We start from the raw sequence: 72,089 nt of genomic DNA on the forward strand, positions 1-72,089 counted from the left end.
AGGACACATGTTCCAGATAGGAGTTCTCTGCAGTGTAGACCCCCCCCCCCCCGCCCCGGACCTCACACCTCACTCAGCAGTGATTGATAGATGATTGATAGTGAATCTGAAGTGATTGATAGCTGATTGATAGTGAATCTGCCCCCCCTTCCCCACACATATTGATAATGGCAGATTGCACAATTGAAGTCGGGGGAGGGGCACTTTTTTCAGATTCACCCTGTAGCCAAAATGGCCTAGAAACTGCCCTGGATATGACTGGAGCAATTCAGGTCACTCCTATATTCTCTACCACACAAAGAAACAAGTTTATCCTTTTCAGTTAGTTATAATTTACAATCCAGTAATGAAAGTGGCGATAAGACAGAATTTTCTCCTCTCCTCATGGGCAGTAGGTGGTGGGTGAGTATTGGTCTATGTAGGATGGATATGATAATAAAATACTCTTGTTATGAGACATGAAACATGTGAAAAAAATATACGCACGCTATGGTATATAATATCTGTTTATTTTTAGATGTTTTATTTATACTATGGGATAGGGGGGTGATCAAAATTTTTATTGAGGAAGGGGCTTTGGGTTATTTTTGAAAAATGTTTCCTTTTTTTTTTTTTTTTTTTTTTTTACACTTTTTGGGTCCCCCTGGGGGTCTATTACTAGAGATGAGCGAACTGGTTCGGCTGGTATGGTATCCGGGTCGGATTTTCCAAAAAGTCCAAGTCCGATCGGTTTCGGATTTTTGGAAGTCCGCTCCAAACTTTTTTTTCTTGCTTTCTAAAATAGCAGCCCCCATTTTAGAAAGCAGGAAGTGTTCCGGGTGGGAAAAGCGCTTTCCTTGATGCCCGGAACACATTCAATCAGCAGGGATGTTGCACTAGCCCACCCCCTGTGACATCGTTATAGCTTTAAGTGCTATACAGATATCCAAGTACTATAGTGGAACCCTTGTGACAGTGTATATGACATACGTGTTTTCCTGAGACACAAATATTGACTACTGTTGCTCCTGCCTGTCCTCCATGTTGACTACTACTGCTCCTGCCTGTCCTCCATGTTGACTACTGTTGCTCCTGCCTGTCCTCCATGTTGACTACTGCTGCTCCTGCCTGGCCTCCATGTTGACTACTGTTGCTCCTGCCTGGCCTCCATGTTGACTACTGCTGCTCCTGCCTGGCCTCCATGTTGACTACTGCTGCTCCTGTACTGGCCTCCAATGACTACTGCTGCTCCTTCACTGCATTTCTGACCTTTTTCCTGCACAGACCCTGTAATGGTGAGTTTCCTGCATAGACCCTGTAATGGTGAGTTTCCTGCATAGACCCTGTAATGGTGAGTTTCCTGCATAGACCCTGTAATGGTGAGTTTCCTGCATAGACCCTGTAATGGTGAGTTTCCTGCATAGACCCTGTAATGGTGAGTTTCCTGCATAGACCCTGTAATGGTGAGTTTCCTGCATAGACCCTGTAATGGTGAATCTCCTGCATAGACCCTGTAATGGTGAGTTTCCTGCATAGACCCTGTAATGGTGAGTTTCCGGCATAGACCCTGTAATGGTGAGTTTCCTGCATAGACCCTGTAATGGTGAGTTTCCTGCATAGACCCTGTAATGGTGAGTTTCCTGCATAGACCCTGTAATGGTGAGTTTCTTGCATAGACCCTTTGAAGTCGGGAAAAAAAAATTGACTTTCAGATATCGAAAAGATAACGATGTTACTGACATGTAGAGCCCTAAATTCAACCAAATACACTACCCCCGTATCATCTAGATGCTTTAAACTATGAAATCCGAAGAAATCCGAGATTCGGTCAGACCGAACTTTCCGAAAAAATCCGGAAGTTGGGTCGGAACGAACTTTTGAAAAGTTTGCTCATCTCTAGCTATTACATGCAATCAATAGATTGCATACACTGATCCTTGCTATGCCATAGGCAATCCTGCTCATTGAGCCTGCTTATGGCAGGCCGGGGTTCCGATTGGTAAGTTACAGGAGCTGCTCTTGTCACTTAACACTCGCGATGCGATCGTGACATTTAAGGGGTTAATGACAGTCTGCAGCGCGTTCGGCGCAGCCTGTCATTAACGGTGAGGCCCCACCTGCTATGAAGGGAGCTCTGCTCCGGAGCATGCTTTATAGCTTAGCCTTAGCATAACCATGTTTTATGTGGAAATTGTACTTTTTTGGGTGTAGTTTGGTGATAAATATAAACTGCTATGTAAATTATATATTTTTTTTGTTACATTGCTTATAAATAAAGGTTCGTAAAACCTGTGGAGCAAGTAAGTGATAATGTTTCCACCCTAGTAAAGGACACAAAGAGATGAATGGGATCATCTTCACTTTATTACACTATTCATACAAAGCAAACGGAACAGAATGAAAGCGACCGATCACATGACATCAGACCTATAATCTAATAGGTTAGCAAGCTTTGTCTAAGGAATGTCTTAAGGAGGTATAAATGGTGGTGGGGCTTCCAATTTTTCTATCACATATAACTATAATTCTTATGGGAAAAGATCCTTGGAAGTATCAGTATAACAATGTCACCGGACTTCCATGATGCCCAACACCTTCTATACTGGAGACTGAGCAACTCAGCTCTTGCGAGCATTATTATTAATGGGTGTCCAGCTACCACCAGTATTGTGCATCTGTACTTGCCAATGACCCCTGAAGAGAAATGACAAAAAAAACAAAACATGTGGGGTCTGAATGCTTTCATGGAGGAACAGTAAAGGAAATTAAACAAAATTCTTCTAGTTTCTTTCTACACTGTAATTTATAATTAATCACCATGGATTGTCTAGAGCTAGAAACACCAAGGACTGTGAATAGTCATGGTGCAAATTTTCAAGATTATAAGTGCAATAAACTGGGACAAGTACAATATGTTTAGTGCGGTAAGAGACTGAGCATCATAGTTTGGACAATAGTCTATACTAGATGTGGTGAATAACGCATAAATCCAATGCACTGCTGATTTATCACATTTAAGGACTTATAAAGGGATAAAGATTTTTTTTTAATGTAATATTGAAATATTATCACAACAAGAAATATTCAGAGTAAGATGGCTGTGATGTTTCATATACTTCCTCATACATATATCTCTATAGCACACTCAGAAGCAGCAGCAGCATAAAGGACAGTATAGAGCACTAATGTGCAGTGTGAGCTGAGAATCCAGCGTTCAGGTAATCTCTCAAGATAGATTTAGGGCTTTTTGTGTGCTACAAGGTATATCATGGACTTATAGTCAGTAATGTCACTCACAGCTGTTCTTTTCTTAACTTCACAGAAGTCTACACTAAACCCTGCCCTAACTAGAGCTTTCCTGGCAAAATCCTCATCATATGTGAAAGCATGGAGCTTGTCTTTCCCGACTGTGTAATATGTTAAATCTAAACATCCATATAATATCAGGTGTCCTCCAGGTTTTAACATCCTTGAGATCTTCCTCAGATATCTGATGTAATCATCTTGGTCTTTGCAGATATTGTCTAGGAACCAAACACTTATAATACAATCGGCTGGTGGTAAGACTATCGGATCCGTCATATTATCCTTCTCAGGGTCAAATTTCACTACATGTTGAGCGGCTGATCTCACTTTTCCTTCTTTGTCCTCTAACCGATCACTGAAAGAGATGGGAAAATGAGAAAAGTCATGTCATGAGATGAGATGTCCTGCTGCTTTTAACTATAAAATATTTTGAACATTCAGTTTTAGGCTGGGTTCACACTATGTATATTTCAGTCAGTATTGTGGTCCTCATATTGCAACCAAAACCAGGAGTGGATTAAAAACACAGCCATCCACACAATGTTGAAATTGAGTGGATGGCCGTCATATAACAGTAAATAACGGCCATTATTTCAATACAACAGCCGTTGTTTTAAAATAACAGCAAATATTTGCCATTAAATGGCGGCCATCCACTCAATTACATCATTGTGTGAACAGATCCTTTCTGTGTTTTTAATCCACTCCTGGTTTTGGTTGCAATATGAGGACCACAATACTGACTGAAATATACGTAGTGTGAACCCAGCCTTAGAGAGCTTAGGCCATGATAAGAATTTTTGCAATATACATTAATAAGCTTAAATGAATATTTTTTTTAAATACATGAAGATGAATGTCCTGTCAGCTCTGTGTCTGCTTCTGTTAATTGCTCAGTCCTGTTGACATGCCCCCTCCCTGGAAATCCGTCATTTGTAGCAGCTTTGTACAGACTCTGATAGCAGCATCAGATAACAGCCCTGACACAAACAGAAACAAAACCTCCACCCCCACCTCCTTCACTTAGCAGCATGCCCTGGTCACTTAGCAGAGCTGATCTCCCGGGTGTTGTGTGAGGAGCAGTGCAGTGGAGGTGCTGGATGGAGGGACAAGTACCTAGTGCTTCACCCAGGGGGGACATGCCACCCATGACTCCAATATACTGCATGAGGGAGAGTGGGTGAGTCATTGAGGGGAGGACTACAAGTGCCAGCACAACACAGCTGTAGTCCTTCCATAGTACATATAACATTCACTATCAGATGTCTCCAGAAGGTGCCCCCACCTCCATGGCTGACTTTATCCTACAGTGTTATGAGAGCAGATGACTGTATCTAATCCCACTGTGTGGGATACCATCTGCTGGGGCTCTGTATCTAATCTTACTATGTGATACCGTATGTTGGGGACACTGGGACACAGCCAGTGGACTGGAGCAGCAGAGCACACGCAGGCCTCTCTCTTAGCAGGGAGAGAGGACGGACAGAACTTGTCTCCTGAAGGTGGAGGACAAGACTCGACTGAACAGGAACAGCAGAGCAACACACCCTATCCCCGCAGGAGATAGACTGAGGTAGAACAGGAAGTCACATGGTAACCCCAGCCAAAAGCTCGATGACCATTGGAGTTACCATGGAAGCAGGGGAAGTCACGTGACATCCAGCCATTGCATCATCACACCATTAGGCATACACAGAAAAATATACATGAGAAGTATCATACTTGACCACTGGGGGGCGACATAATACCATTAGACACTGATACCTGAATATACATGCAATAAATGAATGAAATAGCAGACCTGAATACTGCAGGGGTGACACAACACACGCTGTTTGCAGTGGACCATAGCTTTCCAGAACAGAACTGGCTATAATAAAAGTGTGAGCATAAGAAGGGCTGTTCTGGGACACTGCAAATATATGTATCTAAGTGGCTATCTATGTTTTTATGTTATGTTGGTCTATGTATGTGGGTATTGAGTGTTTTTAAAAAAAATAAATTATAATTAAAAGTTATATTTTATCTTAGTCAGCACGCTTTTCTGTGATTTAGTTAAGTTGTTTTTTAAGACAATAACTGCATCATCTGCTGAACAGACCCCAGGACAGATCTTGGATTAAAAGCAGCTATCCGAAGGTACAAGCGGTTGGAGGAGGGGGAGGCAGATTTTGGTACAGAGTCGCTTTAAACATATCCTAGGTCTGCTTCATATCTCTTGTATACTGGCAAAAATGACAATGGGTTTCCTCTAAAACAGGGGTGGGGAACCTTTTCCATGTTGAGGGCCAGTCGGGCATTTATAAAATGATTTGAGGGCCGCATACCGTGCGCAGCAGGGTAGCGTGGGTTTGCAGCACCCGGGACAAGGCAAAGTATTGTTCCCCTAATGCCCCTGCTATTGTAGTTAACCCCCAGTCATGCCCCTTGTACCTGATGTGAATCCTTAGTGATACCCTGTAGCCTGAGTTAACCCCCAGTCATGTCCCTGGTAGCCTAATTACCCCCCCCCCCCAGTGATGCCTCTGGTAGGCCTAGTTAATCCCCCCCAGTCATGTCCCTGGTAGCCTAGTTAATCCCCCCAGTCATGTCCCTGGTAGCCTAGTTAAGCCCCCAGTCATGTCCCTGGTAGCCTAGTTAATCCCCCCAGTCATGTCCCTGGTAGCCTAGTTAGCCCCCCAGTCATGTCCCTGGTAGCCTAGTTAACCCCCCAGTCATGTCCCTGGTGGCCTAGTTAGCCCCCCAGTCATGTCCCTGGTGGCCTAGTTAGCCCCCCAGTCATGTCCCTGGTGGCCTAGTTAGCCCCCCAGTCATGTCCCTGGTAGCCTGGTTAACCTCCCAGTCATGTCCCTGGTAGTCGAGTTAGCCCCCAAGTCATGTCCCTGGTAGCTTAGTTAGCCCCTCAGTAATGTCCCTGGTGGCCTAGTTAAGCCCCTCAGTCATGTCCCTGGTGGCCTTCTAACCCCCTCAGTCATGTCCCTGGTAGCCTAGTTAACCCCTTAGTGACCGCCGATACGGCTTTCTACGGCGGTCACTAATGGTCCTTATTCTGCTGCCATCAGCTTTTTACGGCGATGGCAGAGAATAAGGCTGCGGGGCCGGGACGGCCCCCACCCCATCCCCCCGGCTTCCGGAGGTAGCTGAGGGGTTGGGGCAGTGTGTGGGGTCCGTCCCGGCCCCCCCCCCCTTACCGACGATCGCCGCTATTAACGTTATAGCGGCGACCGTCGGTAAAGGAGATTACCGGTGCCGCCGCCACCTTTCATCTCCCCCCGCCGTGAATCTACGGCGGGCGGAGATGAAATAAGTGTCCCCCAGACCTCAGATCAGCCCCCCCTAGTGCCCCAATAACTAACCCCCCTCCCCCGGCAGCCATCATTTCCAAGATGGCCGCCGCCATCGCTGTGAACCGACTAATGTCGGTTCACAGCGATGTAAAAGTTAAAATGAATGAAAGCCCCATGCTCTCCGCCACCGGAGGTAGCGGAGAGCATGGGGCAGTCATCGGGGACCCCCCTGTGGGGTCCCGGTACAAGCGATCAGCGGTATATACTATATACCGCTGATCGCTTGTGCCATGTGCATCCAGGCACTTTTTATCCCCTGTTACCATGAATGATTGGTGACAGGGGATAAAAAGTGATGTCCCCCTACCCCCCAAGTCGCCCCCCACCCCCCCTGTCACCCCCGTCCCCCAGTCACCCCCCCTTCCCCATATACTCACCGGATCCACGGAGCTCCTTCCTCCTCGACGTCCTGGCTGGTTATGAAGTGCGCATGCGCTTCACAACCAGCCAACTCTGAAAATTTAAAGTGACAGAGACCAATTTGGTCTCTGTCACTGAACTATGATTACTGAGATAGAAAATATCACAGTAATCATAGTAATACAGTGAAAATGAATATGTAAAGTACAAAAAGTGACAAACATACAAAAAAATAAAACACACACTTTTTATTATAGTAATAATTGCAGTTTACTCCCAAATTACCCCTAACCCCTCCCCAGATTACCCGTAACCACCGCACGTTGCCCGTAACCACCGCACGTTGCCCGTAACCACCGCACGTTGCCCGTAACACCGCACGTTGCCCGTAACCACCGCACGTTGCCCGTAACCACCACAAATTGCCAGTGACCCCCTCCCGATTGCCCGTAACCACCCCAAATTACATGTACCCACCCCAGATTACCTATAAGCACTTCAGTTTATCAGTAACAATCCCAGATTGTCTGTAACCCTTCCAGGTTGCACATAACCCCCCAGGTTCCCCGTAATCATGCCAGATTACATGTAACCCCCCCCAGATTGCACGTAACCACCGCGTGTTGCCTCTGACCACGCCACGATGCCTCTGACCACGCCACGATGCCTCTGACCACCACATGTCGCCTCTGACCACCGCACGTCGCCTCTGACCACCGCACGTCGCCTCTGACCACCGCACATCGCCTCTGACCACCGCACGTTGCCTCTGACCACCACACGTCGCCTCTGACCACGCCACAGCGCCTCTGACCACCCCAAATTGCCAATGACCCCCTCCAGATTGCGGTGCCCATGCCAGATAACAGGTATCCACCCCAGATTGCCTATAAGAACTTCAGTTTATCCGTAACCACCCCACATTGCCCGTAACCACCCCACGTTGCCCGTAACCACCCCAGATTGTCAGTAAGCACTGCAGGTTGCCCGTAACCACCCCACGTTGCCCGTAACCACCCCAGATTGTCTGTAAGCACTGCAGGTTGCCCGTAACCACCCCAAGTTGCCCGTAACCACCCCAGATTGTCTGTAAGCACTGCAGGTTGCCCGTAACCACCCCACGTTGCCTGTAACCACCCCAGATTGTCTGTAAGTACTGCAGGTTGCCCGTAACCACCCCAAGTTGCCCGTAACCACCCCAGATTGTCTGTAAGCACTGCAGGTTGCCCGTAACCACCCCACGTTTCCTGTAACCATCCCAGATTGTCTGTAAGCACAGCAGATTGCCCGTAACCAGCCCACGTTGCCTGTAACCAGCCCACGTTGCCTGTAACCAGCCCACGTTGCCTGTAACCACCCCACGTTGCCGTAACCACAGCAGGTTGCCCGTGACCACCACACGTTGCCCATAACCACCCCTCGTTGCCCGTAACCACCCCACGTTGCCTGTAACCACCCCAGGTTGCCGTAACCACAGCAGGTTGCCCGTGACCACCCCATGTTGTCCGTAACCACCCCAGATTACCTGTAACCACCTCAGGTTGCCCATAACCACCCCTGGTTGCCCGTAACCACCCCACATTACCTGTAATCTCATTTTTTTTATTCTATTTTAGTAACTGCGCTATTCTAATAACCATTACTAGCTGCAATTTTGCTCCTGTAAATTGGCGCTCCTTCCCTTCTGAGCCCTGCTGTGTGCCCATACAGTGGTTTATGCCCACATATGGGGTACCGTTGTGCTCAGGAGAACCTGCGTTACAGATTTTGGGGTACGTTTTCTCTCCTGTTCCTCGTCAAATTGAGAAATTTCAAACTAAACCAACATATTATTGGAAAAATTTGAGTTTTTCATTTTTACTGGCCAATTTTGAATACTTTCCTCTAATACCTGTGGGGTAAAAATGGTCACCACACCCCAAGATGAATTCTTTGAGGGGTGCACTTTCCAAAATGGGGTGACTTTTGGGGGGAATCTATTCTGCTGACACTACAGGGGCTCTGCAAACGCACCTGGCGCTCAGAAACTTCTTGAGAAAAATCTGCACTGAAAATGCTAATTGGCGCTCCTTCCCTTCTGAGCCCGGCTGTGTGCCCATGCAGTGGTTTATGCCCACATATGGGGTATAGTTCTACTCAGGAGAACCTGATTTACATATATTGGGGTGACATTTCTCTCCTGTTCCTGGAGAAATTGAGAAATTTCAAACTAAAGGAACATATTATTGGAAAAAATCGAGTTTTTCATTTTTACTGTCTACTTTTGAATACTTTCCTCAAACACCTGTGGGGTCAAAATGCTCACCACACCCCAAAATAAATTCTTTGAGGGGTGCACTTTCTAAAATGGGGTGACTTATTGGGAGATTTTACTCTGCGGACACTACAGGGGCTCTGCAAACGCACCTGGCACTCGGAAACTTCTTCAGCAAAATCTGCATTGAAAAAGCTAATTGGCGCTCCTTTCCTTCTGAGCCCTCCTGTGTGCCCATGCAGTGGTTTATGCCCACATATGAGGTACCTTTTCACTTAGGAGAACCTGCGTTACAAATTTTGGGGTACTTTTTTCCTCTTGTTTCTCATAAAATTGAGAAATTTCAAACTAAAAGAACATAATATTGGAAAAATTTGAGTTTTTCATTTTTACTGTCTACTTTTGAATACTTTCCTCTAATACCTATGGGGTCAAAATGGTCACCACACACCAAGATGAATACTTTGAGGGGTGTACTTTCCAAAATGGGGTGACTTATGGGGTGTCTGCTGACACTACAGGGGCACTGCAAACGCACCTGGCGCTCAGAAACTTCTTCAGCAAAATTTGCATTGGAAAAGCTAATTGGCGCTCCCTTCCTTCTGAGCCCTGCTGTGTGCCCATACAGTGGTTTACGCCCACATATGGGGTACCGTTGTACTCAAGAGAACCTGCATTACAAATTTTGGGGTGCTTTTTGTCTCATATTCCTTTTGAAAATGAGAAACTTTAAACTAAACGTATATATTATTGGAAAATTAAAATTTTCAATTTTTTTACTGCCTAATTGTGAATACTTTCCTCCAGCCCCTATAGGGTTAAAATGCTCATTATACCCCTAGATTAATTCTTTAAGGTGTGTAGTTTCCAAAATGGGGTCACTTATGGGGGTTTTCAGGATACCAGACTTCTAAATCCATTTAAAAAAAGAACTGGTCCCTAAAAAAATCAGTTTCACGAAAATGTGATAATTTGCTGATACATTTCTAAGCCCCATAACACCCTAAAAAAGTAAAATATGTTTACAAAATTATGCCAGAATAAAGAAGACATATTGGTAATGTGACTTAGTAACTAATTTATGTGCTACGACTTTCTTTTTTTAGAAGCAGAGAATTTCAAAGTTCATAAAATGCTAATTTTTTCAATTTTTCATGATATTTTGATGTTTTTCACAAAAAACACACAAAATAGTGACCAAATTTTGCCACTAACATAAAGTGCCATATGTGACGAAAAAACAATCTCAGAATCGCTAGCATACGTTAAAGCATCACTGAGCTATAAGAGCATAAAGTGAGACAGGTCAGATTTTGAAAAATTAGCCTGGTCATTAAGGCCCAAACTAGCTGCAGCACGAAGGGGTTAAGCCCCTCAATCTTGTCCCTGGTGGCCTTCTAACCCCCTCAGTCATGTCCCTGGTGGCCTAGTTAAGCCCCTCAGTCATGTCCCTGGTGGCCTAGTTAAGCCCCTCAGTCATGTCCCTGGTGGCCTTCTAACCCCCTCAGTCATGTCCCTGGTAGCCTAGTTAAGCCCCTTAGTCATGTCCCTGGTGGCCTTCCAACCCCCTCAGTCATGTCCCTGGTGGCCTAGTTAAGCCCCTCAGTCATGTCCCTGGTGGCCTTCTTAACCCCCTCAGTCATGTCCCTGGTGGCCTTCTTAACCCTCTCAGTCATGTCCCTGGTGGCCTAGTTAACCCCCCAGTGCCTGCCCCAAATAAAAAAAAATAAACATCCCACTCACCTTTCCTCCGCTCTCACGCTGCCCAGGTCCTCTTCTTCCTCCTCTCTTCTGTGCCGGTCTTCTCCTGCAGGCGGCGCGCAATGAAATGACGTCATCGCGCGCGGCCCGCAGGAATCAGAAGACGTGCGCCCCTCTGCTGGGGAAGGAGCCGGCACAGACACAGGAAGATGTTGTGTATGCCAGTTCCTGCCTCACCAGTGCGGCGCACATCACAGGAGAGCCGCAAACTGCAGGAGACAGAAGATGTGCGCCGCTCTGCTCGGGAAGGAGCCGGCACTCACAGCATCCTCCTGGCAGCTGTCACAGACACAGGACGATGCTGTGAATGCCGGCTCCTTCCCCTCCAGAGCGGCGCATGTCACAGGGGAGCCGCGGGCCGCATCCGGAGGTGTCAGGGGCCGGATGCGGCCCGCGGGCCGGAGGTTCCCCACCCCTGTTCTAAAATATGGAAAAATCCTTTACCTCTTTCCTTCCATCTCTACATGAATCTTTGTGGCATGTCCCCAGCTAAATGCTCCTGTCCGTGTATTCAGCCATCTCTTCAGCTCCAGGATGCATCTATCCCTCATCTTCAGCACTATGATGTGTTTAAAAAACTCACAGGCGGCATAGAGATGGTGAACAAAGGAACCAACACTGAGGTCAATCAGGACATCTCCATTAATGTGACCTGCCGAATAAATCCAAATATTGAAGTGTCGCGAATATTAAATGCTTCTAGATATTGTAGATAAGTAACCATCTATGCCTGTATCACCTCCAGCATAAAGTGTGATCAGTGGTTATGCACCCCCCCCCCCAAAAAATAAAAATTAAAAATAAATATATAGCCCTAGCCCGGAGTGCCCCTGTTCTTTTAAAGGGGCACTCCGGGCTAGGGGGCTTTTTCGCCTATTGCCAGGGAGGAGGTGGATGAGGACAATGGCATCCCCTTACCTCCCCGGTTCTAGCGCCGGGTCCCGGATCCCGCTGCTCCGGTCTGCGCTGCCCATTCACTTCCTGATCTCTAATGCGGGCTTGAGAAGTGAGGTTTAAAGTCATCTCAGCCGCCAGTCTCTGCCACTGACTGGCTGCCACTTACGTCACGTTTTAAGCCAGCGTCAGAGACCAGGAATAAGCCGGGCAGTGCAGACCAGAGCGGCGCAATCCAGGACATGGCGCTGGAACCAGGTAGGTAAGGGGACGCCCTTGCCCTCATCCACCTCCTCGCCGGCCATAGGCAAAAAAGCCCCCTAGCTCGGAGTACCCCTTTAAGGTTAGATTTGGTTGAATTTATTTAATAAATTTTACCAATGGTGCCAACATATAAGACCCAAATAATACCATGACCAGTACCACTACATAGTGCCCACATAATATTACCACATATGGTTACTGAGTTAAAAAAATACTACATAAAGACCTATATTACCGACAGTACTACAGAACACTGTACAAATAATACTTCATCCCTGTGACCAATAGCATTGACTCTCCATATTGACTTAACAATACTATCGTACTTGTATAATAATTGTACAGCAAACGGGTGACCACTGCTTTCTGCAGCCTTCTGAACCTCTGCCCCCTCGATCACTGATCCATGCTATCTCAGAAGAGATCCCGTCCATAAGATGGCAGCATGTGAGGGGCACGTGACCTTTGCATCACTTAGCTTCCTCCACAGAATTACACCAAACAAGGGCAGGCACAATGGAGGAGGCTGAGAGATCTTGGATACAATGTCACTTGGCCTCAGTGTGCAGTGTAACTTTATGGAGGATGCTGAGTAACTTAAAGGGGAACTCTGCATAAGGAAGTTTTGTTTTATATTTAAAGTACATTTAAAGTTATTTAGATGTGTCTATACAATGTATTACTGTATCTGTGCGGTTCTGCCACACTGGTAGCTGATAGAAATCCAGGAAGTGAAGAAAAATGGCCTCTGCGCCAATTCACATTGTCTCCTGTTCCCACTGCTCTCCCACCTTAGGAGACAAATATTCCATGCCTCTGCCTCACATTGTGTGTGTTTGCTGAGCACAGGCTGATGATGCAGACAGGGGGCAGGGCGTGATGTCACAGGAGGCTGGATCCCCCAATCCCCCGAGTGATACACTATTTCTGACCGGCCAGAAGCAGCTGCTGCAAGGACTGTGGAATGTGATGAACAACTGAGGGAAAGCATTGCATTCTGGAACCAGTACTGCATTCTGGGAACTGCTCAACCAGGACGTACAGAAACACAATACAGAACCCCCCCCCCCCCCCCCCCCCCCCCCCCAAACAAATGGATTTTTGGTAGTTTCAAAACTGGGATAGATAGGTAAGTAATGCTATATGCTTCTGCAGAAGTTTCATTTTATTTAACCCGTACCTGGAGTTCCCCTTTAATAGTCCCATGTCCCTCTAGAAGCTGCTATGTTATGGATGGGATCTCTTCCAAGATGGTGTGGAAGGGCTAGTGATTGAGGGGACGCAGCCTCAGAACAGGGTTGCTTAACTGGGCAACAGTAAACTAATACAGGATATTTTTATCAGATGAAAGATGCCAAATATTACATTTGTATATACTCTACAGATAGTATTGAAGGGGATCTCTGGGCAAAATTTCCTGGTGAGCTATCCACAGGAACCACAGGATAGCTTTGGAGTAACTGGTGGGGTGCAGACACCCAGCATCCGTGCTGATCAGCTGTTCAATACATAGTATACAGAGTTTGTCTCCATTCATTGTGTAGTGTTTGCTTTGTGCAGCTGCAGCTTAGGTCCCATTCAAGTGAATAGGAGCTGAGCTGCAGTTACACATTGCCACTGCTACATAATGAATGGAGACAAACACTGTTCACTGATTAACCCTACTTCCCGGGCCAGGCCTCAGCAACGTAATGGCACTGATCTCGGTTTGCCAATCATTTACTATGGACTTCAGCAACCTATAGTAATCGAGCACTGATTGCAGAGATTAATGCAGTGCATATGCACTGCATTCATTTCTATGAGCCATCAGAGTGCTGCTGGTTTACAAATTACTGTTAAAAACAATTGGAATAAATAAAAATAAATAAATTTGCTATTGCTGCATTCCGAACCACCCAAAATATTTAATTATTACATTTCTGATCTCGTACGGTAAACGGTAAGCATTAAAAAAAATGGTGATTTTTGGTTAAATCAAATCTGGAAAAACTTTAAGAAATAGTGATCAAAAAGTTGTATATACGCAAGCAAGCTACCGATATAAAGTACAGATTATGGTACAAAAGTGACATCTCAATTAGACCAAAAAACGTCTTATAAGGATGATAATAGAACAAGTTTAAATACATTTAGTTTTTTTTCCCCTTTTTTTTTTAAAAGGTTTACATTTTTTAAAAGCAGTACAAAAAAAAAAAAATATATATATATAAAAAACGCCTATTTTTGTAATCGTACTAACTTGAGGAACATGGATAACATTCTAAGTTTACCATAAGGCGAACTGCGTAAACACTAAACACCCCAAATTTTTTATTTTTTTATTTCACCTCCCAGCATATTTTATGGACACATTAGTTCAGTCATTGCAAAGTACATTTTGGGTAGCAAAAAACAAACAAACAAACAAACAAACAAAAACAGTTTGTGTACTTTATAAATGTTTGCTCATATCTAAAATGATATCTATAATAAAACAAAAATGTATTATAATTATTGATACAAAGATTTTCAAAATACAGCTAAATGATTGACAAATAAATCCCATCCTCATCCATCATCCATCCATTCAAGTTAAAAATGTTTTAGGGTTTATAAAGGAAAGCTGACCTCACTAACTTTAAAGGGAATCCATCAGCTCCCGGGCCCTACCTAAGGTGCTGACAGTGTGCTGTAGCTGGCAGTCCCCCAGTAAGCATGGTGCCTTTTTGGTAATTTTCCATGCAGCGGATTATGTACAATCTTATGTCTCCTACTGTCACAGAGCAGTTGTTCGTGCCACACTTGTCATGCATCCTCCTCCCTCTTCATGAATAATCAATGCTGCTCGCTCAGCTGTCAGATTGCAGATCAGTCCTCTGTAGGAAGGTTATCTCTGAAAGAATCTCTCCGATCTAATGTGTTGGAGCTGTGGTCTAGGGGTAACTCACCTGTCTAGAGACCTGCCAGCAGTTCATTCTCTGGTTTGGATCCCCTGATGGAAATTAAGTAAATGTCTTTTTTTCTTCTCATTATTGTATCATTTTCAAGGCTATGTTCACACACAGTATTTTTGGTCAGTATTTTGGAACCAAAACCAGAAGTGGATTGAGAACACAGAAAGGCTATGTTTTCACACTGTTGAAATTGAGCAGATGGCCGTCATTTAATGGCAAATATTGGACCTTGTTTTAAAAAAAAGAAAAAAAAAAGTAATTATTTGCCATTAAATGAAAGCCATCCACTCAATTTCAACAGTGTGTGAACATAGCCTTTCTGTGTTTTCAATCCACTTCTGGTTTTGGTTGCAAAATACTGAGCAAAAATACAGTGTGTGAACATAGCCTTAAAAATGATACAATAATGAGGAAAAAAAAGACATCTATTTAATTTCCATCAGGGGATTTGAACCAGAGAATGAACTGCTGTCAGGTTTCTAGACAGGTGAGTTACCCCTAGACCACAGCTCCAACACATTACAGAGGAGAGATTCTTTCAGACATAACCTGCCTACAGAGGACTGATCTGCAATCTGACAGCTGAACGAGCAGGAGGCCGGGCAGCATTGATTATTCATGAAGAGGGAGGAGGATGCATGACAAGTGTGGCACGAACAACTGCTCTGTGACAGTAGGAGACAAAAGATTGTACATAATCCGCTGCATGGAAAATTACTAAAAAGGCACCATGCTTACTGGGGGACTGCCAGCTACAGCACACTGTCAGCACCTTAGGTAGTGCCCGGGAGCTGACAGATTCCCTTTAAAGACCTCCCTATATGCTTCATCATATTCAATGACAAAGACTTTACGCTCTTCCATACAGGTCACCTACCTGGGTGAAGGTGGTCGCCCCCTCTGAATTTCTTCTCACCAAAAAGATGAAAGAATAAAATAAAAACTGCCATTTTTTTAACTATTTAAAATTCATTAAAAAAATAAATTCAAGTGCAGAGAAAAAGTCATTTTCCCTCCTTTCCTCGTGGACTGTAGGTGGTGGGTGAGGATTGGTTTATCTATATAATAAAAATGTCTGTCTTCTATAGACTTCCAAATGCCTGAACCGTCTGACCCCAAATTTGGCAGGCAGGTACATTGGGTGCCCGGGAAGGTTGGAGCGAAGGTCCTGTCCTGGTCTGATGGACAGGAGGGGAGGGGGATGGGGAAGACCGCCCCATAGAGATGAATGGGAAAATCTCCACACTGCACACACAGGTGACATCACCAGAATCACATGTCTCCCCAGCAATGCACAGGTGGGGGGATCAGCCTCAGCCAGAGCTATAGTGACAGGTCCAAAACCTCACAGTCACAGATATGGCAGCCAGGCCTGGTGGGAGTTCACCAGGAGAACACACCCAAAGAAATAACTGGTAGAATGTTCTGGAGATCAGATTTTACCTCACAAAGATGATGTCAGTGTCTAACAACACCCCTATCCTTAAAACACACACACACGCACGCATGCACACACACACACACACACACACACACACGGTATAGTTTCGTTTAGTTGCAGTTGCTATTACAATGAAAAAAGTGGAAGTGCAAAAATAATGAAAACAAATTGCGAATAAAAAGTTGAGGAGGAGGAGGTGGCAGCACTTGATTGCACCCAGGCCAGTATTGTTGAGAAGAGACAAGTTGAGCAGCAGGAGGAGGCAGCAGTTGATTGCACCCAGGCCAGTATTGTCGAGAACAGACAAGTTGAGGAGCAGGAGGAGGCAGCACTTGATTGCACCCAGGCCAGTATTGTTGAGAAGAGACAAGTTGAGCAGCAGGAGGAGGCAGCAGTTGATTGCACCCAGGCCAGTATTGTTGAGAAGAGACAAGTTGAGCAGCAGGAGGAGGCAGCAGTTGATTGCACCCAGGCCAGTATTGTTGAGGGCTTCAACAAGTTTTGCTGCTGTAGGTTACTTCACCTATAACAGCTTATGAGAAAGAAACTTTTTTTTTTACTTTTTTTTGGTGCGGCTAAACAGGGTTGATGGCACCCAGCAGAGCAGAAATGGATAGGTTTTGTGGGGCGCTGACTTCGCCTCACACTCTATGGAGGGCTTCAATAAGTTTTGCTGCTATAGGTCACTTCACCTATAACAGCTTATGAGAAACAAACTTTTTTTGTTGCGGCTAAATGGGGTTGAGGGCACCCAGCAAAGCAGAAACGGAAAGGTTTTGTGGGGCGCTGACTTCGCCTCACACTCTATGGAGGGCTTCAATAAGTTTTGCTGCTATAAGTTACTTCACCTATAACAGCTTATGAGAAACAAACTTTTTTGTGGCGAGTATAACGACATAAGAAGGCTAGGCATCCATCCACAGACAGCCGTTTCGGGGTTTTTGGACCCCTTCTTTGCATATTCAAATTTTGTAGGGGGCAATCAATGGAGACTCTTAAATGAGTATTCCATTGGATTTTTTTCACTGTTCTCCCTGAGTTCAGTGATTGTTGTATTTTGTTGGTCTGTTTTTCATTGCCCCCAGTAGTCAGAATCCTGCTCCACACTGATGAGGGGCAAATATCCTGAAACAGCTGTCGATGGATGCCTAGCCTTGGTAACCCTTGTTTTATGTCGTTATACTCGCCACAGAGTTAGACTTTGACAGGGGCCACCCTGGTGTTTCCCTATTTAGGTCCCAATGCTCGCAACCGAGTGAGGACCTGAGGGACTATGTATCAGGGTGGTTTGGTGTTCTCCCCACTGGGATTCACCCTTTGGCAACAGGCTTCCCCCCTCCAGCTATACACTACAAGTATACAGGACCCCCCAACAATACAGTGCAAGTATACAGGACCACTGAACTATACATTACAGGTATGCAGGAACCCCACTATATACTACAGGTATACATGACCCCCCCCCCCACAAACTATATACCACAGGTATACAGGGCCCCCAAGCAATACAGTACAGGTATACGGACCCCCTGATAAGGCCAGATTATGGGATTTTACCTACTTGCACCGTACCTATATGACTACACCTATATATATTGCCCTCTTAAGAGACTGGAGATGATCAGAGCGTGATGAGAGCGTGATCAGAGGGTGACAGAGAGATGTTCTGGATAAAGAAGAGGAATGCTGGAAGCACGTCACTGATAACAACTCCTGGAAAGTTATCATTTGTAGACACAATCCCCAAGGACCCAGAGACACTTATCTATAAACAATTTATGGAAAACAAATACATTGTGCTCTTGGATTCATGAAAAAGTATCTTTGCATAGAATGTATTGTTCTACCCTTTTTGACCTTTTTGAATAATAATAATGAATACTAATATAGATGCCATTGCACATGACTGAATATCTAAATCACTAGCACCGCCTCATCTATGCCTTATTAGCATTTGTTACCACCCTATATTTTATCTGTCTATAAAATGTGATGACCATAATAAAACTTGGGCCATTTCTCCAGGCTTATAATCATGATACATTGTCTTATCTGTGTCCATGACGTATAAGTAACGAGTGGGAACACTGCAGGATTCCAACTCTAGATATAATTTAAAAACCATCCTTTACCTGGGTTTTCGGCTTCTCTCCATAGAGAGATGTCAACATATAAATTTAGTCTTATCATTTTGGCGTCCGAACCGGGACTCAGCCGCTTGCAACCAGAACGCAGACAGACGGGATGCGGTGATTTATCCGTCATCGGACGCGCAGATATAACTGGCCAGGTAAGAAAGACTTTCCTTTCTTACGTACTATCTGCGCCTCAGGGGAACGGATCTAATGAGATTCCCGTCACTTGCGTTCTCTATATGTTTGTAAAGCTGAGTCTATTTGTTAGACAAAGAACTCTGTAACCCAGGATAGGACAAGGTTAAAGTGCTGCATTGCCGTCGCAGACTGTGGTGTGATTGAGATAAGCTGTTGCTGTATTCATGCTGAATTAAGGAAAGGGATTGCCGAACTTATTCACTTCTGCGTCCTTACGGGGAGGCTGTGATTAATGCTTAACCCTTGTAATACAGCATAATATCGAGAGCAGCTGCAAGGTCACGGACAGTAGGCGCATAGACTCTCTGTATGAATGGGTTCCGGAAGTGAAAACAATCTGTTCGGTGACCAGTGGAAATAGTACTTGTATTAATTCCACTCCTTGCTTGTGCCCTGTCAATTCGGTACAAGATGTAGGCGCCATGGATCAATAGACCCGTGGATTATTCTCGCCGCTTAGGAGGATGGCAAAGAGGGAAGGCATCCCGCCGCAAGCAGGAGCCTACTATAAGACCTAGATAGGTCTGGACAATCCCCAATAAGCTACCTAGGGCTGGGTGCGAGAATGGGACAGATGTTCACTAAAAAAAAAAACAGGAACTCATCATCTTTATGGGAGGGCTATGGGAAATTGAATAGCTAAGAGATAGTTAGCGACGGGCATGAGAAGATGCAGTGCAAGATCTAGAACAGATCTTTAGGAGGTTTGACATGAAGGCAGATACATGCCTTAGCCCCACCAACCTCTGGCTCTCTGACCGACACCTGGGAAACTCCTCACACTCCTGTGCACACTTATTTTTGCCTTGTGGGTAGGTAACCAGATCTACATGTAACATGCAGGGCAAATGGGTCCTTGGAATTTCCAGGAACCTTAGGGTCAATGTAAGTACTATCCCTAAGGGGGAATCAAGGATTAGAGTTCTAAGAGGGGAGGGTGTGGAGTAGATAGATGAGAGCCAGAGGGTCAGACAGAAGGAAAACATTCAGGATAATGGGTGGGAAGCACAGGTCTAGCTGGGTGGACATGTGCCGGTGACCAGCAATATCTAGATAAGACAGAATATTGTAGTGTGTGTGGCAGACCCAAGCCACATCATTATGTTACACCATTGTACCCAGTTTATATCTGTATACAAACCCCAGATCCTGCGAAATGCCAACCTACGTCCAATGGTGGCGTATAGACCCTTTGTTCTGCAGGAATCTTCCCCTTGGTCGGCTGTTGAAGTAGTTACTTTGATTTAAAGTGCCCCTTACCTGATAGTAAGACCAATGCCTTTTTGGAGGTGGGCAGCCTAACCTCAAATAGTGTACATTGCCATGTAAGTGTCTAAGTACAAAGCCACGTACTCAGACAAGGAGAACAGTCCAGCTCATTGCTAGATACAGTACTGAGAGAGCTGAAAAGAGGTTAATTAATGCTGCGTAGTGAAGCAGCATACAAAGTTTTTTTTGTGTGTGTTATTTGTTATGTTTTGTACAAGGTCATTAAACAGCTCTGAGGGCTGCAGATCACATGCAAGCAGAGTTAGAGAAAAAAAAAAGAATCAGAGCTGTTAGTGTAATGTAATGTACGCTCCTACATTATATACTATATTTCAGCCAGTCTTACTTAGCTGGTGTTCCCCTTTAGAAGTAGTATGTGACTTGTTACAAAATGTTGATCATTTTCTGTTGTCCCGACCGTGGAACATTTGCTTATTCATGTACGCCAGTTTTTTTGTAATCAAAGATGGCGACTGAAAGCCGACCACTCCCTCATATCATCCACGTCTGTATTATAATTGTGACGTCTCAAAACCATGCCCTAAGCCAACACCCCTATATCCGGTTATCTAGTCCGGAGGCCATTTTAACTCCTGGCATTTCTGTCCTCCACCCATACTGCTTAGTGTCACTGAGGGGGCGGGCACAGGACTCTCCGATAGAGTCTAACAACTGTTTTGCACATTTATTAAGAAATGTTATTACCTGAGGGTGAGGAAAGGTAGACAAAGGTTTGTTGAAAGGAAAAGCAATGAGACTGTTTGAAGAAGTCCGGTTTAGTAGACCTGTTAGTGTATAAGATTGTTATACGGAAGTGTCAGTAGTCAGAGAGAAAAAGTACGTTTTATTAGGAATGTCAAGAGAAAAGTGATAATTGGTAAAGATCAAACGCAGAATTTTGTGCACTTATTAAGAACCCAATGGTATAAGGAGCCTGTAGTAACTTATTACTGTAACTTACACATTTTTATTTAAAAAAAAGTATTTTGTAGGTATATATATGTATCCCAATATATATTGTAAGCAGATTTTCTTTAAGTGTGTGTCCCCAACGTATGATATTTCAAAGAAGAAGTAGTTTACTACAGTAAAATATATATATTTCTAAGGAGTAGTAACTTACTACTGTAATATATATTTCTATGTAACTTTATTTAACAAGTCTTTATATATATGTGTATATATGTGTACACAACTATCCTAATAAGTTCTATGCAAATTGTTTTTTTTTCCTACTAAGTTATAAGTATGTGTGCCACTGTCCAAGGTTACAGTCTGGTGTATAAGAGCACAGCGCTGATATCTTCTGTAACTTCGAGGATGTTAGAAAAAAAAAAAAAAAAAAAAAACTTCCAAGAAGTTTTAACTCTTGTATCTATGATTTTACTGCTCACTGCTCAAGGTTAGAAGTGAGGTACAGAGCGTTCTGTTTACTGATAAGAGCAGCGTATTGAAGGAATATTCATTTCAGTGGATTCATTTAATTTTTTTTAATGTTTTTATTTTTAGGGTTAACAGTTTTGTGATGATTATAGCAAACTTAGCTCATGAATATATATGTATTTTTATCCCTAGTAAAAACCAAACCCATGTCCATGGCTTCAGTCTGCACTCCTTATGCCCCCAATATATATATATTTTGTGTTAAGTGCATTGAATCCAGCATCTCTGTTGCCTCTTGATGTAGATTCAAATGGGGGAGGGGATAGAGGTGAATGGAAATGGGAGCAGCCCATTTTGATGGAGTAGCCAATTTTGATGTTTTAATTTTTTTTTAAACACCGTACAAATTTTTTATTTTTGAATAAGGATGTTTTTATTACTTATTGTGTTTGATATTTTAAATTGTGAAAGATGAAAATGTAATTGAAAGCCCAAATATTAATGAAAGTTTAAAAGTTTTTTTATTGTAGATTATCTCAGACTTTTCAAAGATGGATGACACAAGACGCAAGGATATATGGTGACCGCCATGCAGTGTGACGTTCCACTGCAGAAACCGCTCCTGCCATAAGCTGGAGGTGAGGACAATCACTGAGACATGTAGGATGGTTGAAGGTAACTGTGCAGATGTCTATATGAAGCCCACTATTATGGGGTAATTGGCAAATTAGAGATTTGTTTGGTCCCTGGGCTTACCAAAAACACTTGTAAAAAAAAAAAAAAATGTTCAAAGAAGAAGAAAAGGTGCCATAGAGCGGCTGACGCAACGTTCACGCAGACAAACCCTGAAGCCTAAAGGGTGATGGATGATGGATAAAGCTGGTGATGCTGTGGTTTCTGTGCTCTTCCCAAGGTAACCGCGTACAAGGGAATGGGGAGATGTTTCCAGTCCCTTCCTGAGGTAACCGTACATAGTGTACAGGTGGAGGGGAGATGTGGATCTGTTTCTTTTTAAGTCTTTTCCAGAGACAATCAGCAACAAGCTGTGAGACCAGCGGATGGAGAGGAGGTACAGGGTAAAGATGGCAGTCAGACAGTAAATAAGTAACTGTGTTTGCCGCCTGCCTTGTATCCCACTGTAAGTTATCTGACAAAATCAGCAGAAGGAAGCCATGTGTAATGTGGTGTAGTATCCTCACATTGGGCGGCCCAGGGGACAACAAATATAGCAGAGAGGGTTATGTAGGGCTGTATTGTCTACACCTGTCATAACCTACTGTAAGTAACACCATAAAGTGCCTGTCTGCATAGTCTGTCATCTTCCTGCCTGTTTCAGGGAATGTAAGTGGACGTCATCCACCTGCCACAGGTGGCCTATATAGGTATGTCCTTACAGGTGGCCTATATAGGTGTGTCCTTGTCTGTACTGGTGTCTTCTTTACAGGTCAGCCAAAACTATGGGAGACAACAAAGCCAATGTCTGAGGTGATACTAGTGGCCTTAAAAGAAGCGATATAACTGAGGCCAAGAATCCAAGTGTCTGTAAAGAGGCCTGTCAGTCAAAAGATGGGTTTAAGGATAAAGGATCCATACCAATGCTACTATTACAAAAAGGATCATATGATATATTATTCTCATAAAAAGGCTTTGAAACCTTAGGTGATGTATCGTTTACACTTTGCTTTTATTTCTATGGTGGTTATTTTATGTGTAATATGTGATGATCTCAGTGAAACAAGAGACAATTCAGTAGGATCCAAATATATCGGTAATAAGCGCCAAGTTACTTCATATTATTGGTGTATGTATTATACTATATGATTATGTACAGGAAGAGATGTGACCATGAGACCAGTCATTAGTCCTGTGTGATCTAATCATAAAGATGTTTTCTAGGTACAAAATGAAGTAAAAAGACTAAAAAGAAGTGGAAATTTTGAGAATCTCTTACTGAAGATTGTGAATTCACTATCTGGTTATTATAAGTGAATCTAGTGGTTACATAGTAGGTCACATTGTGGAGATTTTATTGCATTTACCTGTTATGCTGTTTTTGGTTTATGTGTCAATCAACTTTTTATTTTTGCTTTTGCCATGAGATAAGATTTGCTGACATCTAAACTTTCCCTTTTCAGAAACTTTTTAAAGTTAGTTGTTGTGACTTTCCAATACCCACATGATGCTGAAGTGGTAGAGTCCTTGTTATAGAGTCACGTCTGTTATATACAGTGATAAGACAATAAGGTTTTGTTATTTTGATAAAATCCGGAGAGGTATTTGTCATATATATATATATTAGTTTGGGTATTGACAATAAGCTGTTATTTGTTTTGTTGTAACTAAGCTGTATATTGGCGTATACTGTACAGACTCATCCATTGTTTAGTATTTTCTTTCGGTTATTGCAGATCTCACTACCACATCTGTAAGTTTGTTCCGCCATCTATAACTTTCAATAAAATGTATGGTACTATTTTTGTCTATCCTATGGTGATGCCCATAAACTAATAGGAGTCCTTCAGGGTCTCATCCAAGTGGTCTTATGCATAATACTGATCTGTTTGCCAGTACAAGTGTTTATGTGTATTTTCTTTCGCATAAAACCTCGAAAGAGGAGAAGATCAATTCTTAGATAAAGAGTAACTAACTGTGTTTTCCCTTCCTTTTCCGGTTCTCTTGAATCTGTGTCGCCTGGACATTTCTGGAGGTTGGATGCTGGACAAGTACTTGGAGGATGGGTTCACCCTATGGAGAAGATGTGACCCCTGAGCAACCCGCGGCTCAGACAGTATCTTTGGAACCTCTGGCTATGTACCAACCACAGTGATTTCAGTCCAAGGCTTCACGGATGTCAAATGGGGGAATGATAAGGCCAGATTATGGGATTTTACCTACTTGCACCGTACCTATATGACTACACCTATATATATTGCCCTCTTAAGAGATCAGAGCGTGATCAGAGGGTGACAGAGAGATGTTCTGGATAAAGAAGAGGAATGCTGGACGCACGTCACTGAGAACAACTCCTGGAAAGTTATCATATGTAGACACAATCCCCAAGGACCCAGAGACACTTATCTATAAACAATTTATGGAAAACAAATACATTGTGCTCTTGGATTCATGAAAAAGTATCTTTGCACAGAATGTATTGTTCTACCCTTTTTGACCTTTTTGAATAATAATAATGAATACTAATATAGATGCCATTGCGCATGACTGAATATCTAAATCACTAGCACCGCCTCATCTATGCCTTATTAGCATTTGTTACCACCCTATATTTTATCTGTCTATAAAATGTGATGACCATAATAAAACTTGGGCCATTTCTCCAGGCTTATAATCATGATACATTGTCTTGTCTGTGTCCATGACGTATAAGTAACGAGCTGGTAATACTGCAGGATTCCAACTCTAGATATAATTTAAAAACCATCCTTTACCTGGGTTTTCGGCTTCTCTCCATAGAGAGATGTCAACATATAAATTTAGTCTTATCACCCCTGAATTATACATTACAGGTATACAGGACCCCCTTAACTCTACATGACAGGTATACAGGACCCCCTTAAATCTACATGACAGGTATACAGGATCCCTCCCAACTGGTCACTACAATTATACAGGATCTCCCCCAACTTTACAATACAGGCATACACACCCACTACACACACCCTCACACACACACACACACACACACACACAAACACACACACATGCGCACTATACAATCGAGATATACAGGACCCCCAAACTATACACTACACCCCCCCTTCTGACTATATACAGGCAGGGCCGTATTTGCCACTAGGCACCCGTGGTCCGGTGCCTAGGGCGGCGCCCTGCGGGGAGCGGCACCCGCAGGACACATTTCTTTTTTTATTTAATTATTTTTTTTTTTTTACCCCCTAGTCGCCCCGCCGCTGACATCCGCGCCCGGGTGGTGCGGCGGGGGGTCTTGGGATCAGTCGGCCGGGGGATCAGTCGGGCGGCAGGAACAGAGGCAGGCTGGGAAGGAAGGTCCCCCTATGCAGGGCCGGCGTGAGCTTCCGGCACAGACTGTCACACAGGCCGGAAGCTCACAGTGCAGCCCCGCGATGCCCGAACTTCCCTGCTCAGCAGCGGCGTGATGACGTCACACGCACGCTGCTGAGCAGGGAAGTTTGGGCATCGCGGGGCTGCAATGTGAGCTTCCGGCCTGTGTGACAGTCTGTGCCGGAAGCTCACGCCGGCCCTGCATAGGGGGACCTTCCTTCCCAGCCTGCCTTTGTCCCTGCCGGCCGGCTAATCCACCCCCCCCCCCCGCTGGTCCCTCTGCATCCCCCCCCCCCCCGGCTGGTCCCTCTGCCCCCCCGGCTGTTCCCTCTGCCCCCCCCCGGCTGCTCCCCTGCCACCCCAGCTGCCCTCCCATCTTCTCCCCCTGCTCCCCCTGTCGCCCCAGCTGCTCCCCCTGTTACCCAGCTTCTCCCCCTTTCCCTGCCACCCCTAGTTGCTCCCCCTCCCTGTCGCCCCAGCTGCTCCCCCTGTTACCCAGCTTCTCCTGCTTTCCCTGCCACCCCTAGCTGCTCCCTGTCGCCCCAGCTTCTCCCCCTGTTCCCCAGCTTCTCCCCTCCCTGTTAACCCGACTGCCCCCCTGTCGCCCCAGCTGCTCCCCCTGTTCCCCAGCTTCTCCCCATTCCCCAGCTTCTCCCCCTGTCGCCCCAGGTTCTCCCCCTGTCGCCCCAGCTTCTCCCCCTGCCACCCCAGCTGCCCTCCCATCTTCTCCCCCTGCCACCCCTAGCTGCTCCCCCTCCCCCTGTCACCCCAGCTGCTCCCCCTGTTCCCCAGCTTCTCCCCCTCCCCCTGTCACCCCAGCCTATCCCCCACCCCATCTGCCACCCCATCTTCTCCCCCTGTCGCCCCAGCTTCTCCCCATTGCCCCAGCTGCCTTCATCGCCCCAGCTGCTCCCCCTGTTCCCCAGCTTCTCCTGCTCCCCCTGTCACTCCAGCTACTCCCCAGCTTCTCCCCCTCCCCCTATCACCCCAGCTGTTCCTCCTGCCATCCCCAGCTGCCTCCTTTCCCCAGTTACCCCCAGCTGCCTCCCTTCCCCAGTCACCCTGCTCTGCCCGCCTGCAGACGAGTTGTGGTCGGAGAAGTCATCATGATGGCTGCACCAGATGGAGAAGAAAGAAAAAAGTGAGCAATGGCAATCGGAGAAGACGTCACCTGTGAGTCATTAGTAACTGCACTGTAATCACTTCTATAGTGTGCAGAGCCTGTGTACCATTGGGGTCTAAATGGGTCAGTGTATGGTTTGCGGTAGTGTACTGACAGCCCTGCGGTCACTACAGTACACTAGCCCAAACTTTTAAACTAGAATGCAACTACAACAGCTGCAGCATAAAAACTCCCAGCATATCCTGAGGGCTGCAGACTTTCAGTACATGCTGGGAGTTGTAGTGCCTGCAGCTGTTGTAGTTGGGTCCTATACACTAGGTGCTTTGTGGGAGATCAGAATACATAGATTTGTGGGGGCTCAGTGCAGGGAAGTGACCCCAGAACATCACTAATGGGGGATAGAACAAAAACATCTCCCCCTATCCCCTATTAGTGATGTTCTGGGGTCACGTCCCTGCACTGAGCCCCCACAGATCTATGTATTCTGATCTCCCACAAAGCATCCAGTGTATGATGCACCTAGGACCCAACTACAACAGCTGCAGGCACTACAACTCCCAGCATGTACTGAGTCTGCAGCCCTCGGGATATGCTGGGAGTTGTAGTGCCTGCAGCTGTTCTAGTTGGGTCCTAGGTGCATTATACGACATATAGGAAAACATAGATCTGTGGGGGCTCAGTGCAGGGAAGTGACCCCAGAACATCACTAATAGGGGATAGGAGTAGATGTTTTTGTTCTATCCCCTATTAGTGATGTTCTGGGGTCACTTCCCTGCACTGAGCCCCCACAGATCTATGTATTCTGATCTTCCACCAAGCCTCCTAGGACCTAACAGCTGCATGCACTACAACTCCCAGCATGTACTGACAGTCTGCAGCCCTCAGGATATGCTAGGAGTTGTAGTACAGTGTAGACAGATGTATTGCTGGACCTTCAGGGCTGATGGTTGTCACCCACAGATTGCAGCCACCAGGAGCCTCTGCACACAGTGATTTATTACAGGGTTGTCCTCTCAGAGACTACAAATCCCAGCATACCCTGAGAGCTGTATAAATGGAGGGTGTTCTGAGATTTGTCACAGATACAGATAAATCCAGGAAAGGAGCGGGTCAGCATGTCACGTTTCACTGGTTCTATATTGGTGGGCCCCAGGTGCCCCAGTCCGACACTGGACAGAAGCGGTCCCCAAATTAAGTCCCCGCCCTCCTTCCTTCCTCCATCACGTCTGATGATGAGAAGAGCGGGCATCAAGCAAAAGGGCACCCCAGTACTACTGACAGTCGGGGGGTGCCGCTCAGTAGTACTGGGTGCTGGAGTGCCGGCCTGCCAGCTGTGCCAGGGTATACACCATGCATGTAACCTGCCAGTGCCGAGGGGAAGGGGGCACTAGTTCGCCGGGGGGGGGGGGGGGGGGGGGGGGGGGGCGCCTCGGCATGCAAAGTGCCTAGGGCAGCATGAACTCTAAATACAGGCCTGGATTCAGGTATACAGGACCTTCCCCAACTACAGTATACACTAGAGGTACTGTATACACCAATTCCACTGATTAACTCAACTGATTAAACAATGTTTTTTCAACCATTACAGTTTGCTATTATTTGTAATGACAATAAACAAGACCCAAGGCCAATAACTGTGGTGGCGGCAGAAATCTGGAGTCTGCATGTTTTTGGCATGAAAAAAAGTAAAAATTGCCCACACCTCTATGACTCTGTTCACACTGTAGGTTGCACGCGGCATGTGGCTTAAGTACAGACAAAAAAACTGAAAGTGCAAAAGCAACCTACAGATGCAAGTGCTTACCGTACATCCCATACCAAGTGTACAAGTGAACAAGCCTACAACTGGGCAGATAGGAGCCAAGTCTCTATATATAGCACTTACAAAACATGGGTGGCGTGTAGACAATTGTAGTTGGATCAGGATAAAATCTTTATGCCCATGCACCTGGCAATAACATATAACATAGAAAGATAAGATACATACCTTGTGAGAAAGTTTTTGCTAAACATTCAATAGGAAATATCAGGATATCCTCTTCAAAGACCATTTCAGGTTTGTCTGACATGTAATCCTCCAGATGTTGCCTGGAATCAAAGCCGTGTACATGATAGCGCTTATGGCTGCTGGAAGCCATCGTCTAATCTTGTATCACAGGCAGAGGGACTTGTTCTACACCAGGGAACCACTAGGAACCATTATACAAAGAATAGGTAAGCATCACATCATGAGTTGTTATGGCCATGGGCCGGTCACGGGAACATTTTTAATAAAGATTTCAAATGAAACGATACAGATCTTCCAATAAACAGCTCATATATATGGTAAATGAGGCAGAGATTCCCAGAGTCTTGTCTATTTGTTGTTCCCACAGGGATTATTATGTCGACTGGGAGTAATATCACTGTCTTGTATCGTTATGCGGTAGAGTTGTGAAACTAACCCGGTAACCCCCAGTGAGTCCAGCTAAAGGTTTACTAGTGTAGTTGTTTCATTGACGTCTAAGAGCAACAATGAGATTTCTGGACACTAGGATACTAAGAAACAGCTTCTTCCTTTTGTTTAAGTCTTTACTAGTGATGAGTAAATGTGCTCGTCCGAGCTTGGTACTCGATTGAGTATTAGGGTACTCGATGGTACTCGTTACTCGGACGAGCATCTTGCGATACTCGAGGAAATCTCATCATCCGTTTCCTGTAAGTTTGGGCGCTATTTCTCAGCCAATTAACACGCAGGAGACTCTTTGGTACATCCTGCGATCATGTGGTACCCATACATGTCGATATCAGCGATTGGTTGGCCAGATCAGATCACCCTGCCATATAAAACTCGGCGCCGGCAGCGCTCGCTTCAGACGTGTGCTGGAAAAGATCAAGGACAGAGCTGCTGCTGGTCAGGGAGTGAGTCAGTGTAGGATTTAGCGATCCAGTAGGCAGGGTATATACTAGCAATATAAACAAACAGCCCTTCAGGGCTTAAAAGCTTTTATTAATACTATTACTACAGACTGCTGGCTGGGAGTTGCAGTGCTGCTACCGCGATTTAACCAGCACATTGTGGTGATCGGCGGCTGGCAGAAAGGGGACATTAGGGGACACTGCTCATTGTATAGGGGTGACAAAGTGTGTACAGTTGTTGCCCATACCAGATAGCACCACCTAAACTAGTGTGTATTGCACTGTATAGCTGGGAGTTGTAGTGCATAGAACTTACTTCACTGCTCATTGTATTGGGGTGACAGAAAGTGTGTACATTTGTTGCCCATACCAGATAGCACCATCAAGCCCCCCCCCCCCCCTAAACTAGTGTGTACTGCACTGTATAGCTGGGATTTGTAGTGCATCCTGCACAGAACTTACTTCACTGCTAATCGTTTTGGGGTGACAAAGTGTGTACAGTTGTTGCCCATACCAGATAGCACCGTTAAGCCCCCCCCTAAACTAGTGTGTACTGCACTGTATAGCTGGGATATGTAGTGCATCCTGCATAGAACTTCACTGCTCATTGTAAGGGGGTGTCACAGCGTGTGTGTATAGTTCCGGCCAATACCAGATTGTACCGTACAGCCCCCCTAAACTAGTGGGTACTACACTGTATTGCTGGGATTTGTAGTACACCTGCATAAAACTTCGCTGCTCATTGTAAGGGGGTATCCCAGCGTGTGTCTAGGTCCAGCCACTACCAGATTGTACCATACTGCCCCCCCTAAACTAGTGGGTACTACACTGTTTTGCTGGGATTTGTAGTACACTACCCCTCAAGTGATGATCCCTTTGCATGAGACAATTGCCAGATCCTCAAGGATCAAAGTCAAATTCGAAATCAAAACAGCGGTGGGGGGAGAGGTGGTGGGCCTTAACTGGCACCCAAGTAGGCTACTGGTGTGCCTGCCCTTGCCTCGTTGTTGCTGGGCCTTAACTGGCACCCATGTAGACTACTGGTGTGCCTGCCCTTGCCTCGTTGTTGATGGGCCTTAACTGGCACCCATGTAGCCTACTGGTGTGCCTGCCCTTGCCTCGTTGTTGCTGGGCCTTTACTGGCACCCATGTAGCCTACTGGTGTGCCTGCCCTTGCCTCGTTGTTGCTGGGCCTTAACTGGCACCCATGTAGTCTACTGGTGTGCCTGCCCTTGCCTCGTTGTTGCTGGGCCTTAACTGGCACCCATGTAGACTACTGGTGTGCCTGCCCTTGCCGGTAAAAGCCACTTTATGTTTTTTTTTTTAATTTTCTAGCCTTCAATTTTAATTTTTAAAATCAAATCGACTTCAATTAAAGTGCAATTTTCACTGTTCAAAGGAACAGACAGTGATAATGGTGGGTCCTTATTTAGCATCCTTGTGTTATCCCCATATGACCTGTGGATGTGAACTTGCGGGGATTCTCTGCTGTCCTTTAATTTTTTAGCTCGGGGCCTCTTAAGAAGACTGTATTGTTATTCTTCGTCCCTACCTCCAAAGAGATGCTGCACAACTGCATGAGGGTGTGAGGCTAAATTTAGCCATAATGCGGCTATTTTAGTTTTAGGCGCAGCAGCACTTCCGTGGGTAAGCACCAACAGGCGGTGCTCAAACTGCTAAAGAGGACCTTCTGCCTTCCTTGGATGTTTTAGCCGTTTTGAAGGCAGGATTGACCAGGCCTTTTACCAGTAGCTTCTTTCCTTTCTTGGATGTTGTAGTAGCCTTTTTGTAGGCAGGATTGACCAGGTCATTTTAATACACAGGCTACCGCACTTGCCGTCTCTTAGAGACCCTTTAAAGGATTGAAAGTGTATTTGATCAAATTTCGTGGCCTCTTAAGCAGACTGTATTGTTCTCTGTGTCCTCACTGCCATGCTCTGACGTCACACTACCTCTGCAGAGGAGCGGGACTGGTTGCCGGGTGCCTGCCGATCGCGCCCCGCCAACAAGCCAGCTGTTTTTTGTTTTAGTTTTTTTGGTCTAGCTGTGGTCGGGGCCTCACCACCCCCCGGTCACGAGGCATCAGGTGTACCCTTGATGGTCACTGACATCTGGGCTAGCCAGTTAGCTGTCAGCACCCAGGTTCGTGTGTAATTAGCAGTGAGCTTGGTTGCGTGTGACAAGGGGCGGAACCTGGTGGCGGCTCTGCAACTCCGCAGCCTCACACATGTACCATGCCTGGCCCACGTCTTCAACCTAATGTTGCTGTGGTTCCTTAAAGCTTACCCCAATGTGGCTGACTTGCTCAACAAGGTGAACCGCATCTGTGCCCATTTCTGCAAGTCAACTGGCATCCATGTTGACTACTGGTGTGCCTGCCCTTGCATCCTTGTTGCTGGGCCTTAACTGGCATCCATGTTGACTACTGCTGGGCCTTAACTGGCATCCATGTGGACTACTGCTGGCCCTTAACTGGCATCTATGTTGACTACTGGTGCGCCTGCCCTGGCATCCTTGTTGCTGGTTCTTAACTGGCATCCATGTTGACTACTGCTGGGCCTTAACTGGCATTCATGTTGACTACTGGTGTGCCTGCCCTTGCATCCTTGTTGCTGGTCCTTAACTGGCATCCATGTTGACTACTGCTGGGCCTTAACTGGCATCCATGTTGACTACTGCTGGGCCTTAACTGGCATCCATGTGGACTACTGCTGGGCTTTAATTGGCATCCATGTTGACTACTGGTGTGCCAGCCCTTGCATCCTTGTTGCTGGTCCTTAACTGGCATCCATGTTGGCTACTGGTGTGTCTGCCCTTGCATCCTTGTTGCTGGTCCTTAACTAGCATACATGTTGACTACTGGTTTTGGACAACACAGATTACTGGGTGTTCACTCTCCTGGACCCTTGGTAGAAACCGAACTTTTCCACTGTCATTCCTGCCGAAGAATACATGGCCCCAACTGGCACTTTACGCCTTGGAGGTTCTGGCCTGCCCTGCCGCTAGCGTGTTGTCAGAGCTGGTCTTTAGTGCAGCTGGTGCCATCATCACTGATAAGCGTACCCGCCTGTCCACTGACAGCGCTGACAGGCTGACGTTTATAAAAATGAACAAAGCCTTGATTTCACCTGAATCCAACTGTCCACCCGGGGAAAGCAGCTGCACATGAAGATTCTTGGTATCTCCTCTCTTCCTCCTCCTCTTCCTACAATTCTCAGCCAACTGCCAAGTCTTCTTCCGACATGCAGGGTCTGGCCTAATTATTGGGAGGCTCAATTGCTTCCTCACTCCAAATGGTTCTCCTTGTCCTCACTGCCATGCTCTGACGTCACACTACGTTTGCGGAGGAGCGGGACTGGTTGCTGGGGGCCCGCCGATCGCGCCCCCGCCAACCAGCCTGCTGTTTTATTTTTATTTTTTTGTGTAGCCGTGGCCGGGACCTCACCACCCCCGGTCGAGAGGCATCAAGTGTACCCTTGATGGTGAGTGCTGACTGACAACTGGCCTAGCCAGTTAGCTGTCAGCACCCGGGTTCATGACCACTACATATCCCAGCCCCTGGACTCACTCCAATTTTTGGGTGGACTCACTTGTAATGGCTTTCTTTGTCTGGCCTAATTTTTGGAAAGCTCACTAGCTTCCTCACTCACTTGTAATGGTTCTCTGTGTGTTCAAGGCCCTGCACTGTCTGACCTTGTTTTGGGGAGCCTCACTAGGTGTGCCTGTCCTTGCCTCCTTTTTGCTGGCCCTTAACTGGCATCCATGTTGACTACTGCTGACTACTGGTGTGCCTGCCCTTGCCTCCATGTTGGCTACTGCTGGGCCTTAACTGGCATCCATGTTGACTACTGCTGACTACTGGTGTGCCTGCCCTTGCCTCCATGTTGGCTACTGCTGATCCTGCCTGGCCTCCATGTTAACTACTGTTGCTCCTGCCTGGCCTCCATGTTGGTTACCGTTGCTCCTGCCTGGCCTCCATGTTGGTTACTGTTGCTCCTGCCTGGCCTCCATGTTGGCTACTGCTGATCCCGGGAGTTCTCTGTGTGCTCAATGCCATGCAGTGTTTAGCCTAATTTTGGGGAGGCTCACTTTCTTCCTCACTCACTTTTAATGGTTCTCTGTGAGCTCACCGCCATGCTAGGTCTGGTATAATTTTTGGAAGGCTGACTGGCTACCGCTTCTACCTTGTTCACTCTGTCCTCACCGCTATGCTGTGTCAGGCTGAATTTTTGGGTGGTTCATGATAAGCTACCTCTGTTTTAATGGTTCCCTGTGTTCTCAATGCCATGCTGTGTCAGGCTGAGTTTTTGGGTGGTCCCTATGCCTACCTCTGTTTTAACCAGGCTGTTGCACAGAATTAGGCATAATGGTGCCATTAGGCAGCCTCAGGGGCATGCATACATGCTGCCCCTGCTGTTTCCTGTCCATTTCCGTTGTGTTTCCATCAATTTCTGCCGTTGACAGGTTTTCACACGATCTTCTCTCTACCAAACTTGAGTCCCCTCAAAAAATGCCCTCCCATTGACTTCAATGGGGTTCTTTACTCAAAACGAGCAGTCGAGTATCGGGAAATACTCGGCTCGAGTAACGAGCACCCGAGCATTTTAGTACTCGCTCATCACAAATAATGATGTTACTGACATGTAGAGTCCTAAATTCAACCAAATACACTACCCATGTATCATATAGATGCTTTAAACTATGAAATCCAAAGAAATCCGAAATTCGGTTGAATCGAACTTTTCCAAAAATCCGGAAGTCTGGTCGGAACGAACTTTTGAAAAGTTCGCTCACCTCTAGTCTCATGTTTGGGTCGTGATTTGTTCAGTAAAAAGTAAATGTAAACTGGCACAAGTGGAAAAAAAGGGAGCCTCCAAGCCACTAGTGGGGTTGGCTAGAGGTACAGTATAACTAATTTTAGGGCCACTAGTCTATGGGCTTCAAGACCCTCTTGCTCTTTTTTCAATCAATTTCATTGATAGGTTCGATTTTTAGTCCTCAAATGTTAAAAGTAGGTGTTGTGCTGGCAGTTCTCAGTGGAAGCCTCTGCTATTTGACCGCACTCCAGAGTAGAGGACCCTTCCTTGAACAGTTCAGATCACAACTTTTGCCCTCTTTTTTGGGTCATAATATGGGACTGATATCAGAAAGTTGAAAAAAATAATGAGTCTGGATAATTGCTACAGAGTAATATAAAAGTAACACAACAACACAATAAGAGTATATAAGGGAAAAGTTACATCCACGCGGAAACAATATTAACACTTACTCTAACTAATATGTAATCAAAAAGCACAAAAAAATGCTTAAAGGACAGTAAAAATATTAATTTTTATTAGGTGTAAAATTTTAAAGCGAGACAAAAGACATGTTTCACCCGGATGAAGTGCTCTTGCGTGCAAAACAGCTGTAGCTGATCAAGTGTGCTGGCTTTCTATTGTTCTTATGAAACTTCTCTCTGGTCAGTGAGCACAACCTTAGGCTCTGTAAATCTGGGATATCACCTACACCTTCCTAGAGTGTCCAGGTAGATTGCCATGTGTTTTTGAAAGGCGCCGATTGCTTTTTTCTTGATGTGATGTAGTCTAATGTAAGATTGACAAGGTGACGTGCCTCCTTTTAGTCACCTTGCATCAATTAACTGTCTCTGTCCTAATTGACTAACAGGTGCCGCAGATTGCCCGCATCAGAAGCCCAGATACAGAACACCCGGACACACGTGTGCACACAACAACTTCCTCTTTTTATTAAAAAAGCACGGTATACAGGAGAGGTTACATAGTCACATGAATATATTTGATATAACACGATAGGATATGTTTTATCTTCAGATATAAATAGTATATAAAAGAGCGCAACAAACAGATATATTATTGCATTGATACGATATATAGCGATTTCAGGAGCTTGTCTGCCTAGCAATTGGCAAGCTGTCAAGATTCTCTTTGTCATCCAGAAAGAGGGACTTCTGGAGGTCCTGTCTTGCGGTTTTAGCGTAAGCTGGCTGTCTGGAGCTGTCTGGAGCTGTAGCATATCTGAATTAACTATTAAGACAAAAATTGAGATGTTTCTCTATAAATCATAATCTATAATCATTACCCTGACAAGGTCTGCCCGGTGCACATCAGCTGTTAGTCATGTTGGGGTTCTGGGAAGTCCAGTCAAGGGTTTCTGTATACTCCCGTACATTTCTTTGCTGCCCAGTGTGGATTTTTTTTACAGTTGGATGGGCAGGTGATAGTAATGGCTTGAACATGGGTGTAAAGATAGGTTGCTTTGTGAAGGTGAGATTCACTGATCGGGTGAGGTTGTAGATTTGGGGGAAGAAGTATGTGTTTCAGCTTCTAGGAGTGAATACTTTTGTATTTCTCTGCCCAATTGACCACATGATAACACACTAAGCATGTGCAACCCCGCTAAGTAGACAACTAAGTGATTATTATGTGTAGGCCCTTCTATATGTAACAGACAATGGAAGGGTTGTCTCTGAATACTGTAGATGTATGCTGCGTCTCCGACTTTTCCCTGTAGGACATGGGGCTTCCAGTGCGCAGCAATCACATGACTTCCTGTTGTGGTGACTACTATTTCAGTACATACAGCTCCTGTAGAAGGTGCTCTACAATATATTATTACTCTCTAGTACACAGGCCTGTGTCTGGTCCACCACCACTCTTCTTCCAAAGATGTCCTGGTGCACAGTGTTGTCTTTGTCTACCTTTGTCTACAAAATCCTTATCCTGGCCCTATCTGCAGACTTCTACTACTATCTCTCCATTAGCTCATCTACAGAATGGGTGTAGACTAGCTGCTTTGTTGCCTCCATACACTGTGCACACATAAATAAAGATCTTGCCCTCCATAATATCTGTACAGCAGACCCTGAAATCTGCAGCATTATGTAGGACATTATAGAGCAGTACTGAGCAGGGAAGCTGTGAATCCAGAACTCAATCATTAAATTAATTGCACAAAAAATATTTTGGTATTGACTTGTAGTAATAATTCATGCAAAGTTTGTTGAAACTGCACCATCTAATCAGGGGTTTCCTCCAGAACAAACAACTTTGAAATGGATTGTCTGAACAGGCAACTAAAAAGATTATTATTAATAATAATAATAATAATAATAATAATAATAATAATAATAATAATAATTATTATTATTATTATTATTATTATTATTATTATTATTATTATTATTATTATTATAAGCATTAAAAGGTTTAGGAAACCCAGTTATGATCATGATATCCTGTTCTAAAGCTCAATACCTGAACTATTGACATGAAGACAATACTTAAAAGGCTACTCCCAGAAAAATAAATCAACTGGTGTCAGAAAGTTATTTAGATAACTTACTTAAAGGGGTAGTCCAGTGAGAATCTTTTTATTTCAAATAAACTGGTTTCAGAAGGTTATATACATTTGTAATTTACTTCTATTTAAAAATCTCGTGTTCCCATACTTACCTGCCGTATGTCCTACAGAAAGTGGTGTATTCTTTTAATTTAGACACAGTGCTCTCTGCTGCCATCTCTGTCCGAGACAGGAACTGTCCAGAGAAGGAGAGGTTTTATATAGGAATTTGCTACTGCTCTGGACAGTTCCTGTCTTAGACAGAGGTGGCAGCAGAGAGAACTGTGTCAGACTGGGAAGAATTCACCATTTCCTGCAGGACATACAGCAGTAAGTAAATTGAAGTAAGTTACAAATTTACATAACTTTAAGGTTCTACTAAGACCTACTTCTATTTGTGAGCTGCAATGAACGTGAGGGCCTTATAGTCGATAAGGTCACTCACAGCCGTTCTCTTCTTAACCTTACAGTCATCAATAACAAATCCTTCTCCAACTAGAGCTTTCCTGGCAAAATCCTCATCATATCTGAAAGCATGGAACTTGTCATTCCCGACTGTGTAATATGTCATATCTAAAGACCCTATTATTATGAGGTGTCCACCAGGTTTCAGCAACCCTGAGATCTTCCTCAGATATCTGATGTAATCATCTTGGTCTTTGCTGATAACATCTAGGAGCCAAGCACTGATGATACAATCGGCTGGTGGTAAGACTATCGGATCCGTCATATTTTCCTTCTCAAGGTCACATTTCATGACATGTGGAATTGCTGATCTCACTTTTCCTTCTTTATCCTGTAACTCATCACTGAAAGAAACGGGAAAAATAAAAAAATATAGTAAGAAAGCTTAGTAGATAGCTATGGATTATTGGTTTCCAGTATTGGTGGAAGGACTTGAAGGGATATTCCCACCTCAACTAAAATAGGTAAACTTGTGAAACTTGCCAAGTTAAATGTTTTTGTCAATAAATTTATATTTCCATATTCAGTGTCAGTGATGGGCACAATAAGCCAAAGTCAACAGTCCGGGTTGGTAACAGCGGGCAACAAAAGTACACAATCGGTAAACGGTCGAATAGACAGGCAAAGGTCGGAGCAGATACTTTGGAAATAGAAGGGCCGCTTAGCTTAGTATTCACTAATAGCCAGCGACTTGCTGCTGGCCTTGCTGACTATTTATGAGGAGCAGGAGTTTGGTCCAGATCCCCACTGGACCGGCGCTCAGATCCACAAAGACCCTGACTGGCAAAAGAATCTGTTAGTCAAGGGAAACACCATACTGCTCAGCTGCAGGAATCAAGCTAGCAGAGGACAGAGAAACCCTATCATTGTCAGAGGCTTCAAGGCAAAGTGGGTGGGGCTGATCAGAAAAAACAGAGCCCTGTTCACACCAGGTTCAGTGCCTTCTGTGCTGCACGCCCCGAACTGAGGAACGCAAAGGCACATTTCTGACATTCAAACAATCAGTCTGACCACTGTTCATAATGCAGAACGATGGTCGGTAACCTAGATAAGGAGCAGTCAACCAGGGGAAAAGAGCAGCATATCAGGAGAGGAAGATACGTTTGTAAATTAATGTTTCATTTTATTAGCCCTACATTTACTGTAAATTATATATTAGTTGATATGAGAATATTCCTTTAACCAAAGTTGGTGTACTAAATGTTCAGCTTATGCTTGGTCTTTCCAACAGTATGTAACTGTATGTAAAATGTAGATAAATACGTCACCTGTTTCCTTCTATCTCTGCATGAAGTTTTGTGGTATGTTCCCAGTTAAACGCTCCTGTCCGTGAGTCCAGCCATCTCTTCATCTCCATGATACATTGGTCACTGACCTTCAGCACTATGATGTGTTTGAAAAACTCACATGCCGCATAGAGAGGATGGATCATGGAACCAAGGGTGAGGTCAATCAGGACGTCTCCTCTAATGTGACCTGCAAATAAATGTTCTGAATAATGAAATGCCTAATGTGTTAAACCCTTATAGTTGTTGTAAACCAGGGGTCTCAAGCATATTACCTATAGGCTCCATGTGGCACCTGAGGCTATCACCCTTGGGGCACCAGAGCTACAGACAGGGGGCATTGCTAGCATTGGACCTCCGAGGAACAAGCTCCAAATTTTTAGCAGGGTACCTCAGATCTCCAGAATACCGTTTGCCTTCATTGCATCTGTGTCACTAGCTCACATGCTTTTTATGATCTACTTTTTTTTTTTTTTACCAAATTTTTTTCTAATTACCTCTTTTTTTATGAAGATTATTTATGACCCTGTCCCCATGTAACCCAACATACAGAATGCTTCCCATGGCCCCTTCTTTTACTTGGCTTAACCCCTTCCCCCAACTTGACGTCAGGGGACATTATGAAAAGCAGAAAATTCCTGCCTAATGATGTCCCCTCTAGACATGAGCGAAATTTTCAAAAGTTCGTTCCGACCAGACTTCCGGATTTTTTCTGAAGGTTCGACCGAATTTCGGATTTCTTTGGTTTTCATAGTTTAAAGCATCTCTATATGATATGGGGGTATTGTATTTGGTTGAATTTAGGCCTCTACATGTCAGTAACATCATTATCTTTTCGATATCTCAAAGTAAATTTTTCTTTTTTTAGACTTCAATATTCGCCATCACAGGGTCTATGCAGGAAATTCACCATTACAGGGTCTATGCAGGAAATTCACCATTACAGGGTCTATGCAGGAAACTCACCATTACAGGGTCTATGCAGGAAACTCACCATTACAGGGTCTATGCAGGAAACTCACCATTACAGGGTCTATGCAGGAAACTCACCATTACAGGGTCTATGCAGGAAACTCACCATTACAGGGTCTATGCAGGAAACTCACCATTACAGGGTCTATGCAGGAAACTCACCATTACAGGGTCTATGCAGGAAATTCACCATTACAGGGTCTATGCAGGAAACTCACCATTACAGGATCTATGCAGGAAACGCACCATTACAGGGTCTATGCAGGAAACTCACCATTACAGGGTCTATGCAGGAAACTCACCATTACAGGGTCTATGCAGGAAATTCACCATTACAGGGTCCATGCAGGAAAAAGGTCACAAATGCAGTGAAGGAGCAGCAGTAGTCATTGGAGGCCAGAGGAGGTCCAGCAATAGTCATTTGAGGCCAGTACAGGAGCAGCAGTAGTCAACATGGAGGCCAGGCATCAGCAACAGTAGTCAACATGGAGGCCAGGCAGGAGCAGCAGTATGAGGTATATTTGTGTCTTAGGAGAACATGTATGTCATATACACTCTCACAAGGAAGACAGTATAGTACTTATATATCTGTGGAGACCTTTTTTTAGAGTTTTATTCTCCATAAATGCACAAGGTATATTTGTGCCTCAGGAGAACACCTATGTCATATACACTCTCACAAGGGAGACAGTTTATTACTTGTATATCTGTAGAGCACGTTTTTCTTCTGTGCACCCTTTGCTTTCCTATGCCTAATCTATCTATCTTTAACCCTCTCTATTTTTCTCTCTCAATCAGTATATGTTTTTCCTCTCCACTTTCCTAATAATCTTCTGGTCTTTGCTTTTGTAAATATCTTCTCAGTAGTCAGTACAGCAGAGTACAGCAGAGTACAGCAGCAGCGTTTTTTTTATCACTGACGAGCTGTGTGCAGTAACAGACTCCTTCCTCTCTCTCTCTCTCTCTCTCAGTGCAGACTGAATTGTGCGGTCATGTGACCACTCCTCTTAAAGCAAAACCACCTCACACATGGAGTGGGCTAGTGCAAGATCCCTGCTGATTGGATGTGTTCCAGGCATCATGGGAAAGCAGTTTTCCCGCCCGGAACATTTCCTGCTTTCTAAAATGGCGGCTGCCAAAATAAAAAAAATCGGAGCGGACTTCCAAAAATCCAAATCCGACCGGATTCCGACTTTTGGAAAAATCCAATCCGGATCCCATACCTGCTAAACTGGTTCGCTCATCTCTAGTCCCCTGACATCATGCTTTCCCTGCCTCCCCCCTGCTGTCCCTAACGGCAATCGGACGTCGGGAGGTGGCTGCCGCACATTGTTTCCTCCCGCCGCCACTGCCTGGAGAGGAGCCGCATTCCACTCGGGGCAGTTAAACCCATAGATGCCATGGTCAGCGTGACCGTAGCTGTCTATAGGGAGTAAGGAGAAAAATCGTCTTCTCCTTCAGTCCTCAAAGATGTGTAAGCAACTGCACAGCTCCGAGGTCACCATGGTAACCCAGAAGTCGATCCGTGCTTCTCAGTTGCTGGTCTCATCTGAATCTATGAGCTGTCAGTCACCGGCAGCTAACATACTCAGGACAGGCCAGTAATAGATCATGTGCTGTAATGTATTATATGTATAGGGACAAAAAAATGAAAGAAGAAACACACATAATACACTAATAATTAAATAAATTAATATACACTTTCCCCATTATAATAAATCTCATATAAAGAAAATGCACATATTTGGTATCGCCGCATCCGTAATGACCCTGTCTATTAACCTGTTACAATAATTATCCCGCCTGATTAACACCATAGAAAAAAATAATTAAAAATTAACCAAAATATAAGAAAAAGCAATCAAAACGTTGCATGTACCCAAAAAGTGTAAAATTGAAATGTCAGCTTATGCTGCAAAAAAAAAAAAGCCCTCACACAACTCTATTGGTGAAAAAATTAAAATAATACAGCTTTTATAATTTGGCGAGACACAAACAGTTTTTATAGCATAAATGTCATAAACTGTAACAAACATTATATAAAATGGATATCACTGTAATCGTACTGACCTGACAAATAGAGATAACGTGTAATATGTAACATACAGTAAACAGCGTACAAAAGAATAGTGAAAGACAGCTTTTAAATTGTGTTTTTTATTCATAATATTTCATAAAAAAATTAAATAAAAAATGATCAGGGTGTCACATGTCTCCCAGAATTGTACTGATGAAAACTTGAACTTGTCTTGCTAAAATATTTTGGCATTTCGAGGCCTCTGTGACTGTGAATAAAAAAAAGGCCCCAAAATTCACCAGGTCTCTGTCATGTCTGCTGTCTGTGGTTGAGTCAGGTGACGGACTGAGGCCACATATTGGGGATTTCTGGAAACAGTGGAATAAGAGGAATCAATACTAAGTTGTATTTCTCAGTTAGTATTTGCTGAGTTAGAGAAAAAAAATGGATTAAAACGGAATATCTGCCAAAAAAAAAGGAAAATTTTAAATTTCCTTACAGAGACTGCCTTCATGCTCCTTCTTCCACAAAGATTACTTGCTATGCTTCTTCTTTCATTCTTTTTTTTTAATGCAGACAGCTCCCCATGCTCCTCTCTTTTTGACAAAGACTACTTTCCCATCAACACAAGCTGTACCCTGGCACTGCAATAAAATTCATTGGTGCCTTGGATTACAAGCATAATTCGTTCCGGGACTGTGCTTGTAATCCAAAACCACTCTTAAACCAAAGCAAAACTTCCCATTAAAAATCAAAGAAATGCAGACAATTGGTTCCACACCTCAAAAATAATGATTTATTATTCTGAACAACATGTAAAACAAATGAAACAAACATTCAGAAACAGCTGAATATGTGATATTATAAGTAACTGTACAGTAATGGAGAGGATGGAAAACACAAGGGCTGACAGAGACTGCAGGGAGCATGAAGGAATGAGCAGGGTGTAGGGTGAGCACAGTATAGCAGCACTCTCTGTCCGGGGAGAGAGGGGTTACAGCTATGAAAATATTACCTCCACAGTCCTGTCCCCTGATGTGAGCCCCAGCCTGAAGTAGATCTGCCATGATTTGGAAGGTGAGGGAGACTTCTATGGTCGGAGTACAGAGCTGTAGACCACACTATGCAGACCATGCCCCTCCCCCACTCACGCTCCCACTCAGCACAGGGAGCTCTTAAAAAAAAAGCAATGCTCTTAAACCAAATCACAGTTTTTAAAAACTGTGAGCTCTTAAAGCTAAACGCTCTTAAACCAAGTTACTCTTAAACCAAGGTACCACTGTATTTAGGTATACAGATCAGGAGGGCACCGAGCTCGCTCGATGGACTAAATTATCCCCCTCTCATCCAGTCGATTCTCCGGGACATGGATAGCTGGAAATCTCTTCCTCTCCTCATGATGGCCCAAAGCCATTTACTCAAAATGTTGGCCTTCTCTCGGCCTTCTCCCGGCTTTTATACGTCCGTGTGAAACAGCTGTTGCCTGTTCAGTCTTCACATCAATTGCACTGCCGGTTGCTGAATAAAGACTAACATCGCTGCCTTAAAGAAGTGCTCTGATTTTCCTTTCTTCCATTGGATGTGTAAAAAACTACTACTATTTAGGGATCAAGGAGGTCTGAACTTTCCGATACAACCTGGCCTGCTTGCTCAGACATGTTTTTGACTGGATGAGAGGGGGAGGTCCCTATTCCAACCATAAGATTAAATCAGCCCTGGCCCTTCCAAACCATGCTGTACTCTAAATTTGTGTCGATCCCGCCACGCATTAAGAGGAGCCTGATGCTCCGATACACAATCATGGCTTGGAAGGCAGGCTTAAAGGACATAGGCCTCCCGGCACAGATAGCGAGGCATATGCCACTATACCTTGACTTAGGAATATAAAACCGTTTTATCAGTCCAACCTAATACATGATTTGCTTCAAGTAGAATCCCCGGTCCACTTTCTATCGTATATTTATCGGGCGCTCCATAGGGAGAACTGATAACAATACAATCTTCCTAAGAGACCCGGGAATTTGAATATTCACACTTGAAATCCTTTAAAGAGTATCTAAGTAAGGGAAAATTTAAATTGAATTTGATGAAAAACCACCCACTACCACCTTCTCTACTGACCTGATTGATCCTGCCTGCTAAACAGTGTTTTTTTTTTTACCAAAAGGCATAATGAAAGAAAATTAGCAGGCCCTTGAGATGAGTCCTACAAAAATATTTTTTGTGACCCTTGAGGTTAGCCCTCCAAAAATCCTGGGAGTTACAGGAAAACTGATAACGGCACAGTCTACTTAAGAGACCATGGAATTTTAATGTTCACACTTGAAATCCTTTAAAAAGTCCTTTAAAAAGTATCTAAGAGAGGGCAAATTTAAATTGAATCAGATGGAAAAACCACCCACTTCTACCACCTTCTACCTGATGGATCCTGCCTGCTAAACAGTGAGTTCTTCCAACTAAAGGCATAATGAAAGAAAATTAGCAAGCTCTTGAGGTGAGTCCTCAAAAAAAAAAAAAAAACATTTTGGCCCTTGAGGTGAGTCCTCCAATTTTCTGATTCGATTTGAAACAATTAAAAAAAGTTAAATAAAGTGAATTGAATTTGAGTTAATTTGAAATCAAAGATTAAAAGACAGCCAATAGGGTGGCCTCTACCGACTTGATGGCTTCTGCCTTTGAAACAGCTACAAAATGAGAGGAAGGCTGAAGACACCCCCAACAAGTCTGTATTCAGAAATAAAATGGTATGAGATGGACAACTCAAGGATCATCCTAAAATAGCAAGATTCTTATTGAAAGTTTAAATGCCAAGTTTTCCCCTCATCCTGATGCAATTGTGGATGAGAGCCAATTATTTCAGGTAGGGAAGCCAGAAGGCAAAATTATCAATACCAATTGGGATGAGCATTGGCAAAAAAAAGTTGAGCCCTCCAAAATAGAGTTTAGGCCCTTAAAGTAAGCCCTGAAAAATGGAGTTAGACAAGTTAGAATTGAGACTTTTCAAAAATTGATTTTGATGCCCTTGAGGTGAGCCCTCTAAAAATGTATCTGGATGCCCTTGAGGTGCACCCTTCAAAAATTAATTTGACGACATTGAGGTGAGCCCAACAAACATAACTTTTTTGGCCCTTGAGCTGAGCCTAACAAACATTAATTTTCAGGACCATGTGGTGAGCCCAACAAACATTATTTTTTAGGCCCTTGAGCTTAGCCCAACAAACATTACTCTTTAGGCCCTTGAGCTGAGCCCTACAAACTTTGATTTTTAGGCCCGACAGGAGAGCCCTTGAAAAAATTATTTTGAGGCCCTTGAGGTGAGCACTGTAAAAAATTATATGCATGGACCTTGAGATAAGCCCTCTAAAATATATGAAAAAATTATAGAACAAGGTCAGCTCACCGTGTGAATATGTCCCAATATTGACGGCAACCCTCTTGGTAAGGAGCAGGTGATAAGAAATGGGCCGTTCACCCAGGTATGCAGTCCATAAAAGTAGAAGGAAATCACAGCTCCAAAAAAACGTGAAGGAGTTAAAATGTCCAAAAATTTTTATTCCAAAGCAAATTAAAAAAACAACAACCATGTTAAAAACAGCACGTCTACGCGTTTCGGGGACAAGCCCCATAATCATGACAGTACAACAACATAATAGGCAAACTTATATATGCTTTGGGTAATGGCGTCTGAAAACCCAAGTTCCACCCCTCTGCATCACTGGAATAGGAGAAGGGAGGGGGAGAGGGGAGGAGCATATATAAGTTTGCCTATTATGTTGTTGTACTGTCATGATTATAGGGCTTGTCCCCGAAACGCGTAGACGTGCTGTTTTTAACATGGTTGTTGTTTTTTAATATGCTTTGGAATAAAGATTTTTGGACATTTTAACTCCTTCACGTTTTTTTGGAGCTGTGATTTCCTTCTACTTTTATGGACTAAAATATGTGAGTCTGTTGTCATCTCTCCTTTAGGGTACAAACACACTGGGTGTATCCACAGATTTTCTTGCTGTGGATCCCTGCCCTGTAAACTCTATGGGCAGACAAATTGCAGCAGGATGTCCATCGGTATGTCAGTAGCCTGCCCTGTTAACCCCCCACCGCCGGAGCGTATACTTCACCTGCTCCCTGCTCTGCTTTGCTTCAGGGCTCCCGGCGTCTTCACATCTCACTCAGCCAATCAGTGTGCTGCGGCGAAGCAGATACGCCCAGTGTGTTTGTACCCTTAAAGATTTTTTTAAATGGCCCACTTATATGGTGGTTGAGGAGGAGGAAGAAGAGGAGGAGAAGTAGGAGGAAAGGAGCTTCAGCAGACATGGCACTTCATGTTTTGCTTCTTTCCATCGGTGGAGAAGTAAACTCTGGGTCAAATCAATGGCTGCTCATTTTGATAAGCGTCAGCCTGTCAGAATTATAAGTATTACTACCGTATTTTTCAGCATGTAAGACAACATTTTACCCCCGAAAAATCTTCTTAGAAGTCAGGGGTTGTCTTATACGCCGGGAATGGTCGCCCCAAACGTTGGGGGAGCTAAAAAATGGCTGCATCGCTACCGTATGGGGCAACCACTATAAAAAGAAAAAACAGTTACCTTACCTGGGGCTCGTTCCCGGCATCCTTGTGTCTCCTGGCCTGTTCCCGCCGCAGGCAGTGTGACATACACTGCCTATGCCAGGGACCCCGAAGCTCTCCTGAGAAGCCGAGCATCTCCGAGCCTGTTCAATGAGATGCCCGGCTGCTTGGGGATCCTCAGTGCAAGCGGGGTATGTCCCACTGCCTGCATCGGGAAAGGGCCAGGAGACACGAGGATGCTGGGAACGAACCCCAGGTGAGTTATTTTTAAAAAATTAGCTGCAATTAACATTGGTCACATGGTTTAGAACGCCAATGAATGTAGGTGCTTTTTTTCATTGCCTGTGTTCTCTTAGTGCCTGCCCCCCCCCCCCCCCCCTGCATAGTTATTGGTTTAAAAAAAAAAATTGCAGAGCATTACTGATGCACATCCATTGTGAAATTCGTAATTGTGGACCTGCAATTACAGGCTATACTATGGACATGACAATGAGGCCTTACATCCATACTATTAATATACACACACTAATATGCAGTACATGGGCGTTCCTTTGACACACACACACATGCACATGCATGCATATTACATGGACACATACAAACACAAATATGCACATTACATGGACACACTTGCTGTGTATGCGGGGAAGCTCCAGTAGTCTCCATGTTGTGAAGTCTTCAGCTCTTTTTCCTCCTCACAGCCATTTTCTTTGCCCCCCCCCCCCCCCCATCATCTCCTATTCTGTCCTGACAGCATGGGAGAGCAGAAAGCAGCCAAAGATGATAACAAGGAGGTGAAGGTAGGGGTGTTAGGAGGGGAACATGCTTCTGTGTATCCCTCCCTGCCTGTCACCTATGATCCCTCTCTCTGTATAGTAGGCTGGTGCTTACCCAGCTTACTGTGTAGATGTAGAGACCAGGCTGGCAGGCAGGTGTGCTTTGATACTATCAGAAACGTTTATGCCGGGTTGGGAAGGCCTCCCTGATTCTATTTCGGGGCTGGGTCTCTGGCAGCTGTACTGCCAGTACTGCCTTGATGGTGGGGTCCTGGAAATGTGAGGAGTCTCAGTTTTGTGTCCAGCATGTTCTGCAGAGATAAGTTGTGGAAGTAATAACATGAAAAACGCAAAGTAGCCATCTATAGGTCACTATAATGTCATGTTAAGGCATTGTAGTCAATATGATATTCAGCATAACTAGGACACCATTAACTAGGACACCGCTGAGTGCCGCCAGCTTCCCTGTCATAATGACAGTGTCAGGGCTGCAGCGGCGTCCAGCGCTCCGGACCGCCGCAGCACCCCCTCACCTTGTTCTGCAGCCGCCGGTGTCCACATGCAGGGACCCGGTGCTGCTGCCACTTCGGCCCCTGGGGGCGCCTCACCTCGCCCCGCTCCTGGCCGTCGCTGTGCCAGCCGGCCCCGCCTCCTAGGGCGCGCGCGCACTCTTCTATAAATTCCAGCCCTGCCCCACCACAGGTGTTGGAGCCTCTACATGCTTCCCATAGCGTTTGGCCCAGCTCCCTGTTGTTCCTGACCTCAGTCCTTGTTCCTAGTTCCTGTCCGCTGACCCGGTCCCTAGCCCCTGTCTGCTGCTTAACCCATTGTTCCTGAGTACTGTCTCCACCTGCGGTTACGCCTACAGACCTCTGCCTGCACTATCTTCTGCCTACTGCTCCTGCCACGCCTCGCCTGCTGTCACTAGCAACCAAGCCAGGGGTAGCGATCTGGGGGTCGCCTGCCACAGCAAGCCCATCCCGCCTTGCGGCGGGCTCTGGTGAAAACCAGCGGTTCCTTAGACTCCCCTCCCTGGTGAGGTTAGTGCCATCGCTAGTGACGGTTCAGTGGATCCACGACTCCAGGCGTTACAGACAGCCTATGGGAGGCTCGTGCATCTTCTCTCTAAGCGTTGAAGAATGAACATGTTCATTCTTCAGCGCGGAGAGAGGAGCTGTGTAATTCCGCTACTTTTGCTACGTGTAAAAGTAGCCTTACAATCCAGTAACTTAAAGTGTCACAGTTGTTATAATTATCAAAATCTAAATCAACAGTAGATGTGATATAAAGCAAGTTTGCAATTTACATTCATTATTTTTATTTTTGGTTATCGTGCTGTAAGACAAGGCTGTACTTACTAGAAATCCAGGTCCAGTCTCCTAAAGCTTTTTGCATCTTGAGCTGGTTGAAAAAAAAAACAACAAAAAAACAACAACATACAACTAAACACAAGTCTGGACAGTACAGACAGTCACAGCTCAATGTGTCCATCAATCACATGACTGCCTTCTCTGTGATGCTCAGATAATCTGGGAAACACTGGACTTCCTGTGTTTTAGACACTTTGGTAAAAAAAAACAAAAACAGGAAGTGCCGTATTTTTCATCATAAATAATAATAATAATAAATAGTACATGTAAATTGCAAACTTGCTTTATACCACATCTACTATTGATTTAGGTTTTTAAAGTTACGACGACAGGGACACTTAAAGTGCCAATAAGATGGGATTGAAGGGATGAATACGATAATAAGATACTCTTTTTGTAAGGAGAAAAATTGGTCCATAATACAAAGCATCAAAAACTATAAAACTAATTAAACATTTAAAGATTATGCTACATACCTTTAGCAAAAGTTTTAGCTAAATTTTCTATTGGAAATTTTAAGGCATCCTCCTCAAAGGCCATATCAGGTTTATCTGATGCATAATGCTCCAGATGTTGTCTAGAATCCATGCCGTGTACATGATAGCGCTTATGGGTGCTGGAATCCATTGTGTAATAATCTTCTATCCCAAACAGGGTGACTGCCTCTACACCGGTGCTCAATGTCTTCATTTAATCACTAAATTTAATTTACTAAATTTCAGTAAACATTACTTATAATATCATGAGTTCTATTCTTCATGTGCCGGTCATGGGAATAGGTGATAAAGAATTCACATGAAACAACAATCATCTTTAGATAAACAGCTCAGGTTATTGGTTAAACAGATAATAAGAAAAGAATCCCAGAGGTTGTAATGGTGTCGCCATAATAGTACAATACTGATTAAAAAATTGCACTCCAAATGGATTCATGGAATAAATACCCACTCTACTGCTTTGGGTCCCATGTTCCTTACGAGGAATCAGTGGTCTCTGTGTGTATGGCGCATGGTCCCAGTGACTGAATGCAGCATCATATGAACATTGTGTGCAGTGTCATTATTGCATATTCATTAGGGAGCACTGGATATCTACTGTATGGGTGATTGCAATTTTATTTTATTTTTTTCCTCACACCCAGGAGCCCCGGTTCTGAAGGAGAGCATTTTAAAATTGCCCCAAAATTGCTCCCAATTTTGCAGCTGGTGGAGAATATTATAATATAAAAAACTAATGTTGGGGGCTCACCCTTAGTAGTAATAAAATAATTGGTAGTGATATAGCGCTTACATATTCCACAGCACTTTACTGTTCTATGGGATTCCCAGTCACAGATACTTTTCTAGTTGGGCCATCCCTGCCCACCATCGACATGTTGGGGAGAAAAGGTGTGAGGTGTGCAAACACATCAGTGGAAAAAGTCCACATAATTACCAATACGCGGATCACTAAGTCCAGGAAGGGACATTACATTTTCCTAATTGTCCACTGGGTTAAAATACTGGCGGCTGGGTCTCAGGTGGGAAGCATTTTGCGCATGTCCTACCACCACCCTGGATTGCTAGATGTCTGTCCTTGCCTCTAGTTGACTCCTCCTCCTCCTCCTACCAATCTTCCTCCTCTGCCACCTCCTCATACTCTCAGCATAGCTGCTGCAACATCGACTTCAGCTTAGCCGGGGATAAGTGACAGCAGGCTTTTCTGAAACTTACGTGTCTGGGGGACAAACCACTTAACCTTAATCCAGGCAAGGTGGGTGCGATAAAGGGGCAAATTTCAAAAAAAGAACCTGGTAGGGCAAAGCTGACAAGGCAGAACTGATGCATTAACCCCTTAAGGATGGAGCCCAAAATGGCCTTAAGCGCTGGATCAAATTTCAGGAATATGACGTGTCACTTTATCCATTAATAACTTCGGGATGCTTTTACCTATCCTGCTGATTCTGAGATTGCTTTCTCGTGACATGTTATACTTTATATTTCTGGTAAATTGGAGTCAATACTTACAGCCTATCTTTATGAAAAAAAAAACAAAATAACGTGAAAAATTGAAAAAAAAAATATTTTTCTAACTTTGAAATTTGGTTATGCTACATAAATAACATATTAGCTATATGTCTACTTTATGTTGGCAGCATTTATTAAACTTGCCTTCATTTTTTTTAAGACAATAGAAAGCTTCAAAGTTTAGCAGCATTTTTCCAAATTTTCACAGGAATTGTATTTGAGGGGACTGTATGTTATGAAGCCCTACAAAGCACCCCAGTTCAGAAACTTCACCCCCCCAATCTGTGCAAAAGCACATCCAGAAAGTGTTTTAATCCTTTAGGGGAGTCACAGAAATAAAAGCTAAGTGTGTAACAAAATTGAAAATTTTATTTTAATATTACCAGAGAAATGCACCCCAATATTTATTGCCCCATTTCTGCAGTGTATAGAAATACCCCATGTGTGGCCCTATTGCGCTATTTGACCCAACCACAAGCCTCAGATGAAAAGGAGTGCCTAGTAAATTTAAAAAACCTCCATTATATTTGGTCATTTTTTACTTTACCACTTCAGGTTGGCAGAGGCTCTGGGCTGCCAAAACATAAAAAAACACTCCAAAAAGGACACTATTTAGAAAACTACACTCCTCGGAATGTAACAAGGGGTGCGGTGAGCATTTGGACCCAACAGGTGCTTCACAGATTTTCAGAACAATGTGGAGGGAAAAATGAAATTTTTTACACTAAAACATTGTTCTAGCCTTCAATTTTTCATTTTTACAAGGAGAGAAAAGAAAAATAAAACACAAAACATGTAGTGCAGTTGCTCTCAAGTATGGAATTACCCCACATGTGGACATAAAGTTCCAAGCGGGCGCAGGATGAGCCTCCAAAGGGAAGTAGCGCCAATAGGCTTGTGGAAACTGGATTTGACTGGAATGGATTTCAAAGGCCATGTCGCATTTACAAACCCCCCACATGTGAACCCATTCTAGAAACTACACCCCTCAAGGAATCTAACAAAAGGTGTAGTGAGCATATGGACCCCACTGGTGAAGAAGACGAGGACTCCAATAGCAACCATGCCGGAAGCAACAACGGGGTCCATTTGAGTATCTTATACACTTGGGTGTAAACATTATTTGAATGAACTTTATATTGTAATATTGTGAAGTACTGAATTAAAAGAAAAGAGAACTGCAACAGTAGTGTCAGTATATATTTTTATTTGGAGCCCCACTGGTGAAGGACACAAATGTGGAACAATGTGACGTGAAAGTGAAAATTCACTTTCACAGCACAAATGTGGCCGTCATCAAGGGGTCCATATCCTCACTGCACCCCTTGTTAGATTCCTTGAGGGGTGTCGTTTCCAGAATGGGGTCACTTGTGGGGGGTTTTCACTGTCTTGGCAGCACAAGGGCTTTGTAAATGCGACATGGCGATCATCATCCTTTCTAGCCTGACCAAGTCTCCAAAATACAAATGGCGCTCCTTCCCTTTGGAGGCTTGTCCTGTGCCCACATGGCACTTTATGTCCACAGGTGGGGTATTTTTGGACTCGGGGGAAACTGCCCTGTACAGATTGTGTTTTTTTTATTTTAACCCCAAGGCAAGACCTACATTATAGTGTAAAAATTTTATAGTTCATTTTCACGACACATTGTTCCACATATGTGGCAGTCACCAGTGGGGTCTAAATGCGCACTACCCCCCTTGTTACATTCCTTGTGTGGTGTAGTTTCCAAAATTCGGTCACTTGTGGGGGGTTTAAACTGTCGTGGCAACACAGGGGCCTTTTAAATACAACATGAAAATCCATTCCAGCCAAATCCAGCTTCCAAAAGCCAAATTGCGCTCCTTCCCTTTGGAAGCTCGTCATGTAGCCGCTTGGCGCCTTATGTCCCCATGTGGGGTATTTCTGTACTCGGGAAATTTCTCTACACATTTTGTGTTTTCGTTTAATCTTTAAACCCCTTGTGAAAATGAAAAAAATCAAGACTAGATCAATGATTTAGTGTAAAAATTTTTAAAAAATTTACACTAAATCATGGTCTAGCCTTGATTTTTTTCATTTCCACATTTAAAGAGAATATAAATACAAAACATGTAGGGTAATTACCCCTGAGTGTGAAAATACCACACATGCGGACATAATATGCCATATGTGAACATGGCAAGCCACCAAAGGGACAGAGCGCCATTTAAAGTCTGGAATAGAAGATGGAGGACATGTCGCATTTACAAAGCCTCTGTGCTGCCGGGACAGTGGAAACCCCACACAAGTGACCCCATTCTGGAAACTACACTACATGTGCTGTGAAAATGAAAAATACCTTTTTTTTTCCATTTTCACAGCACAAATGTGCCTGTCACAAAGGGGTCCATATCCTGGCTGCACCACTTTTTAGATTCATTATGGGGTGTAGTTTCCAGAATGGGGTCACTTGTGGGGTGATTCCACTGTCCTGGCAGCACAGAGGCTTTGTAAATGCAACATGGCAAGCCTTTAATGGGAATGGGGGCTATGAATATTTAGTTGGGGAAAAGGGATCATTTTTTATTTATTTGTGGGTATTATGCCAATTATTAGTTTATAAGTTTGAAAAGGACAGGAGTCCCGCAAATTCAACCTGTGTTGATCCAAAGGAAGGCAAATAACCCAGACGACAATAGCCTCATCACTGGGAAAAAATTCCTTCCCGACTCCAAAATGGCAATCAGAATAATCCTTGGATCAACGTGACCCATAAAATAGGAATAAGGGAAGGACTTATTCTCCAATGACGTATAGTATGCCTTGAAGAAATCCTTTATGCAGAGGCCGGGGTGATCAGGACAGGTGTCACACTGGAAAATAGTGTCCTTCCTGATCCCCCTTTTATGGCACACTCTGCACTTCTTCTGAGATCTCCTGTTTTTCAGTGTGGGAGACATCACCTGGAAAATTTTGCCCTGGTACGATACAGGGTCCTTTGTATCCAGAAGCGCTGGGGCTCACTTCAGGACTGCTTAATATTAGGGCTTTATTACTGCTTCAGATTTTTTTGGATCGTGCCACAAGCTACAGTAGCTCGGGCAGCGAGGGTCCGGAAGAGGGGGTGCTGGTATAAAAGTTATAAAGGTACAGGTTGTAACATTTATCCAGCAGTTCATAAATGAACTTCCCACTAATTCCGAGGATGGGGGGGGGGGCATTCTGGGGGCTGGATTCAGGTGTCCCTTCCTTCATACACTTTAAGAGTACGTGCACACTGCAGAATGGCGCGCATTCCGCAGCTGGCACCCGCCAGCGGATTGATGCGTGTCATAGACTCCATTTTATGCACGGGCGGATTCCACCCTCCGTTCAAAGAATTCATTCTATGAATTCTGTTCATTCTATGGACGGGCGACGGAATCTGCCTGGGCATAGAATGGAGTCTAGGACACGTGTGGAGATGCGCCTGTCCGCATCAGTCTGCCGGCGGGTGCCAGCTGTGGAATGCGCGACGGGTTATCCGTTGCCATTCTGCAGTGTGCACGTACCCTAAGGCCATGTTCACATGGCGTAAGAGACTGGCCTTTCCTCTGAAAAGATCATCCCGACCGGTACTACAGTACCAGCCGGACAATCTTTCTCGCCGCAGAGTTCTGATGCGGGCGCATCTTTGTGGGCCTGCATCAGAACTCACCACAGCACACTATGAAGCTTGCAGCTGCAGCCGCTCGCTTCATAGTGTGCACTGACAGGGTTTTCTACGGCTGCTAATCATTGATTAGCGGCCGCAGAAAACTGATATGTCAGTTCTTTGCGGCACCGTGAGGGATCCCGGCCGGAGCATATACTATATGTATACGCAGGCCAAAAAGACAGAAATGGCTGCACATCGCACCCATGGTTGACACGAAAGCTTGTTCAGCTACATTAAAAAAACAACATCAGAAGTTAGTATATAATTTGATCAAACCACATTGCCTCATGTACCACGTGCAGGTCTTCTGATACACATGAGTCCCTAAGCAAAAAAACATCACTGTTCCGGTCAGCAAACACAATCCCGGCAAAACGTGCACAAGCAGAGAAGGGGGGGGCACGGAATGGCCCTGCAATCCCAATGTCACAGGACCAAACCCCAAAGGGGTTAAATCTGTAAGTTTACCCTGAGGTACGGAATGGCCCTGCAATCCCAATATCACAGGACCAAACCCCAAAGGGGTTAAATCTGTAAGTTTACCCTGAGTTTACCCAGAGTTTGTAGAGTTTCACACCATACCGTGATCTCTTTTTGGGAAGGTACTCGCGGAAAAGACGTATCTGGGATAACATGTCTGGGGGGCAGCTTGAGGCGTCCTCCTTGGACGTCTAGGTGGATATTTATCATCACTAGAGATGAGCGAACTTTTTAAAAGTTCGTTCCGACCGGACTTCCGAATTTTTTTGAAAAGTTCGGTTTGACCGAATTTCAGATCTCTTCGGATTTCATAGTTTAAAGCATCTATATGATACAGGGGTAGTGTATTTGGTTGAATTTAGGGCTCTACATGTTAGTAACATCATTATCTTTTCAATATCTCAAAGTCAAATTTTTTTTTTTTAGACTGCAATATTCACCATTACAGGGTCTATGCAGGAAACTCACCATTACAGGGTCTATGCAGGAAACTCACCATTACAGGGTCTATGTAGGAAAAAGGTCACAAATGCAGTGAAGGAATATATTTGTGTCTCAGGAAAACACCTACAGATGTAGCCAGGGTTAACATGATCCCTGACTCAACAATTGTGTCAGGTAGCTATGCTAAGTCAATTAGAATGTCGAGTTAAATGCGTCATTGTGATCAAGTTAACCCTGGCTACAACTGTATGTCATATATACTCTCGCAAGGGTCCAACTATAGTACTTGTATATCTGTATAGCACTTTTTTTAGAGTTTTATTCTACACACATGCACAAGGTATATATTTGTGCCTTAGGATAACACCTATGTTATATACACTCTCGCAAGGAAGACAGTATAGTACTTGCATATCTGTATAGCACGTTTTTGTTCTGTGCACCCTTTGCCTATGCCTAATCTATCTATCTACCTATCTATCTTTCGCCCTCTCTATTTTTCTCTCTCAATCACTATATGTTTCTCCTCTCCGCTTTCCTAATAATCTTTTGGTCTTTGCTTTTCTACAATATCTCCTCAGTACAGCAGCGTGCAGTAGCAGCATTTTGTCACTGACGAGCTGTGTGCACTGCTAACAGTCTCCTTCCTCTCTCTCTGCAGACTGCTTTGTGCAGTCGTGTGACTGCTCCTCTTAAAGCAATACCGATGTCACACAGGGGGTGGGCTAGTGCAAGATCTCTGTTGATTGGATGTGTTCTGGGCATCATGTGAAAACGCTTTTCCCGCCCGGAACACTTCCTGCTTTCTAAAATGGCGGCTGCCATTTTAAAAAACAAGAAAAAATAAATAAATTCGGAGCGGGCTTCCAAAAATCCGAATCCGACTGGTCTCGGACTTTTAGAAAAATCCGAACTGGATCCCATACCGGCCAAACCGTTTCGCACATCTCCTTATCATCACTGGATGATAATGATGAGGATGAATGGAGCAAAGAAGGATGCCTCACTGGCTGTTTCGGTGTCAGGTGCAATAAGTGCGTATGCCTCCTCTGCCGAAAACACCCTGTGGGCCATTTTTATACGGGGAAAAGTATATGGGGTATGTAAACATGTAATGTAGTGTAGTGTAAAACATTATTTCATGTAGTGTAATGTAGTGGTTTTTAAATTTTTACGGAGTTGCTGATAAATGCCGCACTTATGTGCGGCACTTATCAGCAGACAGTGGCAATAGGATATAGTGGGGGAAGCCCCTATGCCATAAAGGAGGAGTTGCTGATCAGTGGCGCACTTATGTGCGATGCTAATCCGCACTTGGTGGCGGTAGGGCGCGTAAAAAAACACTACCTATAAGTGTATTATATACACCTATCAGCTGCTAGGGGGCAGAAGAATGCAAAAAGATGGAAAAAGCCGAAGATAGAAGACGGTGAGCCGAAAAAAGCCGAAGATAGACATCGGAGAGCCGGAAAAAGCCAAAGATACACAACGGGAATGAAGAGGATACTGTGGGATTCGGAAGACATCTCGGACAGCACCAATCGCTATTGCTTTCCGGGTCACCGGGTCATGAGGTCCCAGAAAGCTGAAGATCCCTGTTATTGGCTGATCTGGACTGATCAGCCAATAGCAGCAATCGTCGGGAAGGGCGGTGTAAATCACCCTCCGTGCCAACAGGGAGAGATGGCCTGCTATTTATTAATATTTTATTATGGCCTGCTATATATTATTATATTATTTATCACGTACCAGCGTTCCGTGGTGTGCTCTTAAAGGGCCCGCATACCGATACATCAGGGGTCCTTAAGTGACAGGGATCTGTGACTTGTGGGTACGGCATGGGTCCGTAAGAGGCTGTTAAAAGCTGCTGTGTGTTTGCATTTTAAATCTTTTCCCCCTGCTGTTGCTCACCTGTATGCGCTGCAGCCTAACTTGAAAATTCCTACTCACCACTCATATGTGGCTTAAAGGGAATTAATCAGCTGATTAGTGATGAGCTAACATCCCGGAGTTCGGTTTGGATCCCGAACATAAAAAAAAAATTATTGTGATCGGTTCCTGTTCACAGAACATTCACAAACAAATAAGAGTGTACAGTCGAAGTATACGTTTTGGTCTACGGACATGCATACAGATGATCAGGTGCAAAGTGGTAAGTAAGTAATAGCGGAGCAATTAGGAGGTGCATAGCATTATATGCATATATATTGGCAATCACTGGCACATAGCAGAGCCAGACAGAAAGATTAATGAGAAAAAAAAAATATGTATAAATTAGCCCTAAAAAGGACTGTTGGGTTCTTCAGTTTTTTTCACAGAGGACGCCTGGTCACTACAAAGTTAAGACATTAACCCTTATAGTGCTAAAACGCTGACAATTTCACAACATTCCAAGCCCCACACGGTCTGTTCTCCCTCCCTACACTGACTAAGTACCACTGTGAATATTGCTGCCTAATTAAATTCAGCTGCTCTCCCTGCTCGTTTCACTCTCCCTACTTAACGGCACAAGAATCAGGAAAGACTGTGAGAAAATTGGCTGCAGCGTTGTGTTTTAATTGCATGTATGTAACGTACGTAATAACTAGGGATGAGTGAAGTGAATCTGGGGATAAATTCACTTCGCATTGCGAAGCGAATTATACCCGATTTGCTTCAAAAATTCACCAAACATGGGGGCCGCGATTGCAGCTGTCCATGTTGGCATACAGTTGTATGGTTACTCTATGGGAGAAAGGGATTATTAATAATCCCTTTCTCCCATAGAATAAGGTAAAAATCGCTTGTCCAACAAGTAGATACAACCCGGCACTACAGGTCCCGTATATCTCGTCACTATAAGACATGCTGAGTAAACGTCCGTGTGGTGCTCTGTGTAAACGTAGCTACATCCAGTACATCCAGTGGGGTTTGTGTAACACGAAACGTGCGTCGCTGAGACCTGTTTGCCATGCTCCCTCTCCCTGCGCTTTTATGGCTTTTTCATTGAAATAAAGAAGAATTTCACACGTTGATGGGTAAGTGCCTGATCTCTATCTCATTTACCTTGTAAGGTAAAAATCGCTATCCAGCAGCTCTGTGTAATCCCCACCCCTCCCCCTCTACACAGTGCCCGCCTGTTGAAGCAGGCTGTAGATAGCGAGGAGAGAGGAGCAGGGAGAGTGAACTCAGTGAAGAGATAGGGAAAGGATAGGAAAGGGCAGTTTAGGTAGTTAGATATAGTTAGATATAGTACATGTCTGTGGGTGTTTTTGGAAGTTACTATTCACTGTGTATCTCAGAAAACAGTGTTTAAAGTGAATCTAGTGTGTGGCTATCTAGTGTGGTATCTAAATAAAAGTTGTTTACTGTAAAAGTCATTGAGTGAAGCTAACTCATTTGCTTAAAAGTGTTTGGGTGCCGAAAAAGCCATTGCACATAGAATCCAGTGTGTGGCTATATCTAAATAAAAGGTGTACTGTGAAAGAGTCCATTCATTTATGTTGTCAATATGTCCAAGCATTTCAAGAAAACCCGGCCTTTAGAGGGTATGTCAGCTGTCAGCGGCAGAGGTGGCCCCAGTGGAGCGCGAAGTCGTGGAAGTGGAGGAAGGTTGCAGCTTCCTGTGAGACAAACTGAGCAGGTGAACACTAGCCAACCTGGGATCGTGGACTGACTACTGCAAAGTTCCAGTTCCACGTCAGGCAGTACCCAAACACGGAGAGAGAAGCCAACGGAAGGGTCGTCCCAGAGTAGTGCCACGACAATTCCCTGGCAAGGCCAGGATGTATCACCGGCTCCATCTCCTATTGTGTCCCGCACACAATCACACTTGCCAGGCCCATCGGTGAGAGAGCTACTGAAAAGCCTAACAATCCCCCTGCACTCACAGTCCCTCTATTCAGAGGATCTATTAGAGGAATTGCCTGACAGGCAAGACCTTAAATAAGGCCTTGAGACTCTTGAAATGGACAGGCTCCAAAGGAGTCAGGAGAGCCAGGCAGCTTCGGACCAAAATGTGGTATCCTCCCATATAACTACAGAGGAGAGCTTAGGAGAGAAGACATTCATGCCGGACTAAGAAGACGATGATGTTGCAGACCCGACGTGGAAAGTGGTCCAACAGATGCCATCCTCGGTATCATCGTCAGGGGATGACAATGCTGTATTTGTTCCACCGACCCAGCGTCAGCCCCGATCTGCAGCTCGTAGCTCCGGAGGAAAAAGAGGGAGGCGGACGTCAGCCAGCTCACATCGGCAGGGCCCAGGCAGTGAACCAGCATCCGAAGGCAGCGGCAGCACTCCGCAACAGGCTGTCAGTGAGCCTACTCCCAAGAAACGCCCACTTACATCACTGGTGTGGCAGTTTTTTGTTGCTGGCAGCAAAGAAAATGCAGCCGTGTGCTGCCTTTGTGAGCATAAAGTGGTTCACGGTTTGGGTTCAAATCCAGGAACCACTTCTATGTGACAGCACATGAAGAGACACCACCCCACTGCCTGGAAGAACCGGGACCAGCAATCTCCATCTTGCCAGGAACAGCAAATGGCTGCGGCCACCACCTCGTGTTTTTTAATAATTTCTTTTTAAAAAGCATAGGGTTCCCCCTATTTTCATAACCAGCCTGGATAAAAAACCAAACAACAGTATCGTAGTAACACCAGGATGGGAAGGGCCATTTATTTTGGTCCTCCCCAGCCTAATATTACCCAGTCCAGGAGCCTCAATTTTGACGCTTCGGGACCACTGCCACCCAGCTCTTCCCATTACCCCTGGTGGCATTGGGTACTGGGGTAATAAAGGGGCGTTAGTGTTAGCCATTTTATACCGGCTAGCTCTAGACCTCGACTTAGTAATGGATTCTGTCTATTATATGACATCCACTACTAAGTCTATATAGTAAAAAAATAAAGACAAGGCACAAGTGAAAAATATTTTTTATTTAAATAAAAACACCCCCACACCCCTTGTTGACCACTTTATTAAAAAAAATTCCAACAACCGCTGGTCATCGACGTAGTCCACCGAATCCGCCATAATTCACAGGATACTGATATCTGAAAAACAAAAAAGGGAGAAACACACAAAAAAACACAACTCAAACGTAAATTAGTGCCTTTACAGATCGAGGATACCCGGCTATTCCAAACTTGGTACTACAACCACAAAGGGCCAACAGCCCAAACAAACCGGGATAGCCCCGACAAACTAATAAAACGTAACTTTTATTATAATATGTAATAATAAATTAATAAAGTAATAAAGTAATATAGTGAGAATGTGAGTTAAAAACACTACTCCACAATCAATACCTATATCTATATAAGTCCACTGACAGTGGTACTAATTAATGTCTGAGTTAGCTGCAGTCTAGCCAGACCAATATGACTGTGGTAGTAGAACTTTAAAATCTGATAGGTTCTACTACCACAGTCATATTGCTTTGGCTAGACTGCAGCTAACTCAGACATTAATTAGTACCAATGTCAGTGGACTTATATAGATATAGGTATTGATTGTGGAGTAGTGTTTTTAACTCACATTCTCACTATATTACTTTATTACTTTATTAATTTATTATTACATATTATAATAAAAGTTACACACAAAAAATCACACAATCAGAAGCACAACACCAATCATTGTGAGCGGTGTTGTGCACCTTATAGTATGCAGCATCTTTACAGATTGCATTGCATCCCCTTAACCCTTTTGGTGCCATACTGAACAATCTGGCCCCCAGGAGGTTAAGTAAGGGTCCCCACTTAACCCCTTGGGGGCCAAACTGATGTCAGACTGCACCCAGAACAGGGTTAAGTAACCCCCCTTCCTTGCTGGGATCGGTGCAGGGCAGGGGAGGGGGGAGAGCTTTCTACTAACCCTCCGAGGTCTTCTCTCTTCGCCGGAGTCCGACACACAGAGCTTAGTGTGCCGGCTCCCGCTCCTTATGTGTCTGCCCAGCCAAACAGCTGGGTAGACATATAAAACAAAATGTTTCTTCTAATGTTGCTATTGTGATTAAAAAGATAGCATAATTAGAAGAAACATTTGCTGTTTTAATTAAAGTAAAGTATTACATTGAGCTGTATTACCGGCAATAGCAATTCCCGGCAATAATACCGCTCACTGTAATAGTTAACATTTAATTAATAAAGCAAATTTTCATTCTAAGAAAGCTATTTTCCTTGTACAATAGCATAATTATAACGAATACATGCTTTTTCAATTAAATATACTGTAAATAAATATATATACAGTATATATATATATATCTATCTATATATATATATATATATATATATATATATATATATTTCTATTAACAGTATATTTAAATAAAAAAAACATTCATTCATTTAAATTATGCTATTGTACAAGGAAAATAGCTTTCTTTGAATGAAAATTTGCTGTATTAATTAAATATTAGCTATTACAGGGAGCGGTATTATTGCCGGGAATTGCTATTGCCAGTAATACCGTTCTTAGTAATACTGCTTCTCTGCTTTCCCAGGGAGCGTAAACTTCATTAAAACAGCTAAACAAATCTTTAGCTGTTTTAGTAAAGTTAATTAAGGTTCTAATATTTAATGACATATTCGATTGAACTCGAATCTTTCTAACAGTGCAGTATTCGATAGCGAATACTGTTCGCTCATCTCTAGTAATAAATAGTGATGAGCGAGTATGCTCGTTCGAGCTTGGTACTTGTTCGAGTATTAAGGTACTCGATGGTACTCGTTACCTGGACGAGCATCTCGCGATACTCGAAAAGTCTCATCATCCGTTTTCTGTAAGTTTGGGCGCTATTTCTCAGCCAATAAACATGCAGGAGACTCTTTGGTACATCCTGCAATCACGTGGGACCCATACATGTCGATAGCAGCGATTGGTTGGCCAGATCAAATGACCCTGCCATATAAAACGCGCAGCCGTCAGTACTCACTTTAGACGCATGCTGAAAGAGATTAGGGACAGAGCTGCTGCCAGTCAGGGAGAGCGTCAGTGTAGTATTTAGCACTCCAGTAGGCAGGGAATACTAGCAATACAAACAAACAACCATTTTCAGGGCTTAAAAGCGTTTTTTAATAGTATTACTACAGACTGCTGGCTGGGACTTGCCGTGTTGCTACCACAATGTCACCAGCACACTGTGGTGACCGGCTGCTGGCAGAATAGGAACATTAGGTGTTGCATACACACCCCTAAGAAGTGCTCAGTGTACTCTTTTTTGATTTTGGGGATGGTGGTGCTGCTGTACTTCATTGTATTGCTGGGATTTGTAGTACACCTGCATAGAACTTCACTGCTCATTGGACGGGGATGTCACAGAGTGTGTATAGGTCCAGACACTACCAGATTGTACCGGACAGCCCCCCCAAAACTAGTGGGTACTACACTGTATTGCTGGGATTTGTAGTACACCTGCATAGAACTTCACTGATCATTGTAAGGGGGTATCACAGAGTGTGTATAGTTCCAGCCACTACCAGATTTTACCATACAGCCCCCCAAAAACTAGTGGGTACTACACTGTATTGCTGGGATTTGTAGTACACCTGCATAGAACTTCACTGCTCATTGTAAGGGGGTATCACAGAGTGTGTATAGTTCAAGCCACTACCAGATTATACCGTACAGCCCCCCTAAACTAGTGAGTACTACACTGTATTGCTGGGATTTGTAGTGCACCTGCATAAAATTTCACTGCTCATTATAAGGGGGTATCAAAGAGTGTGTCTCGTTCCAGCCACTACCAGATTGTACCGTAGAGCCCCCCCTAAGCTAGTGAGTACTATACTGTATTGCTGGGATTTGTAGTACACCTGCATAGAACTTCACTGCTCATTGTAAGGGGGTACCACAGAATCTGTGTATAGATCCAGCCACTACCAGATTGTACCGTACAGCCCCCCAAAAACTAGTGTGTACTACACTGTATTGCTGGGATTTGTAGTACACCTGCATAGAACTTCACTGCTCATTGTAAGGGGGTATCACAGAGTGTGTGTATAGTTAAGGCCAATACCAGATTTTACCGTACACCCCCCCCAAAACTAGAGGGTACTACACTGTATTGCTGGGATTTGTAGTACACTTCAATAAAATGTTAACCCAAATGTTACAGTCAAATTGAAAATCGAAAGGGTGCTGGGGGTAGAAGGCTACTTGTTGGCTACTGCTGGGCCCTTACTGGCATCCATGTTGACTACTGGTGTGCCTGCCCTTGCCTCCTTGTTGCTGGGTCTTAACTGGCATCCATGTTGACTACTGGTGTGCCTGCCCTTGCCTCCTTATTGCTGGGCCTTAACTAAAATTCATGTTGACTACTAGTGTACCTACCCTTGCCTCCTTGTTGCTGGGCCTTAACTGGCATCCATGTTGACAACGGGTGTGCGTGCCCTTGCCTCCTTGTTGCTGGGCCTTAACTGGCATCCATGTTGACTACTGGTGTGCCTGCCTTTGCCTCCTTGTTGGCTACTGCTGGGCTTCAACTGACATCCATGTTGACTACTGGTGTGCCTGCCCTTGCCTCCTTGTTAGCTACTGCTGGGCTTTAACTGGCATCCATGTTGACTACTGGTGTGCCTGCCTTTGCCTCCTTGTTGGCTACTGCTGGGCCTTAACTGGCATCCATGTTGACTACTGGTGTGCCTGCCCTTGCCTCAATGTTGGCTACTGCTGGGCCTTAACTGGCATCTATGTTGACTACTGGTGTGCCTGCCCTTGCCTTCTTCTTGGCTGTCCACCCGGGGAAAGCAGCTAAACATGAAGATTTTTGTTATCTCCTCCTCTTCCTCCTCCTCCTCCTCTTCCTCCTCTTCCTTCAATTCTCAGCCAACTGCCAAGTCTTCTTCCAGCATGCAGTGTTTGGCCTAATTATTGGGCAGCTCAATTGCTTCCTCACTCACTTCTAATGGTTCTCTGTGTCCTCACTGCCATGCTCTGACGTCACACTACGTCTGCGGAGGAGCGGGACTGGTTGCCGGGGGCCCATCGATCGTGCCCCCGCCAACCAGCCAGCTGTTTTTTTTTTTGTCTTGCCATGGCCGGGGCCTCACCACCCTCGGTCGAGAGGCATCAGGTGTACCCTTGATGGTCACTGACATCTGGCTTAGCCAGTTAGCTGTCAGCACCCAGGTTCGTGTGTAATTAGCAGTGAGCTTGGTTGCCTGTGACGAGGGTCGGAACCTGGTGACGGCTCTGCAACTCGGCAGCCTCACACATGTACCTTGCCTGGCCCACGTCTTCAGCCTAGTGTTGCTGCGGTTCCTTAAATTAAAACTTACCCCAATGTGGCTGACTTGCTCACCAAGGTGCACTGCATCTGTGCGCATTTCCGCAAGTCAACCAGTTAAACTAACCCCAACTGCTTCAGTCAAATTCAAACTCAAAACAACGGTGGGGGGAGAAGTGGGGAGTCACATGATGCAGGGAATGTTACCCCAACTGCTAGAGTCAAATTCAATTTACCTTCCTTGTCTTGTCCATTTCGAACCATATTATCTGTGGATGTCATCTTATCTCAGGGGTGTCCTCTGCCATCCTTTCACCAGTACCTTCTACCTTTTTTCGATGTTGTAGCCGTTTTGAAGGCAGGATTGACCAGGCCTTTTACCAGTAGCTTCTTTCCTTCCTTGGATGTTGTAGTAGCTTTTTTGAAGGCAGGATTGACCAGGCCTTTCACCAGTACCGTCTACCTTCCTTGGATGTTGTAGCCTTTTTAAAGTCAGGATTGATTAGGTCTGTTTAATACACAGGCTATCGCACTTGCCCTCTCTTGGAGACTCTTTAAAGGATTCAAAGTGTATTCGTTCTAATTCAGGGGCCTTATTGTTCTTCCCTACCTCCAAAGAGATGCCTATCATGCAAAACTGCATGAGGGTGTGAGGCAAAATCTAGCCATAATCCGGCTATTTTAGTTTAAGGTGGAGCAGCACTGCCACGGGTATGCGCCAACAGGCGGTGCTCAAACTGATGAACAGCACCTTCTACCTTCCTTTGATGTTTTAGCCGTTTTGAAGGCAGGATTGATCAGGCCTTTTATCAGCAGCTTCTATCCTTCCGTGGATGTTGTCGTAGCCTTTTTGAAGGCAGGATTTACCAGGTCTTTTTAATACACAGGCTACTGCACTTGCCATCTCTTAGAGACTCTTTAAAGGATTGAAAATGTATTAGTTCAAATTCCGGGGCCCCTTAAGAAGACTGTATTGTTCTCTGTGTCCTTACTGCCATGCTCTGACGTCACACTACGTCTGCGGAAGAGCGGGACTGGTTGCCGGGGGCCCGCCGATCGCAGCCTCGCCAACCAGCCAGCTGTTTTATTTAATTTATTTTTTTATCTAGCCGTGGCCGTGGCCTCACCATCCCCCGGTCGAGAGGTATCAGGTGTACCCTTCATGGTGACTGACAGCTGGCCTAGCCAGTTAGCTGTCACCACCCGGGTTCGTGTCCACTAAATACCTTGTTCACTCTGTTCTCACCGCCATGCTGTGTCAGGCTGAATTTTTGGGTGGTTCATGATATGCTACCTTTGTTTTAATGGTTCTCTGTGTTCTCACTGCCATGCTGTGTCAGGCTGAGTTTTTGGGTGGTCAATATGCCTACCTCTGTGTTAACCAGGCTGTTGCACAGAATTAGGCATAATGGTGCCATTAGGCAGCCTCAGAGGCATGCATACATGCTGCCCCTGCTGTTTCATGTCCATTTCCGTTGAGTTTCCATCAATTTCTGAGGTTGACAGGTTTTCACATGACCTTCCCTCTACCGAACTTGAGTCTCCTGCAAAAATGCTCAAGTCTCCCATTGACTTCAATGGGGTTTGTTACTCGAAACGAGCACTCGAGTATCGGGAGATATTAGTTTCAAGTATCGAGCACCCGAGCATTTTAGTACTCGCTCATCACTAGTAATAACTAAACAAATGCACGTACGCAAACGAGATACGTTTAATCACTGTGTAACAGATGTCTGCTATTTTGTATTTTTCTGGACGGACAGAGGCCATTTTTCAGATTTTAGGAATAGAGCTGTAATAACTAAACAAATGCACGTACACAAACAAGATGTACGTTTAATCACTGTATAACAGAGGTCTACTATTTTGGAGTAGGACGTTTTTTAGCTTATAAGAATAGAGCTGTAATAAGTAAACAAATGCATGTATACAAATGAGATGTACGTTTAATTACTGTATAACAGATGTGAGCAGACCAAAATACACTTTTGGCCACTATGTATAAATTGGCAAATCCAATATGCAGCCTGAAATCCCAAAGCTAAGTATTGCTGTGACTGCAGTGGTGTCTATGGACAGGAAAACACTTGTTGCAAATATGCTAGTGTAACCTTGCTAAACACCTTACTAATCTGTCTAATCTCAATACCTATTTCAGTAATATCATTAATCTCACTACCTATCTATGAGATAGGTAGTCTGTACAGCACATTGAGTGAGGAGACAGTACGGTACCGAACGGTAACTCGAACGAACAGTAAAATATTCAGTTCGGTTCGAATTTGAAAGAATCAAGATGATCGAATCGAACCTAACTTTTCTCGAATAGTTCGATCAACACTAGTTAAGAGCACTGCCCGCCCCCATAACGCTGATCTGGCCCGCTCATTTCATTATCATTAGAAAGAGGCGGGCCGTCTGGGGCTGGATCAGTGCAATGGGGGCGGGTAGTGCTCCCAACAGGTGCCCCAGTGCTCCTAATTGTCTCACCAGGCCATGGAGCAAACTACTAACTACACCCAAACAGCACAGAGAATGAAAGTAAGACACATACCTTCCTCCTCGGCGTCTTCAGTTCAGTATCATAAAGGGACAAATTTGTCTAACCTGATGATAGTTCCCCTTTAATGTAAAGATGAAAATTGTTCCATAATTAAAGTTTTAAACACGTAACCCAACTAACCCAACATAGAGATATCACAATACCTACCCAATTTGAAAGTTTTTGCAAGATTTCCAATGGGAAATTTCAGGAAATCCTCTTCAAAAACCTTATCAGGCTTATTTGAGAAGCAATTGTTGTCTAGAGACAAATCCGTGTACAGCTTATAGGGGTGGGAATCTATTGTGTTATCCTGTATCAAAGACAGGGAGACTACCTCTACATTAGAGATGAGCGAAGACGATTCGATCGAGATGATATTCAATCGAATATGGCGGTATTCGAAAGATTTGAATTCAATCGAGAAGTGTGGCGAATACGCGGGAAACATTCGAAAGCCCTCCCATCGCAGTTGGAGCCAATCACCTTGCAGGGAGGCCGTGAGGGACCCTGGGAGTACGCACGTGTGGCGAATACGCGGGAAACATTCGAAAGCACTCCCGTTCGCAGTTTAAGCCAATCAACATGCAGGGAGGCCGTTAGGGACCCTGGGAGTACGCACGCAGAGCGAAAATGGCGTCTACCCTCATTGGGTGGCTGAACTACATGACCTTGAATCTTAAATACTTGTCTCCCGCCTCTCGACCGCAGATGTGCTTTCAACCTAGCCAGGGAAAGATCTTGCAGCAGGGAGAGATAGGTTTTAGCAGCGTTTTGGTTAGGCAGGCTTCCTACGGAACCCTAAAGTCTTTTTCAGGACTAAGATCTAGAGATGAGCGAACCGGTTCGCCCGGTATGGGCACCGGTTCGGATTTTCCTAAAAATCCGAGTCCGATCAGATTCGGATTTTTAGAAATCTGCTTCGATTTTTTTTTCTTGCTTTCTAAAATGGCAGCCGCTTTCCCATGATGCCCAGAACACACCCAATCAGCAGGGATCTTGTACTAGTCCACCCCCTGTGTGACGTCGGTATTGCTTTAAAAGGAGCGGTCACATGACCGCACCACGCAGTGTGTAGAGGGAGAAAGAGAGGAAGCAAGCTACTGTTGTGTACTACAGACTACTGAGAAGATATTGTGGGAAAGGAAAGGAAAGCAACGATTAGGAAAGCGGAGAGGAGAAATATCTAGTGATTGAGAGAGAAATATAGAGAGGGCGAAAGATAGATAGATTAAGCATTGGACAGAAAAGGGTGCACGGAACCAAAACGTTCTATCTATCTATCTATCTATCTATATATCTATCTACTATCTATCTCCTATCTATGTATCTATCTATCTATCTCCTATCTATCTATCTCCTATCTATCTATCTATCTATCTATCTATCTATCTCCTATCTATCTATCTATCTATCTATCTATCTATCTATCTATCTACCTATCTATCTATCTATCTCCTACCTATCTATCTATCTATCTATCTATCTATCTATCTTTCTATCTATCTATCTCCTATCTATCTATCTATCTATCTATCTATCTATCTATCTATCTCCTATCTATCTATCTATCTATCTATCTATCTATCTATCTATCTATCTATCTATCCCCAATTTCTATCCTTGGACCCTTCTGATTGAAAGTGTGTATATCACATCCATCTTATACTAAGAGACTAAAATACCTTGTTCAGGTGTATAGCATTGTATCTTAAAAAAAGTGCTTTATACCCAATTTCTATCTTTGGACCCTTCTGATTGAAAGTGTGTATATCACATCTGTCTTATCCTGAGAGACTAAAATACCTGTTTCAGGTGTATAGCATTGTCTCTTAAAAAAGTGATATATACCCAATTTCTATACTTGGACCCTTCTGATTGAAAGTGTGTATATCACATCCGTCTTATCCTGAGAGACCAAAGTACCTGGTTCAGGTGTATAGCAATATATCTTAAAAAATTGCTATATATATAGACAATTTCTATAGTTGTCCTATATATCACAAGTCCTATATATATAAACAAGTCCTATATATTACAGAAAATACTGTTCTCATCTACCAAGTGAAGAAATCATAAAAACAAGCTTGAAGAGGGTTTAAAAGAAAAATAAGGGAAGTAATCTCTTCAGTCTATTTTTATATTTATAAATAAAAACGCAATAGTATGAATACTCGCATAGTAAATGGACAATAATATAAAAGACTGGGACAAAAAAACTATAAATTAAAAGAATAACCTATGAGATGCTTTAAGTGAAAAAACACATATCTGAGAAGTACTCATAGCAATATAGGACATTGTAAGGTGCTGGTTTGATGTTTTTTGAACTTTTTTAAATTTTGTTTTTTTTTTAACTTTTTCAAATTTTGTTTTTTTTTTAAAGTGCCCAGAGGAAACCTAATAGTTACACAATTTCTAAAGTTTTCATCCCATTTACAGACTGTGCTGTAAATGGCTCAAAAGCTGTGTAAACATTTCAGCCATTCAAGTCGCTCTCACCACCTGCAGTGGAGGAATGGTCTTCCCAACCAATGTCTCATTTGCGATGCAGCCACGTGGTGGAACTCCACCCTCCACATGCTGGACCGGCTCTATGAGCAGAGGTAGGCCTTGACTGATTTCCTCTTGATGCAGGCGGACACGGCAACTCCCCTGTGTAACCTGGAGCTCGGGCAGTGGCAGCTCATGCGAGACACCTGCCGCTTGCTACGACTCTTTGAGGAGGCCACCTTTCTGGTCAGTGGGAAAGACACAGGCATGAGCGCCATCATACCCATGCTTCATGTACTGGAGCTGATGCTGATGCGACTCAGTGGCGGGGGGGAAGAGGTCTTGCCACTGTCACAGCCTGGGTCGCTGGAGGAAGGCTTGGCGGAAGAGGAAGGAGAGGAAGTTGAGGAGGAGGAGGAGGAGAACCTGAACGCACAGGAACTCTTAGGGGAGACGGGTGTAAGAGAAGGAGATGAACCTTCCTGCCAGACCAGAGCGGGGCTAAAGGAGGATATGCAGGGCTATGAGGAGGATGAGGAGGATGGAGGTAGTACCCATTGGCAGTATGCTGTGGAGACTGAGGCGGGGACTCCTTCCCACTCCCTGGTGGAAATGGCTAAGCGCATGTTGATATGCTTTTGGGCTGACCAACGCTTGCAAAGGATTCATCAGTGAGACGAGTTCTTCCTGGCCACACTACTGGACCCACGGTATCGCAACAAGCTGTGTGAATTCATTCACCCTCCCCAACGGGAGGAAAAAATGAATTAATATAGAGAGGAGCTGGGTGCACAGTTAGTGGCAGCCTTTGGAACACGGCGCTCTCATTCATGCCATTCCCACCAGGGCCACACCAGCAGTGCTGCCTCCTCCACATCCTCCTCTAGCAGCTTGGGTGGCATGAGCCGCAGCACCAGTCTGAGCCTGATGTCCATGATGCACACTTTCATGCAGCCACAGGCCGGGGTAACAGGACCTCAAACAGCAAGTCCAGGTGTTTTTGGACTCTTTTTTGCCACCTAACGTGCCCGAACCCCTGGACTACTGGGTGGGAAAATTAGATGTCTGGCCACAATTCGCTGAATTTGCTTTGGACATACTCTCCTGTCCGGCCAGCAGTGTGTCATCCGAGCGAGTTTTCAGCGCAGCAGGTCATATTATTAGTCCTTGGAGAACCAGATTGTCCTGTGATAGTGTGGAGCGTCTGACTTTCATCAAAATGAACGCCACATGGATAGACAAGGACTTTGTGACACCTGCTCCTGATACCACAGAGTAGGATTTGGTCCTGTTGACACCAAGATGTAGGAACTTTTCTGCATCTATTATAGCCTATATGTGAACTAGACCTTACTGGTCATTTCACCATTCTTGCTGCCCTGCTACCTCTCGCCTGTCCATGGAATTCATTATTCTGCTTTTGCTGCTCATGTTACCCCCTTACAACTGCTACTCCTGCCCTGGCCTCCATCTTGGCTACTGCTGGGCCTTCACTGGCCTCCATATTGGCAACTGCTGGGCCTTCACTGGCCTCCATATTAGCTACTGCTGGGACTTCACTGGCTTCCATGTTGGCTACTGACGCTCCTGCCCTGGCCTCCATGTTGGCTACTGCCGCTTCTGCCCTGGCCTCCATCTTGGCTACTGCTAGGCCTTCCCTGGCCTCCATATTGGCTACTGCTGGGACTTAACTGGCCTACATATTGGCTACTGCTGGGCCTTCACTGGCCTCCATGTTGACTACTGCTGTGCCTGCCCTTGCCTACATGTTGGCTACTGCTGGGCCTTAACTGGCATCCAGGTTGACTACTGGTGTGCCTGCCCTTGCCTCCTGGTTGGCTACTGCTGGGCGTTAACTGGCATCCAGGTTGACTACTGGTGTGCCTGCCCTTGCCTCCATGTTGGCTATTGCTTAGCCTTAACTGGCATCCAGGTTGACTACTGGTGTGCCTGCCCTTGCCTCCTTGTTGGCTACTGCTGGGCCTTAACTGGCATCCAGCTTGACTACTGGTGTGCCTGCCCTTGCCTCAATGTTGGCTACTGCTGGGCCTTAACTGGCATGCAGGTTGGCTACTGGTGTGCCTGCCCTTGCCTCCATGTTGACTACTGCTGCTCCTATACTGGCCTCCATGTTGGCTACTGCTGCTCCTGCCTGGCCTCAATATTGACTGTTGCTGCTCCTGCCTGGCCTCCATGTTGGCTACTGCTGCTCCTGCCTGACCTCCATGTTGACTACTGTTGCCCCTTCCTGGCCTCCATGTTGGCTACTGCTGCTCCTGCCTGGCCTCCATGTTGGCTACTGCTGCTCCTACCTGACCTCCATGTTGACTACTGTTGCTCCTTCATGGCCTCCATGTTGGCTACTGTTGCTCCTGCCTGAGCTCCATGTTGATTACTGTTGCTCCTGCCTAGCCTCCATGTTGGCTACTGCTGCTCCTGCCTGACCTCCATGTTGGCTACTGCTGCTCCTGCCTGACCTCCATGTTGACTACTGTTGCTTCTGCCTGGCCTCCATGTTGGCTACAGCTGCTCCTGCCTGGCCTCCATGTTGGCTACAGCTGCTCCTGCCTGGCCTCCATGTTGGCTTCTGCTGCTCATGCCTGGCCTCCATGTTGACTACTGTTGCTGATGCCTGTCCTCCATGTTGGCTAATGCTGCTCCTGCCTGACCTCCATGTTGATTACTGTTGCTGATGCCTGTCCTCCATGTTGACTATTGCTGCTTCGGTACTGGCCTCAAATGACTTTTGCTTGACCTCCACTGGCCTCCAATGACTACTGCTGCTCCTTTACTGCATTTTTGACCTTTTTCCTGCATAGATTCTGTAATGGTGAGTTTCCTGCATAGACCCTGTAA

At 44.6% G+C, this 72,089-nt stretch overlaps 2 protein-coding genes across 2 annotated transcripts; both read right to left on the reverse strand.

Moving 5' to 3' along the window:
• Positions 1-3,216: 3,216 nt before the first annotated feature.
• LOC138768627 (indolethylamine N-methyltransferase-like) lies at positions 3,217-28,826 on the reverse strand. The gene is made up of 3 exons (XM_069946578.1): positions 28,676-28,826; positions 11,452-11,659; positions 3,217-3,640 (listed from the first exon to the last, which is right to left on the reverse strand). The coding sequence occupies exons 1-3, from the start codon at positions 28,824-28,826 to the stop codon at positions 3,217-3,219; spliced, it is 783 nt and encodes a 260-aa protein (XP_069802679.1).
• An 8,002-nt stretch (positions 28,827-36,828) lies between these two features.
• LOC138769579 (nicotinamide N-methyltransferase-like) lies at positions 36,829-49,050 on the reverse strand. Its single transcript, XM_069948147.1, has 3 exons — positions 48,878-49,050; positions 38,679-38,886; positions 36,829-37,754 (listed from the first exon to the last, which is right to left on the reverse strand). The coding sequence occupies exons 1-3, from the start codon at positions 49,026-49,028 to the stop codon at positions 37,337-37,339; spliced, it is 777 nt and encodes a 258-aa protein (XP_069804248.1). The 5' UTR covers positions 49,029-49,050; the 3' UTR covers positions 36,829-37,336.
• Between the last annotated feature and the right edge of the window lie 23,039 nt (positions 49,051-72,089).

Source organism: Dendropsophus ebraccatus, chromosome 12 (assembly GCF_027789765.1).
Source record: "Dendropsophus ebraccatus isolate aDenEbr1 chromosome 12, aDenEbr1.pat, whole genome shotgun sequence".
NCBI classification, from domain to species: domain Eukaryota; kingdom Metazoa; phylum Chordata; class Amphibia; order Anura; family Hylidae; genus Dendropsophus; species Dendropsophus ebraccatus.

Bases quoted from the DNA above. Each gene is read 5' to 3' on its own strand.
- LOC138768627 (XM_069946578.1), bottom strand. From the start codon at position 28,826: ATGGCTTCCAGCAGCCATAAGCGCTATCATGTACACGGCTTTGATTCC. The intron at 11,660-28,675 runs GTATGTATCTTA...TTTATTCGGCAG, and splicing joins AGCAAAAACTTTCTCACAAG to GTCACATTAATGGAGATGTC. The intron at 3,641-11,451 runs GTAAAGGATTTT...CATCTCTTTCAG, and splicing joins GTAGAGATGGAAGGAAAGAG to TGATCGGTTAGAGGACAAAG.
- LOC138769579 (XM_069948147.1), bottom strand. From the start codon at position 49,028: ATGGATTCCAGCACCCATAAGCGCTATCATGTACACGGCATGGATTCT. The intron at 38,887-48,877 runs GTATGTAGCATA...ATTTATTTGCAG, and splicing joins AGCTAAAACTTTTGCTAAAG to GTCACATTAGAGGAGACGTC. The intron at 37,755-38,678 runs GTGACGTATTTA...CGTTTCTTTCAG, and splicing joins GCAGAGATAGAAGGAAACAG to TGATGAGTTACAGGATAAAG.